Source organism: Rhipicephalus microplus, chromosome 6 (genome assembly GCF_043290135.1).
Source record: "Rhipicephalus microplus isolate Deutch F79 chromosome 6, USDA_Rmic, whole genome shotgun sequence".
NCBI classification, from domain to species: Eukaryota; Metazoa; Arthropoda; class Arachnida; order Ixodida; family Ixodidae; genus Rhipicephalus; species Rhipicephalus microplus.
The window spans coordinates 140,634,642-140,706,730 of NC_134705.1; the positions used below are offsets into that span (position 1 = coordinate 140,634,642).

General features: G+C 43.8%; 2 protein-coding genes across 2 annotated transcripts; both read right to left on the bottom strand.

Annotated features, from left to right (window-relative positions):
* Positions 1–12,770: 12,770 nt before the first annotated feature.
* LOC119167298 (phospholipase ABHD3) lies at positions 12,771–24,887 on the bottom strand. Its single transcript, XM_037418758.2, has 5 exons — positions 24,455–24,887; positions 20,776–21,051; positions 16,963–17,229; positions 16,174–16,296; positions 12,771–13,747 (listed from the first exon to the last, which is right to left on the bottom strand). Exons 1-5 carry the CDS (start codon positions 24,695–24,697, stop codon positions 13,472–13,474), a joined length of 1,185 nt encoding a protein of 394 aa, XP_037274655.2. The 5' UTR covers positions 24,698–24,887; the 3' UTR covers positions 12,771–13,471.
* Positions 24,888–43,545: 18,658 nt separating this feature from the next.
* On the bottom strand, positions 43,546–55,188 carry LOC119167297 (beta-1,4-mannosyl-glycoprotein 4-beta-N-acetylglucosaminyltransferase). The gene is made up of 2 exons (XM_037418757.2): positions 53,914–55,188; positions 43,546–44,963 (listed from the first exon to the last, which is right to left on the bottom strand). The coding sequence occupies exons 1-2, from the start codon at positions 54,997–54,999 to the stop codon at positions 44,754–44,756; spliced, it is 1,296 nt and encodes a 431-aa protein (XP_037274654.2). The 5' UTR covers positions 55,000–55,188; the 3' UTR covers positions 43,546–44,753.
* Positions 55,189–72,089: the final 16,901 nt, after the last annotated feature.

Genomic DNA, 72,089 nt, shown 5'->3' on the forward strand with positions numbered 1-72,089 from the left:
AAAACAGAAGTGGTGGTGGTAGTGGTTATAAGAAAAAAAATGCACCTAATTTCTGCAACCCGGTCGGGAACACGGCGCAGTGCCTAAGGAAGAGAACTGGTGGTGGTAGTGGTAGTGGTTAGAAGATGAGAAAAGGCACCTAATTTCTGCAACCCGGTCGGGAGCACGGCGCAGTGCCTGGATGAGAACTGGTGGCAGTGGTTAGAGGACGAGAAAAGGCACCTAATTTCTGCAACCTGGTCGAGAGCACGGCGCAGTGCCTCAGGAACAGAACTGATGTCCCTAGCACCAGCGTGTCTACGCTTCGTACCTTCTCCTCCATCCTAAAAAATGAGCGAGCGAGAGAGAGAGAAGGTGACATTGGGTACGTGACTGTGTGAGACTGGGAGAGAGCGTGCTGTGACGAATTGTATGAGTGAAGAAAGAACAGGTATTCTCTGAATAAAAAGAAAAAAAGGTAGTGGTGGGAAGTTGAGGAAGTACGCGTGTCACTGAAACCCGGTTGCTGAACCGGCTTTCAGAACGAAATGCGTTCACCACTGGACCTCATACGTTAAACGTGCGTCTTATGTTATGCATGGTTTGGCCAATTGTATTGGCCAAACCATGCATAACATAAGACGCACGTTTAACATAAGACGCATAAGGCTACGTGTTTCAGAAAAAAATATTAGGTAAGCTAAAGTTGACTACGGTTGTCTCATTTGACGAAGACGACGAACAATTATAAACAACAGGACGGCGGCACCTCTTTGTGAACGATGCCTTTTCTATCATCGTAAGATGTATCGTCAAATTTCGTTCCACTTGACAATCATGAAATTTTCACATTCACACTATCATGCCTGCAAGATTGTGCCGTTAGCGTCTTTTACTTCAGGAAGTAGTTGGTATAATTGTGTAATCACCGAAGCCTAACGAACATGAGGAGCATAAATCGCTGCATTCGCGCTCCGTACCAAATCTACGTGCAATTCGAAACAACGCAAGTTACCATTTATAACTCGCCAGCAACGTTTATTGAGAAACTTTTGCAGAATTCAAAACTTGTCAAAAAGATGTATCAGTAACTTTCTGCTGTGGATACATTTATTGTTGACCCACATATCCCTGATTCCGATTTCTCGATGACCTTTATTCTTGATGACAATGTCGCGTATCGTGCACCAGCTTTGTGTGCGAGCATTCACTTTTCATTATCGGTATTCTTCAAGCCGTAGCACACCTCGAACTACTTCATACGCCGACTAGTCAAGTTCGTACGGCTGAGAGCGACGGTGGTTTCCGCCAAGAGTTCGATGTAGTTCTCGATATTGCGATCGTTTGCTAGGAGATCTGGCAGCTTGGGAAGTGACTTGCACGCTGGAGATCCCAGTGTGTAAACGCCACACGCCCGGCTCTGCGACGCTAGGAACATCCCAAGGAGCGAGTCAAAGGCTAGTTCCTTGGCACCACTTTGACAGTGTGTCAGTAAAGGGTCGACACAGCTGAACATGTCGTAGAACGAGCTGCATGTTCACACACAGAAAAGACGCGTGTTATCCACGAAATGAATAGCACAGTAAAACCTCATTTGAACAAACTTCAAGGGAACCACAGGATGAAGCTCGATAAAGTCAATGTTCGCTTAACTGAAATAGTTTTGGCCCAAGTTATTAACAGACAAATTGATAAAAATAATAGCTCTTAAAATGAAATCTGACCATTTCTTCACAATGCAGCTTGTTTGAATGTGCTGCTTATTTAGCAAGTTGAAAAGACGCTGTAATAATTAGCTGCGCTTATGCACTTAGGACTGCAGTTGGATTGATTGAATCACTGTCTGCAAGCTCTCATAAACCTTCCCTAGCCCAAATCTCTGCTAGAGAGCGAGCTACATAAGTGCTCCTTCGGCAGAAATTATTAGTGCTTCCTCTACAACACTTGTGTTTATACCTCCTGCTCTTTTTTTTTCCTATCTAGGGTGCTCGCTGCATTTCATTCTACAGACTGAGTGCCGCATGTATCAACGTGGAAGTCACAGGCAACATAGTCCTCAAAAAGCAAAGAACCGATTGGCGCACTTCTGGCAGAATCTATCGGGAACATCATGCTAAACATAGGCTTCAGAAAGTGCAGCTACACGTGTAATGAATATGACGTGGCAGGCATTAGATGGTCACACAAAGTGCGTTTGTTGAACGGAAATGCGCACTGCGCTATATTTTGTTAACCTAAAATACGTTAGCAATCGCTCTCACGGCTCTTTTGTGGGTAAATGTGAAAACTTTCATACAACTCAATAGTATGTTTAACTGATGTTTGTTCACGTAGATTACTGTATTTGTACTGAGCTAATAACAATGACTACAATGGCTACATTAATGCTGTTTTTAATAGGGTTGGGAGGTCAAAATTTGCGCAAACATAAAGTGCACTTCAACCATGTCAAATGAGAACAAATTCTGTTGCACATGTGAACACATGTAGAAATTGTGTAGCCAGTAGTCGCAACACTTTAACATATTTTCAGTGGATTTACGTGGCTGTTGGTGCTTTTCCTCCAATGGTTATGCATATAAATTAGATACAACGACCATGGGCACAAGCTTGCCAATCTGAGAGTTTAAATGTCTACCGGAAATTCAAGAATCAGTTAAAACTTTTTCCAGCGAGTGCTTCGGAGTGTCCTCAATGTGTTTATCAGCATGTTGTTCAACACGGGAACACAAAAGAGGAGACACAAACAAGCAATGAGTATAGCAAGGGAATTTTTATTTAATAGGAAACACAAAGTTTTTGTGTAACACAATTTCTAAACGGGTCTACTTGACTGTGTTCATGCTTGTCGTTGTGGCGAGGGCGATCACCGCTTCTTCTGCATCCTCGAAGCTCGTCACCCTTGCTGCGAATGATGCCAGCTCCTTTCCTCCTGCGCTGACCATGCTTTAGGCAGGTGTTTTAGCCCGGTGTTCAGCTTCGAGAGCAAGCGAGCGTCAGTATCATGCTGGTGTACTCTGCGGATCGACTCAAGCAATCCCTCGTTTCTAAAAATATGACGCGGCATTGGGGTGATTCTCGGACTCTAGGAGCTATGATGGTACTTTCAATTCGTTGTCTGCTTAGCAGATGCAGCAAAAAAAAAGCTTTTGTTGATTTTGTGAGATTCCCCACAACTAACTTACCAAGTTTGATTATAAAAATTTAAAAAAAGAAACTTGAATCCCAGAACACTCACTTATTTTGCCTACAAAACAAAGAACAGTCATCATGACGTAATTCTGAAGAAACTTTTGAGTCGACCATATTCATGATTGCAGTCACTGAAAAGTAACTTTGCACTTCGAGCCTTTAAAAATGTTTCAAACAGTTTAGGAACGAATCCCTTGACGTACCCTCATGTTCCTTCGAAATCAAATTGCAGGCACCGTCTATTTTTTTCTTACAACCCTCGGCAACTGGCAAATAAACGGCTTTGGTCACACCTTCCATGCAGTCTTTGACGAAATTCGTGCCACACACGAGCTCTCGTTTGTCGTTCCTGAAAATGGGAGTAGGCATGCTTAAGCCTCCCAGCCATACATTCCTCATTTTATTCGAAGTCTTTTTTTGTGTGTGCCTATTTCTCTAATAGTTGAAAGCTCAGAACACTATACACAAATTTCGAGCTAGTGTTGCTGGTATTTATGGATTAATGCACATGGCGTCAAATTAGGTAATGAAAGCTTTGTTGTTGTGAAATTATAAAAATGGCTTTTTATTCCTGTTACTTGATAATGTAAACAAAAATGAAAACCAATGTTTTATTTGTCAGTGTAACAGTCACTGAAACAACTTGAACAGTTCACCCCGAAAATGGCTCTTACCAGCCTCAGCTTCCGCGCACCGGCTTCACCCAAGACTTCTTCATAGTTGGCCACAGCAGCGCAAAATTGCCTTAATTTTGGAGTTTATCGCAGGGAAGATTATTGAAGAACTATATTCTAAGCATGAGAAGTTTTACTTTCATTTATGATGTAGAAGGCAGATGTAGTGTGGTGTTGTCAATTGACGCACCCATGGTTGAAAGAGTTAAAGGCAGACGGCATTGTATTTTAACCGAATCTGTCTAGAGTGCCATACTGGAATTTAGGCGAATAGTGCAATAGCGCCATTGTGACAGTACTTCAGCCTCGCGTGTCGACGAAGGGGTGAACTGCTCCAGCTTATATGTACTTCTTTTCCGAACCTACCAGCGTCTTGTTTACCATGGCTGCTGCAGCTTCTGAAATTAGAAGATGGCTTCAACCGCGGGTGCATGCCGCAATGCACTCATCATGACACTTAATAGTTTTGACAGCGCTGCGGAGCAGTGTTTGCAATACAACCCGTCATCGCGACCATCATACAACACGTTTACCGTCTTAGTGCAATGTAATCAAAAGCCGTGCTGTGCTGGCTTCTGCGGAACACTCGACTTTGATGGACCGCTACAGTGGACAGCGAAGTGGTTAAACTCTTAGTGTATGATAGCTTTTACGGCGGTGTTTGCTCTCGGCAACGTTTCCGTGTTGGTTGAAATTGGCGCGATGCCGCGAATGCTTACTCGCATGATTCTTTCAACTCCTCTCCAGATGATTGCAGGAGTGGCTTCTTTGCGTAAGCCACGTAGTCATCGCCGCAAGCCCGAAGAGTCTCCAGCTTGCATCCGGCCTTTATCTGCGCTTGACATGACCCTGCGAACAAGTATATATGACGTGAACGCACGTAAGGGTTTGCCTTTCATGAACTCCGGGCAAGTTCTACGTGTGCCCCACGTCGGCAAGCCATTTCCTGGCCCAAGCTTTGCCAAAATGACAGCACATGTCTTGCCTTGGCAAGTTGCTGGCCAAAAAGAAGTCATGGAAGAAAAATACGCGATTTTGTTTTCGCGGAGGCACGTTGGTTCACACCTTAGAAAGGGAGCCCTGATATTTTCTTTATTCGTTGAACGCCAGCTTAGTCTACCTTCATACAGTAATATCACAGGTGTAGCACAACAAACATATGCTTGAAATGTTAGCACATCCCACGCCTTGTAGTAATCGGTTTAATGCTGAACAGCTACTGATAATTCGTCGATATATTTCTTTTCTTTGAGCGAAGTTTTAATAGGTGGATCAAGGGAGCACAATAAAGAGAGGAAGTGCCTCAGAGAGACTGGCCCCCACATCCTCTGCTCGTTCTGCTTGTTTCACTACGTGTTTTCATCTGTCGGTTCCCACCTTGATTTAAGTGAATTGACGTGTTTGCGTAGATAAATTAGTTGTATGCACACCGCATGCTTAACAGGCACGCCAACAAGACTGACGTTTGAAGGATAACTGCACGGTGACGTAACGTCAGCGCTGATGTTAGAGCGCCGCGTCAGTTCTATTGAAATGGAGTGCACGCTACGTGCTATTTGCGTGTCCCGGGCGATGCTTTTTATACTATACCGAGCCCTCGTTAGTGTATTGTACCGAGGTCTAGTAGCCATTAAACATGACTCGCTCAGTCATATGAGCACATTTATAATGTTCATTCCACTGTCGTAAAATCGGAAGAAACTCTGGAAACGAAATTGACATTAGCCTACATGACGTTGGTATAATAAGAGTGCATAGGTAATGTTTAATACCTTGATATTGTTACTAGACAGTACTGCCTGCAACTGCTATTGACGTTGAACTAACAAATGTCTTGTGCTTAGAGTCATTTTCAAAAACAGTTTGAAGACCTTGTGTGGCTCCGTGGTGGAATACCCGATTGCCACTCAGAATGCCCGAGCTTGATTCCTGTTGGGATCCTAATATTTACTATTTTCATTCTTTGGCTCAACGCAGCTGATGATAAATTTGCTTGAGATTCTCGCGTTTAAATTGCCAATGTCTCTTCTTGCCGTTCCTGAGTAAATACAAATTCTGAATCACATGTGACGCATACCATCATACCGCCGGTCATGGAATATGGGTATCCACACATGCCTGAAAGAAATGAAAGTCTGGCCATGTCATGGCCAGACTTTCATGTTCTCCATACCCTCTTACCTTCTTATGCCAGTTTTGGTCAATACCAAGTGAAAGGCACAACCATGAGGGCACCCTGACGTTGGTAGGGTGCCCTCATGATAGATAGATAGATAGATAGATAGATAGATAGATAGATAGATAGATAGATAGATAGATAGATAGATAGATAGATAGATAGATAGATAGATAGATAGATAGATAGATAGAAAATAGATAGATAGATAGATAGATAGATAGATAGATAGATAGATAGAAAATAGATAGATAGATAGATAGATAGATAGATAGATAGATAGATAGATAGATAGATAGATAGATAGATAGATAGATAGATAGATAGATAGATAGATAGATAGATAGATAGATAGATAGATAGGTAGATAGATAGATAGATAGATAGATAGATAGATAGATAGATAGATAGATAGATAGATAGATAGATAGATAGATAGATAGATAGATAGATAGATAGATAGGCTCAAGTACCTTTAGTTCGCTAGGAAATGCTTCCCATATAAAATAGAGACAGTAATGACTGCTGTCTCAGGACTATAGGTTTAGCACTTCGCCACTATTGTATTCAAAGTTTAGATTTATTTTATTCTACTTCACCATCAAGATACACGGTACAATATAAAATGTACAAGCTATAAAATAAGCATGTATCTGTCTAATAATTGGGAAAAATATATTATTACAGAGCTTGACAAGAGTTACACAACATGCCAGTATAGTACATAAGCTAATAATCTCCTGAGCACGTTACTGTACTCGGTAAATTTATAAGGCAACTTGCAGTAGCACAACAAATAGTTGAAATTTCACAAAGGTTAAATATAGGTCAATAATTAGTCAATAACATGTTTTGAAAACGTAAGGGGTCATGAATACTTATCATAGAACCAGGAAGCAGAAGGTTCCGAACTCTACCATACTCTGGCAAAAATGAAGATGGGTCACTGCGTTACTCTTGCGCATCTGAACGTTCTAATGCGGCCGGTTTAGCCGGGGAGTGATTTTGAGAATACAAGCGCCGTGACGTCGTGCTTGTGAGTAAAACAGGACCGCCAGTGAGAACACGTCAGCTTCTAGTTGTGATGTCGAAATCGGATAATGAAGATCGGACAGTGTCGCCTTCCCTCAGAATTCCAAATTGCGCGGTGTTGGCATAAAAGAAAGCGAGTGCAGCCGAAAAATAATCACTACTGGATGACCTCACCACGTGACGTCTTCGTGAGGCCACAAATCGGCAAAGCATGTAAAGTCTTCGTGACATTTCGATAAGGTGATACAATGTGGCGTCACATGGCGGCATCATCACACCGTCGATAAGTTAAAGGAGGGCCCATTACGTAAACAATGCCAAACCAATGCCTTGCAATCCTGAAGACCATGTCAAAGTACGTTAGGCACGGAGAGCTTTCGGAGAGGGCTGGGGTAGATCAATGCACCGACTCAGAAAAAAAGAAAAAGAAATGGCTTTCGCCTTCGAATCGTCTTAGGTGAATGCATAAGAAACACTGAGTTTTTGTGCGTAATTTTTAATGAACCAACAAGCAGATCTACAGCGAATGCCCCTTTAGAATATTCATTTGATAAAAAAGTGGTTTAGCAAATTTTATCAAATTTTGCGCCTCTGACCCCCCCCCCCCCCCCCGTTCAGTCCCTAATTACATGCAATGAAAGCTGTACTTGCCCAATATTTCGTGTATCTTCACAAATTGTTGTATGGATGTCGTACAGCGTTGCTTATTCTGGGAAGCACTTTCATGACAACGGTCTAACGTTTTCAAACCACTGAAGGTCAAATTCTCAGCTTCTCAGTAAAATAATTATAGAAATAGATGCAGTGTTTGGAAGTAGCAGAAGCCATGACGTTCCGGTCAGTTTGAACGCACGTGTCCACTGGTTTCGCTAGATGCGTTTGAAAATGTGTAATATTACGTGCAACTCTCACTCATCGGTGTTCTCACGCTGCGGTAAGCGTACACAACGGGACGGGGTGTGTAAAGAACACTAAAGGAGCTATATAGACATAAACTGATATATGCACCACGTTCGATTTCGTATGATTTATTCACTCTTCTTAATAATGATTTCATTTGAGTTTTTTTTTCGACCATAGCAGCGACTAAAGCTCCTTGTATGTTTCCATAAAACATTAGGTTGTTCTACTACAATTGGTAAACTTACTCGTTTTTATACAAAGTCGAGTTATAGGAGCGTGCGCGCACCCCACTTTTAACTAAAATTTTATGTATAAAAAATTGCCCCGCCTCGGTGGTCTAGTGGCTAAATGTACTCGGCCACTAGCCCGCAGGTTACGGGATTGAAACCCGGCTGCGGCGGCTGCATTTTCGATGGAGGCGAAAAAGTTGCAGGGCCGTGTGCTCGGATTTGGGTGCACGTTAAAGAACGTTAAGGTAGAAATATCAGCCATCATGCAGACACTGCGGAATCTGGGCGACGATGAAGTATATATAAACATGCTGGAAGAAATCAACAGGGGATCAACTGCTACCATATTGTTTCATAAAGAAAGCAACAGAATACCAATCAAGAAGGGTGTAAGGCAGGGGGACACAATTTCTCCAATGCTATTTACCACGTGCTTACAGGAGGTTTTCAGAAGCCTAGAATGGGAACAGTTAGGGATAATAGTTCATGGAGAGTACCTTATTAACCTGCGCTTCGCCGATGACATTGCATTGCTGAGTAACACAGGGGACAAATTGCAACAGATGATTGCGGAGTTAGAGAAGGAGAGCAGATAGGTAGATCTTAAAATTAATCTACAGAAAACGAAAGTAATGTACAACAACCTCGGAAGAGAGCAGCCTTCGAGATAGGTAATAGTGCACTTGAAGTTGTAAAAGAATACACCTACTTAGGACAGGTAATAACCACGGAGCCGAACCACGAGACTGAAGTAACTAGGAGAATAAGAATAGGGTGGAGTACATTTGGCAAGCACTCTCACATCATGACGGGTAGATTGCCACTATCCCTCAAGAGGAAGGTATATAACAGCTGCATCTTGCCGGTACTTTGCTACGGAGCAGAAACCTAGAGACTTACAAAGAGGGTTCAGCTTGAATTGAGGACGACGCAGCGAGCAATGGAAAGAAAAATGGTAGGTGTAACTTTAAGAGACAAGAAGAGAGCAGACTGGGTTAGGAAACAAACTAAGGTTTAGAATAGCATAGCTGAAACAAAGAAGAGGAAATGGACATGGGTCGGGCATGTAGCACGTGGACAGGATAACCACTGGTCATTAAGGGTAACTAACTAAATTTCTAGAGAAGGCAAGTGGGTTAGGGGGAGAAAGAAGGTTAGGTGAGCAGATGAGATTAAGAAGTTTGCGGGTATAAATTGGCCGCAGCAAGCACAGGACCAAGTTGACTGGCGGAACACGGGAGAGGCCTTTGTCCTGCAGTGAACGTAGTCAGGCTGATGATGATGATGATGATGATGATGATTATGATGATGATGATGATGAAAGAAGCCCAGGTTGTCGAAATTTTTGAATTCCTCCACTACGGCGTCTCTCATAATCATATAATGGTTTTGGACGTTAAGCCTCGTTATCAATCAAGGTATCAGAAATTGCCAAGAAATAGGACTCTCCATATATTGCTCGATACGTTTTGTAAAAGTGTGCTCCTAAATGTAGATTGCTAATAAAAGTAGACTGCTAGTCTTAGTAACTTCTTGTTTCTTCTAACATTTTGTATTTTATCTTGAAGTGGCGCTTAAATTGCTTTAGCTTCTTGTGTAGTTTTCATAACTGCCAGATATTGCAAAGTTAGTGCACGCCAGTTTTAGGTAGGTAAAGCGTTGCCTTTGTTTTGAAGTTCCTGCCTTACACGGGAGAAAAATGGCGGCATTTGGTATACTAACAGATTCCTAAGCGCGTTTAGGATTTACGAATGTGTTATGAACAAGTTTCGAAGCAGATAGCTTCAGATGGTTTACCTCTCAAAGCCTTGTGGTCGTGTTGGAGGCTTTGTCTTGGGTAGTCCTAGTGAAATTGAAGTGCAAGGACTATACTCACACGGCACCATCTCCATTTCTTCATGAGGTTCCTTTCAGTAGCATACACACCGATGCGCTCAATGTATTTTGAAGCTTCAACGGTACACTCCTGCCTAACCACACCAGCTTTAGGCACAGTGCACTAGGCATTCGGACCATCACATGCTGCAGTCGTCTCATCTAGTTTGACGTAATGCAGGCAAAATCACGCATAAAAATGAAAATTCAAAAAGCAAACGGAAAATAGAAAGATAGAGAGAGAACGATAGAAAATAGAAATAAAGCGAAAAAAAATAAAAATAAAAAAGAGAAGAAAGAAAGACAGAAAGAAAGAAAGAAAGAGTAAATCGAAGAGAAATAAAAAGGGCTGCGCAGCCCCGAAGTGCATTCACGCATGGTACCACTATTGTGAAGCTACCTTAACTTCTATTTCAGCCTTTCACTTCATCTCCCTCCGTCAGCATGTGATGGAAACGCAGCCACTTAGTCGAAAACAAAGCTTACAAATCAGCAACAACCAGAGCATCACAACCCCGACACCGCGAACTTTTAACACCATCGTCACCGCTTCTACTTACAGGCTGTTTTCCAGAATGAAGGATTCCCGGCCGCTCGTCTCGCTACAGTTTATTATGTATAGTGTGTGCGCTTAACAATAGGGCCAGAAAAGTAAAAACAAGAAATAGAAGTGTTGCAGAAACGCGTGCTTCGGCTTTAACGTTCATTATGTGGTCTCGGTATTCCACAGCTGCCCAGCTCCAGTTAATAAAACAGGCAATGGACGAATAGAGTTTGTGGGATAGTTATAGCTCCGCTAAGAAAACCGTCGAAATTTGTGAGATCACGTAGAAGTCTGAGCGTGTTCCATTAATATATTGCATGAGTGCATAATGACCAATAGGTCACACGTACGCGTCAAACATCTGATGCAGCTTTACCAGTCCTTCAACTCCTGTAAGCGACCATATTGGAAGCTCCAAAAGCAACCTATCGCTGACAGTGGCTGGAACAAGGGGCCCGATTCATGAAACTTTTCTTTCCTAAGGACATTTTTCCATTGGTGAGCCTGCTACTGAATTGTACATCTCCCATCGCGATAGATTAAAAGGACCTTCTACAAAATATTTCAGCGCAAGATACATTTGTGAATATGGCTTCTGATAATGAAAGCTGAATTTCATGTGACATGCATAAATGCATTTATCAATTCATGTCTCGCAGAACTATTCATAATCTACCCCTTAAACACTCACTGGATGAATACTCTAAGATAAGTTGAAATATTTCAATCCATCATTGATTGCCCGATAAAAACTACATTCATTCATGTTTCCTGGGCTTCAAAGTTTCTCAATATCCCCCGCATTTCATTGAAGTGATTTGTGCGTTCCTAAAATAATGAAGTGTTAGCCTGGAGAGAATAGTGGCAATAAGTTTTATTGAAAAAGAATAAGGATACGCATCAAAAATGTTTTTTACGGGTATGTCTGTGTATGCCTGCACGTGCGTTCATTTGTGTGCCTGTCTTCGTGCGTGCCTATGTGAGCGAGCATCTGCGTGCGCTAGTGCATACATTCGTGCGCTAGCCTGCACGCGAGTGTGCCCACGTATTTTTTTGTGTGTAAACTAACGTGCGCGTTTGTTTGTGTGCGTATAGAGCGCCAATATAAGGTACCATAAGATTAGAAGCTTCTGTATGAGCAGTGACCTTTTTTTTTTTTAGTTTAGGAGACTGAGGTACGTCGCAGAGCTAATGGAATACAAATCTCGTTGTTTCATCGGGGTGAAATACAGGCATATGAATTTTTTTCACCCTAGCTTTTTGGTAACACATAAATATTTAGCTTGGATGTTCATATAAAAGCGCAATAGATCGACATATTTTGATGAGTTCATTGTTTAAACCACCACACCATTGTTAGGTTACCTTCTTTCAGCTCATCAAGACCATAATAAATTAAAAAAATATCATTGTAAACCTTATGCGCTTACATTAGAGCCCTTTTACATGCCTCCGCGTTACGACCAGCCGAAGCGTAAACGGGGTGAACCGCCCAGCCGCAAGTTTGTGCAAATATAATTAAGCGCTTCCGCTTGTACTTATTGAAGCGCACTAAAACAACATACCAGCCGCTGTGTTCTACCTGAAGCCTACTTTCGTCAAGTCGGTGTTTTTAGGTGACAGAACTTTGTAAAATGACTCAAGAAGCCTGGTAAAGAATCGTACGCATTGTTTATATTGCGATTACAGCGATCCAGCGGTGAGTTCAGCGCCGCGCTGGTCAGGAGAAGTCGAGGCGAATCGAGGAGGAAAATGCGCGCGCGGACGAGTGGCGCCACCTTCAAATTATAGGGGTTTTATGAAAAGCGCTAGCCTTGGACGATCCCTTCCGCGTCGTGTTGAGGCCTCGTATGCTACGCAAAGCCCGAGGTATATCCCACCCGACGACAGCAAACAATAGCATCCTTAGGTACCAGTTCATAGTATGGTGTGCTGGCGTAGGGGGTGCGCCCTCGCGAACATGCACTGTTTTCTTCTTGGTTGGAGTGCAGATCTCCAACCAATATGCTTAGACAATACACAATTCAAGCTTACATATACATTGTTATGGAGCAGGCAGTTATAACTTTTGTTTTCCAAGTCGTCACTTCGCGACAAGGATATTTATACTTATGCTCTTCTGACACTTTCTAAATGTCAATCCAACCAGTACACACTTTCTCATATTAATTTAAGGCTAATCGACTGGTTTATTCCATTATATATTCATTTCACTGCGCATTGTAGCAAAATTGTGGAATTGTTCGAATGACACAATGAATGTTTCACAAGGAACCAATAGTTACAACGAACTAGTTAGCGAAAGGTAAGCGTGTATTGTGTGAACACTTTTTTTTATTGCGCAGCAACTCCTGAAAATCTACGCTTTATACATTTATTGGCTGTATAGTGCAGGCACCACACATTCAAAATTTGGGGAACTTTCCTAATCTGTTCATTTTAATCTCATTTTTTGTTTCATTCTTTATCCAACTCACCTCGAATGTTGCATGGCCTTGATGAAAAAATAGATCGCATCAGCCCTACTAAGGTGTTTGGAAAGCTAAAAGAAAAACATACGGTGACTATTGCAGCCGTTGCTTGGCACTGCCTTACTGCGGGCGTACTGCTTTGCGAGACTTTGGTAGCTGTGTGACAAGAAGGCAACATTTCCCGACCAGCTCACCTCATGAACAGCTCTTTTTTTTTCTTTTGCTGCGGGCCACTTTATACTCTTTCAAACCACAACGAAAGCCTATCAAGATCATACTATGTCCAATCAGAAAAGAATCGGCACAGAAGACAAAAGGCTTTTACTACTCGGCGCGTACGATGTGCAGCCGAAGAACCGAGCTATGCAAAATGCGCCCATTCCTTCACACCTGGGTCACTCGCCCAGGCTGTGTAGCGCCTGTAGTCCGCGAGATCTGTACAGCTGCTGCACGCCTCGGACGAACGACGTGACAAAGCGTTCCAGGTAGAAGGGCTGCCGTGGCCAGAGACAGCCGTCCACGAAACCCATGTGGCCGCCGCGGGGTGTCACCACTGCGGCAAGCCAGGGCGACTTGGCGATTTCCTCTTCCGGAAAGGCGCCGCGCGGGTTCAGCGTGTCATCAGACGCCACGAGGAACACCAGGGGGCGTTTCACCATGTCCAGCTGTCCCTGCACGTACGAGCCAATACAAGCCAGGATTGTGTAATCGACAAGACTAAGAAATAGTAGTTCTTGCAGAAACGTACTACTGGCCCGAATACACATTCAAAAAAAAGAGAGAAAAACAATACATAGAAATGAAGGGCACGACATGACGCGCTTCTGGCAATTTAATGTTGATGAAAAGCGCAGACTCACAGAGGAAAACGCTATTACTATGAAAGAATCGAGAGATCCCCAACGAGTATGCATAAAATAAAACAAAAAAAACTTCAAGCACATTTAGGTCATCAGGCTAAGGTACGTCAAGCTAGTCCACCTCACAACCAGAGCGCCTCCGAAGGGAAGCTCATGCACAAAACACACACACTTTCGCGATATAAGCGGCTTCGAACAAGTTTACGATGGCTGCTGATAGTGGTCTGAAAACAGAACACGAAGCTATATTTACTGCAATAAGCCTTGTCAGCCCACAATGCGTTGCATCTGATATAAAAAAATGGAGCATAGCTTGGTCGCACAGGGATGCGAACAAAGTGGAAATCTCGGCTGCTGTGCAAGACATGCATCGCCAACGCCAGGAGGTGCTGACTTCGCCAAGTTTGGGGAGGCGTAGTTGCCTGTATTACCCTCTTCCCGTCCGAGAAAACCTCTCTCAACCCTTTCACCTAGGTGCGAGCTTTTCCTCTTCCTACAAAGCCCCATTCGCACCAGACCGCTATGGTCCCCATAGAAATATATTACAGACACTATAGCACCGCAAGGTACCGTCAACCAGTGGGGAATCTGGTAGTTTGCGCGGCTCTGCGTGAAGACCAGAGCCCTTCCCCTGACATGGCTTAAAGAGCTCGCTGTGAAGAAGCTAAAAACAGAGAAGAAGCAACAAGAGTGAAATAGTCGCAGCAAAAGTGAAAATGCGCTCCATGGCTTCACCGCTTCTCGCGATATCTGCCAGAACCATCACTCTGCCAGCAATGCTTTTAACTGTACCGATGGCAAACACACTATTATCTTGTACATTTGTCTCGGCAATAGACGCTGTCCGTATGATGGTAAAAACATCTAACAATAAAAAACAAAGGGACGTATGCAGTGACCGCCTCATAGGAGCACGGCACCCACAACTAGTAGTTGAGGATCCCTAGTGCGGGACCCCATTGGCGTCGGCTGCTGCCTGGGCTTGTCAAACCAAGGCCTTTTGAGACTGAAGATTAGAGCAGTCAAACAGGGTCACCTCCCACTCCTCCCGAGTAGGGTTGGGGATAGGGGGTACAACAGGGTCAGGGGCAGGCCCACACCTATTCGTAGATGTCCGAAGGCTTTTCCCAAGAGCGTGAGCAACTGCCAGAAAAGGTGGAATCGAAATGTTTGCGGGCTGCCGGGCACATCATAGTGTTCTTAAAAAGTCCGAGTAAAAGCCGCTCCTCCTCCTTACTCAGGATTTTGCATGGGCGGGGATATAGGCTGTGATTGAAATGGTAATAGTCAACTATTTCGCGAAAGTATGAGCAAGTTCAGCGAACGATGAACTCGCTCGTATACTATGGACATGCAAATCAACGAGATCAGTAATTTCAAAAGTATCTACGGAAGCGCGGTGGAGTGCACGTGCTTTGTGTTTTAACTTAAATCCGGTAGGAGCTACCAATAGACGGCGTCATCTCACGTTATCCTGTGAATCGGGAATCTGCGGATAGTGAACTGCATAAGCACGAGTATTACTTAAGGAATTTGATAATGAGGATAAAACCATCATTCTTAATGGATATTCAGACATGAATGGGAAGTTATTGCTGGTTTTTTGCGAACAACATCGATTTGAGGTTGTTAACACGGGGTTTATGTGTGATGCCGAAATCGCGTGAGATGTCTAAAGAAAGCAAATGAAGATTGCCTATTGTTTCGTTACAGCAGGAATTTATCACAAACCGAGAGAGATGAGAATATACAATGAATTAATTGATATGTGGGGTTTAACGTCCCAAAACCACCATATGATTATGAGAGACGCCGTAGTGGAGGGCTCCGGAAATTTCGACCACCTGGGGTTATTTAATGTGCACCCAAATCTGAGCACACGGGCCTGCAACATTTCCGCCTCCATCGGAAATGCAGCCGCCGCAGCCGGGATTTGAACACGCGACCTGCGGGTCAGCAGACGAGCACCATAGCCACTACACCACGGCGGCGGGGCTACAATGAATTATTTAACAACTTGAATACTTATAGGGAACTCCTTACTTGACAGATTGGATACAAAACCGTAGAAACGAGAGCACAGAATCAAAGTCTGGCAGATGAAAAACAAAGGTAAAAAAAATTCATAACTACTCGCAATAGACAAAAAGTTCACGCGGATCTTAGAAATTTTACCATAGTCATATCGCAGTTCTCGTACGTAAAACACCATATGCTATTAATATTAGGAATCTCACCTTGAGGCTGCAGTTTTCGTAGAAATCCTCCACAAAGGAGAAGCCGTACACCGGAGCTGCGTAGCGCTTGTTGAATGAGGACAGCGTCCAGCAACGCAACACCTTGTCTGCATCGAATTCCCTCTGCGAGGAAACCACGTAAGAAAACGTTTTTGAATGATTCAAGATTATTTGACGTTTACATAGTCCAGTACCTTTGTTACAAAGTTGTAGCATTCGTTCCAGAAGGAAAGTTTGGCCATCTCAAGGTCGTCTGTTTCTGATGGGGGCCCGGTTTTCTTTTAAACGTGATTGCTCTATTGCGATAGCAATTATATGGAGATTCTCGACTAAATTTTGCCGCTGGCGTAGGCTTCAGCGTCGCCGTCACTCCCCGTTCGGTGTCCAACTAGTCAAGCTCTTCTGGCTGTAACACCATTTCTCCGTTTCCGCTCTCCCTGTTTACTACTATAGCTACTACAAGCGTCTACTACTAGAAGAGTTTGCTTAATCATCAACCATTAACGTAATTCATCAGGGTGTAAATTTGCCACTCAACGTCAACGTGTATGGATTCAAGATAAGTGGTGCCATTGCAAGCGCTCGGATACCTATGTACAGTGAACATTCTACGAGTTCTGTAAGGACTCGTTTTATATCGTAATGCACCAATTTCTATAAGGAAGGGAAAAACCACGTTCTTTTTTTCTGTCCAGTGAAAACGTAAGCGACAGAATGCTCTCATTACAACTTAGATTGACTTTGGAGATCCTGGTGGAAGTTTTACGAGATCAATATTTATGTACTCACGGTACCGTACACCATCTCCTCGTTGTGGCGCAGGAGGCGCACCAAACGGCGCGTCATCCAAACATTAAGCAGCATGTTCGTGCTCCAGCGGCCTAGATTGCGGCTGGCCAGCCCCAACTGAAAAGGTGCTGACACGGCCACCACCGCGTCAAGCTGCGCGCGGGGACCCCACTGGCTCAAGTACAGCGCCATCTGCAGTCCGCCCAGGGACACGCCCACGCCAACAACACACTCTTGCGGGTACCGTCGGTGCACCTCGTCCGCCACCTGCAAATGAGCAACTATCTTCGTACGCCATTCGGATTAGGAAGCATCAACCGCCGAAACTTCGGTGGGCTAATGAGGCACACTTTACTATAGGAAAGACCACAGTAATTATAATTTAGCAATTATGCTAATTATGCTAATTGTGTTGATGAATTAGCCATTATGCTAATTGCTGGTATTACAATGAAGCCGGCAGCAGTTGACTATCTTACACGTGGCTTCGATTTTTCAAAGATTACTCAGCATTGGCCGAATATGTTATATCAGGGGTGTTACAGGTGGAGCAAAAAAAAAAAAGCCTTCATTCGAAAAGCACACTCACTTTTCACGCAGTCAGTTCTACTGTATATTTCGGACAATCATTGTTTTGACAAAAAAAAGTTAGCGAATGAGTTTTTTCTGGCACGGTACTCGTGTGTTCTATGAAGGAGGCCATTACGCTTAGAAGCCTAATGTGGTAATAATGATTTATAGAGTTTAACACCTCAAAACCACGGTATGATTACGAGAGACGCCATATATAAAGGCGGGTCCCAGAAACTTGAACCACCTGGGATTCATGCACTTAAATATGTATGCACGGGCCTTGAACATTTTCGCCTCCGTTGAAAACCCGGCCGCCTTGGCCGGGATTTGATCAAGTGACCTGTTTAAGAGTTGTAAAATTTATTTCTAAAAGAACTGCGCCTATGACAGATATACTTTCAAACTTCTCATGTTGATAAGCTATTATGATAATCCTACTCTTCATCTTAATCGATATGAAAAAAGGCCGCCTCGCTGTTTGCTCAAGCTAATCCACTATTTGTAGGCTGAAAGTGAAAGAAGAAATCAATCTTGGCGGTCATCTGTTGTTCATAGGCTTTAAAAAAAACATGTGAAATTCATGCATTGCATAAAGCCACATGAAAGAGAATAATAAAGTAGGTGCATGTGAACAGTACTCTCAGTTTTTTGCTGCATAACCATGAATGGTATTGCTGAAATTAATTTGTTTCATAGATCAAATCGACATATTTCGCTTATAAACTTTTATCTGAGCTAATAATGCGCTCAAAAACTTCTTCTGGGAAACACTATAGTCTCCTCGTCTCATATTGTCGCATTTTGTGATGCCGCTGCTATGTTAATCAGAAACAGTGGTCAATAAAAACAAATTCTTTATATACAAACGCTCTTTTACGTTATTTTTATAATAAATAACACGGAACTTTGCCGCCACTCCCACTCGCCGACTACCAATTACATGCCCGCGGCACTATATTCAAACTTGGCGCCAAAGCATGGCTTATGTGGGTATGTAGAATTTAGGTGTCCTGTATTGTACTCAGTATCGGTGTCTCTTGCTAACCATGACCGAAAGAACAAACGTACCGAAAACTGGTGGCGAGCTCCGAGTGCAGCAAAAATGTGCGAAAGTGATCTCGGTTCAGGCACGGCCGGGCTACCAATGAAGGAGCCCATCGAGAGATGGCGCCATAGTATTTCCACCCTGATTACAGGCGCTAGGTGAATCACGTAGTACTTTCAAGAATCTGATCGATTTCTCTGGAACCTTCGACGAGTCATTCATACACGCTGACGAGCTTGATTCGTATATTAGTCTTATATACAATTCTTGAACAATGAACTAAGGAAACTTTTCTGTGAGTGTACGTGCATACACGTTGGTCAAGTTCTTCGCCCCAACATATCGTAAAACGAAAACCCGCGTAGAGCTGCGCTGAATTTTTCACGTTTGAGTGTCGGTATCGCGATCAGTTATATTCATGAACTATTTAAATATAGTCGTACAAAAATAGAGCCGGCTTAGAGGAGCTATAGTCAACAACAGAGTCCTCTATGATGCCTCAAAGCACTATTATGCCAAAGTAGTGAGTATACGGACAAGCACGCTGACAACAGCCAACAACCGAGCCACATTAAGCACGTTGTCAAAATTTGTGCGTTAACAAAGCGTCAGCAATGGCACAGGCACACGAAGATGGCCATCTATGCGTCATGTGTTAAAGAAGCCGCAACACTGTCCACTGACAGTACACAGCTGAGATGTTTTGAGCGTGTCACTGAAATCGTACGATATGCGTTTTCATCCACCCAGATGTTTTGGACAGCGGAAAAATGGGCTCCTGGATTTAACAAATGCCTCGTTTAAAATTAGCGACCAAATAAACAAAGCTTTAGCGTGCATGTTTTTGGTTGTTCGCCGGCCGCAGCTATAGAAATATATCCAGGTTTCTAGTGCGCTGGAACTATCGCCAAAAGATCAAGCGTATGAAATATATAAATACATGGCAAACAGATCGTTCAACGCCCAGAATTCCTTTGGAACTTCAGTCGCACTGCGATAATGACGTATCCAGTCACCCAGCGAAATCCAGTCACCCACTCTTTGCCATCGCATTCCTCGTCATCGCGGTAAAGAATTCGATCGTGAACGATTCGCGCAGTCGCGAAGAGAGCTAATCGTGACGTGGCGCTCTCTGTCCGATACAGATACAGCCGATGGCTCAATCCCATTTCTTTGTTTTGACAGAGTATTAACGCACGTTGCATCAGATGTCCCGGTAGTGCTTTTGTTGAAAGGTGATGTGGATTAGTTGTCCGCACTTCAAATCACCACATGAAATAACTTGGAAACAACATCTCGTTTGCCCAGCGACGCTATTATCTGTCCGAAATCTTCGAGCAACGGCACTTTGCAGTCGGGTCAAATTCGCGCTTGTGACGTTCCAACAAATGAATAACGACGCAGCTGCAGAACACACGGTACTGGTGAAAAGGGCAAGGTCATGAATGTCCATTTTGATGCGCTGAGAGCGGTGACGTGCGTAGAGCGGCATTGAAACGTTGATACACCTATATCGCAAGTTGTCTGATAGTGTGCGTAAAAGAGCAGCGACTGAAACTTTTCTCGTGTTCTTAACGTAAAGTCGTCAGCAAGCTTAACACGAACGCTCCGACATCAGAGCTCGACTAGATTGACCTATTGCCAGCCGAGGAACACTGGGCGCTGTTGCCGAGATAATATCTCGGTAAGCTTGGATAGCTTACGGCAGCATGCATGGGTAGAATCTCGGCAACAGAATCCAAAGCTACGTGGCGCTAGCGTAAATCAAACTGTAAACACACGCTGCGGAGCATTCGTGCTAAGCTTCCTAAATCTATCGCCCACTAATCGAGCAAACACTAATGCACTGATGCAGTAAATACACAGACTACGTCTATCATGCACTAATAGAGTAAACGAAGACGAACTGATAAACAATAAGATTATTCAATTAGGCTTTCGTAATGCCAACAACCAAGAAAATTAAATCTGTCAGAACTGTAGATGGTACATATAGACTCCAAACGTTTGTACTTTGGTGACTGAATAAATATTTCAGTGACGTTGGTGGTATCGCCGATTCTGCATCTTATTGGATGCTTACTAGGGTGAATGCAAGAACGGCAAATCCAGTAAGAAAGGCTGTCATGACTTTCTTTATGTTAATAAATGACTTCATAGCGCTTTCAGTATTCCATTCCTCGCAGTGCACCTACCTCTGCGATGTCGCTGACACTGGCCACGTAGGTGACTCGATGAGTGGTCAGAGGGACGCCACAGCCGCGGCCATTGACCACCACGCAGGGGCAGCCGAGAGTCGCCAGCGCTGGCAAGAGGGCGCGCCAGGGCCGGCTCTGGCTGTCCGTGAAACCGCCGCCAGCGAGGATCACCACCGGACCCGGCTGCTCCTCGTTCACCCAGTCGAGGGCCACGAGACCGCGGTCCGAGAGCACGAAGAGCTCGCGTCTGTACGACAGCCGTGGAAGCCAGCTCTGCGAAGGACACGACCATGCATGACTTGAAGTGGCGTTTTAAATCAGTCCATGCGCACACCGAAATCATAGCATGCATATCCCGCTTGAAGGGACCCCGAAACAGTTTTTTAAGTAACCATGGAATTAGATCACTGGAAGAGCTTATTGCCTCACGAATCCAACACCGCGAAAATTTTAAGAATCCGTCCAGTACGAGCGGAGTTACAAATATTTGTGACGCGCTGCAATCGCAATCTCTCTCCTCTCGTCCCGATGAAAGCGCTGAAAGCTAAGCAGGGAGGGATGGCAGGGCCACAGAGAAGCGTCATGCGCACCCCAGGACCTTGATTACTTTTCTCTTTTTTTTTCTTTGAATGAGTGGCCTTTCAATGTGATCACGCGCGCATGCGTGGACAAGTAGTGGCCTATACCGCGGCGATCTCTGTAACGAGCGAACGCGCCATGTTCAAATAAGCCAAGGGCTGATAGAGGGGCTTGTTACGTGTGGTTTTGGGTATATTGCGTGATTTTTCGAGACAAGAGAAAGCAATTTTTAGCTTACTTTGATATCTTTTTGTGAATTCCAGGCCGCATGCTCTGCTATATAATTTAGCTCACGCGTTATCGGGAGCCTCTACTACCGATTGGCAGCGTTTACTGACCATGTTCAGAAAGTGTTGCAGGGCCCCTTTATTTTTCAATACATGGGACTACCTTCATAAGCGTTCTCAAGTCGGGCCCGAAGATGGTGAACACAGGCGTGCGTAGGCTTCCCTTCCATAGGGAGTGGTGTGAAGGTTCGTCGCAGCGCCTCTTCCTATAGATAGTATTGTTTAGCGCAGCTCAAATTTAGCGACAAGAAATGCTGTGATACGGTCAAGAAAGAGAAGCTTCCACTGCTAAGCTTACCTTCTGCCATTTTATCATGCAGCGCTGCGCTCACTCAGTCAGCCGTACCTACCTCTCCGCAATATGTAAATGTATGGGGCTGACTTGAGTTCTTTCACGTGCACCCAAATATGAGCACGCGGGCCTACAGCATTTTCGCCTCCATTGAAAATGCAGCCGCCGCAGCTGGAATTCAATCCCGCGACCTGCGGGTCAGCCGCCGAGTACCTTAAGCACTAGCTAAATCATTGCGGCGGGGCTAAACAACAAGTAACAGTTAACGGCCATAACTCATGCGATCGTTCTGTAGCATCTGGTATGCCGCAAGGTTCCATCCTTGGACCCTCACTCTTTCTAACTTATATAAACAACCTTCCATCCCACATTACATTGACAATCAGGCTCTTTGCCAAATATTGTGTCATCTACCGAATAATAACTAACCCGCATAATTCATCATAACGTCAATCCGATCTGGACAACATTACCTCGTGGTATTCAGTCTGCAGTGTCCATGAATCCGAATACTTACAAGTGTAAAGTAATAAAAAACTCTGTACTGACTGCACTATAGCCCCAAATATTCAATTACTAATTTTGAGTTACCTGCTGTCACTACAATATCTATGTGTTCACATCGATAACATTTTAACATGGAATAGCCATACTACCTAAGTGATCAACAAGTCAAACCGCACTCTTGGCTTCTTGCGCCATAAATTTTCATTAGCAGCTGTTTCATTCAAACTTCTTTATAAAAAGACTAGTCAGATCTAAACTCGAGCACACTTCATCAATCTAGGATCCTCATTCTTGACCACATGTTAACGCACTATAGAAGCCATTCAGAATCGCAAAGCTCGTTTATTGTCTGTAATTACTCTCGCACTGCTAGTATCTCATCAATCAAAACTTCTCTTTACCTACTCCCTATTCTTTCTAACTGAAGGAAGCAGACCCGCCTATATATGCCTCTTCCACCATTTTTTTTCATGAATCCTGAAATAATACCCATTGCTCTTGCCACATTCTTACGTTTCATCTCGCGTAAACCACAACTTCAAGGTTCATATGCCATTCTGCCACACCGACATCTACTTACACTACTATTTGCGGAAGACTTCATCTGAATGGAACCACATCCCTGCCTACATCGCTAGCAATCCCGATCATGCATCATTCAAGACTACCATTTCTGACTGGTAGCACCACTCCTCTCTGTAATGCTGCAAATGGCACTGAGAGTATTTAAATAAACAAATAACTAGATAAGCAAATAAAATGAATAAATAAGCGGCAAGGATGGGATATCACCAGATGAAATGGTAGCATAGGCTAGAAAAAAAGCGCTGCCTTTTCTTTAAACTCGGAGTGGTTTGGGTGGCCTTTTAATGAGAGGAGGCAAAGGAAGCTGCGTTTAAACTTCACTGTCCTCTTAAGGTATACTCTGTCCACGCCTACACTTACAATGTAGTTTTTAAAGCACATAACTTAGGTGAAAAACATCCTTGAAGCTCTAAGTTCACGCATTCAGTTTTTTTTATATAACGTCATCCTGACAATTGGTTGCTTTCTATCTCTGCAATTTCCATCTTGCTTATCACGATTGCTTCGCTCTCGTAAAGTGCGCTGTGCAAAATTCATGGTAGATCACGTGTACTCTTTGATAAACAGTGGTACGTAGTGATTGTTTTTGATTTTGGAAGGCGTTTTTATCCTTTCGTCTCACGATAATCAGATGGCAACCATAGTATAAGCGACGAGTGACAAAATTTTTTACGCACGCCATAATTTCTTGCGGCCAATGGGACGAAACATAATCCCATCAAGGAAAGACAACCAAGTGCTGACGTTCTTTCTTCGTCCTGGTAAGCTTGTCTCACCCACATTGCCAGGAGGCACTTGATTTACTAGACCAGAAAACCATTTTTCTGGAGCTTACTTCATGGAAGGCTTTTAAGATCAACTACTGGTCATGCCCTGTGCGAATTTCTCGGAGAAATGACGGATGCGTTCTGCCATTCAGCCATCGATAGGAATGAGCGCTTTACATCATTGTCTTAGTTGGTGTACGTCTTCAAAAGCACATGATTATGAAGCATGCCATTGTGAGGAACGCCGGTTTGATTTCGATCATCTGGGACCCTTCAATTCCCACTGAAATCTAAGCTTACAGACGTTTTCGACAATATAACACCACCCTACTTCTCTGCCCTACTGTTTAAAGTATGTGGCCCCAAATGCTTGAAATAGAGTCTAACTTTCTGGCCTAGTTGCGCGACATTTAGCGTGTTGGCGATCAATTAACGAGTACCATTTTACGCCTCCACCGATACCCCTGCAGGTCAAGCATTTAGGCGTTCGACTTTCATTAAAACCAAAATATTCAGACTCAAAACAAAACTTGAAAAGTCTTCGGGGGTGCCGCTTTTCGGTGCTGGTCAGTCCTGACAATTAACGCCCAAACTGCGCTATCAATAGCCCGTACGCTGCGTACGAAGCGCCATCTTCTCTCGCACATTGGCACACTCACGTTGTAGAGGCAGCCGAAGAGGAACTGCAGGTTGGCGCCGAAGCACCAGATCGGGGCCCAGTAGTAGCTCTTGATGAATTCGTCCATGTTGGCCGAAAGGAAGCGGCGCAGGCGGCCGGCGCGGCAGACGAGCCGCGGCTTGCGCACCACGACCAGGATGTAGTAGACGACGTACACGGCACACGACACGCACACGGCGAGTTCGGCCCTGGTGGACAGCTTCATGCGCGGTATGATGGCCATTGTAGCGTATGATCCTCGCTCGTCGCCTCTCTTCTTAGCACTATTTCGTTCTACGGCTCGGGAGGGTCACGTGTCGACTGTTGCGAATGGCGATGATAGTGAACGTGGTGACAACACACCTTTGGGTACAAGTGGGTGTCACAAACTAACGTGACTCTTTGAAGCGAAATTTGTTTTATCTCGCCCTCCGCTATCAGCCGTGTTGAACACGTACGCAAGAATCAGGAACGTAAACTGCAATACAGACGTCCTTAAGATTTATTGGCAAGTCTATATGAAGTTTGGGGTAAAAACGGACTAGAAAAATAGCACTACTTGAGCAGAAGACGCAATGCTAAAGAGAAATCAGAGCTGATGGCACTGCAATGCGCATTGCTCATTTTAAACGACCACTCGCCACCCCGCGTTCAAAGATGAGAGCGGCGGTTTTTCCCTCTCCTCGTGAACCATGTCGGCACTAAGCGCTAGAACCGATGAGGATTTCACGCTTCTTGGCTACACGCTGCTATTACCGCTTGCGCTGTTGTGAGCACAAGATATTAAGTGTGATCTGTTTATCGTGCATGTAATTCATGCGATAAGGGGAAGAACGGACGGGCGGCTGCATGGAACTGTTGTCTGCGTCACAGAAGTGCGCGAGTTGGGGAGGAAACTATCGGGAGAGAATATTGTACTCCTTTTTTTTTTGTATTCTAAGAGCCTGGTGATTGGTGTTTTAGAGCTTGAGAAATTTTTCTTGCGTGTTTTTTTCTCTAGTTTGTTTTTTTTTCACTTTAGGTGCAATTATTTATTTTTTTGTTAAAATATTTGTTTCTTTTTTTTTGTACTCGTTGTCTCGCCCACCAAAGTTACTGCAACCCGCGCCGGAGAAGCGCACGTGTTGTGGGAGCGGATTATGAAGAAGGCGATGACGATAAAGAAAAGGAGGAAAAGAGCGCGCGCCGGCTTACGTTGACAATAGTTTTGCGTTTCCAACAAGCAGATGACGCCCGGCTTTTACAGACGTATTTACAGACGCTTCTCGGGGATGAGTTCTCTGAAACACACAGCCCTGCAATTATTTCATTTTGGTGAACGTGTAGGATTGATTAGGGACTCTAATCGGCTCAGGCTATTGAATTTTAGGGCTTAATAAAGTATTAGGAGCGAGATATTGGCGCGATGATGATAAATAGCTAATTTAAGAAAAAATTGTGTGTCGGCGTTGGCGTCGTTGCAGATGACCAAAAAATGATGAGAACGCCATACAAAAACGGCAGTCACACCATGTCATTCTTAACGACAACAGAATCCGTGAAGAACTGTAATTTTTCCACGTGATCCAGTTTCTTTGATAAATTTTTATTGGTCTACTGATTTTCACCATCATGTTCCCAATATATATATATATATGGAAGGAAGGGTATACTGAAGGGCTTGTTTTTCTGTGTTTTACGCAATAATATTGATATCTAACAGGCAATAATGACAAGGAAAATGTAGACGAACATATTAGACCAAATTGTAATGTAAATAAAAAGAAAAAAGTGGGTGAAAAGATAACTTGCTATAGGCAGGAACCAAACCTGCGACCTTCGAATGACGCGTTCGTTTCTCTACCACTGAGCTACCACGGCAGCTATCCCCCCAGCCACTTTATTTGGTTTATATGTGAACCTAAACGTAGACATATATATATTGTCACAGGTAATGGGTATGAGCCATCAACTGTAGATGGAATCCTTGGGAAGTGAAGAAAGAAGAGGGCTTTTGCGTCCTGGTCTGAGGGCAAGCAAGGCGTCGTTTCGTCGCTGTCTGTAATTACGTTCGTGGCACTGGTGGAGGTGCGGGGTAAATGCGCCTCGGCTGCAGATTTTCAGCCGACACACCGAGCTACTTGGAGACAGCTACAGCTCCCACGGCAAGAAGCAGTCGCCGCCTGCGAGGACTATCTCCCGAGTACGGTCCCCTCTCTCAAGACGAGATGGCAACTTCAACTAACAACCAGGCGAGTCAAACCAACGACGCCTATTCTTTTCTCCCGCATGTTTTTCATGCGCCACAAACACCACGCTCATTCCGTGGAGACATTTATGAAGATGTTGACGACTGGCTTGACCACTTCAATCGAGTTGCCAACATCAACGAATGGGATGAAGCTCGCAAGCTGCGGAGAGTTTACTTTGCGTTAGAAGACTCTGCCAAAACGTGGTACGAGAATCACGAGGGTTCCTTTGCGACGTGGCATAAGTTCAGCCGACAGTTTCGTGATGCGTACCGCAGCACTGAAAGGAAAGAGAGAGCGGAGCAGGCAATCTCGTCTCGGAACCAACGACCCAACGAGAGAGTTTCGATGTTTGTCGAGGACATGCTTCGACTCTTCAAGCGTGCTGACCCTGCAATGTCTGAGGAAAAGAAGGTGCGGCATTTAATGCGTGGGGTAAAAGAGCAGCTCTTCGCCGGACTCGTGCGCAATCCACCGACTACTGTGGCAGAGTTCATAAATGAGGCAACCACAATGGAACGTACTCTCCAGTATAGGTCGTCACAGTATGAACGCCACGACGTGACCCCTGCTGCATGCTTTATCGGGGCTGACAGCGAGAGGCATGCCCTCGCTGAGTTCATAAGAAGCGTCGTGCTGGACGAGCTGCGCCAACTCCAAGCAGCGGGACCCCAACCACCCGTAAGTGATCTCACAGACTTAATCCGAAATGAGATCCGACAGGTGGTCACCCCACTCGCGCCAACAAGGCCTGAGGCCCCTGTGCTGACTTATGCGGCCGCTCTGCGATCTCCTGCACCACATGGCCCTGATCCCACCATGGGGAGAATGGATCAGGCTAGCCATCGATTCCAGGGCACCTATTCGACTCCGCCACCCGCCTCAAGGTTTCCGAGTGCACCGACTTATCGTCCGTCTGGATCGCGGCAGAACGCCACAAAGGCCAGCGTGTGGCGTACGTCCGATAACCGTCCATTCTGCTACCACTGTGGCGAAGCGGGTCACGTCTACCGTAACTGCCAGTACCGCCAACTTGGTCTCCGTGGCTTTCACCCTGATGCTCGGTGCCCGCGTTACGGTGAGCGTCCTCGCGACATCGAAGCGTACCTTACGGGCCAGCAAGCTCCTCGCCTTGGTCAACGCCCTCAATCGCAATCACCATCACCTCGCCACCCCACGTCACCTAGCATTCCCTCGTCATCTTATGCTCCTTTCAGAGGCCGGTCACCGAGTGCCCACAGGGGAAACTAGAAACCGCGGTTCCTGGGGGTGAAGCCGCGTCCCAACGAACTGTCAAAGAGTCTCCTTCGACGCAAAGACCCGACGAAGACCGTTCTGACTTTCCAGTCGTTTCCGAAAGCCATAAGACTGTTTCCGCCAACATCACCGTACACGTCGATAATCACGTCGTCACTGCCCTCATCGACACCGGCGCCGATTATTCGGTTATGAGCAGCACCCTAGCATCCCAACTGAGGAAGGTAACTACCCCTTGGCAAGGACCGCCGTTGCGCACGGCAGGGGGCCACCTCGTCACGCCGACTGGAATGTGCACAGCCCGTATTCGAGTCCGTGCTTCGACGTTCATAGGGTCTTTCCTCGTGTTACCTGTGTGCTCCCGTCCACTCATTCTGGGGCTGGACTTTCTTCGCGAACACGGTGCAATTATTGACCTACGAGACTTGCAGGTGTCGTTCGCGGACCCGTTTCATCCTGAACCGGAAAACGCCCGCTCATCGATGGCTGCCCTACGTGTATCCTCCGAATCTGTTACTCTGCCTCCCCGCAGCAGCCTTTTTATCAACGTTGAATGTGACCAAGACGTCCCCAATGCTCTAATTGCAGAAGAAAATTTGTCCCTACTTTTTGCAGAACAAATCTGCGTTGCCCGAGGTATTGTTCAGCCCAGTAGAAAGCAGGCTTGCCTATTAGTCACGAATTTCAGCGAGGAGTATCGCCATCTTACCAAACACACTGCGATCGCATACCTTGAGGATATTGCCGACGTCCCTGGTCCCTCAACATTATCTGCTCTTTCGTCGTGCGACGATTCCGCCATGACATTTGCAAGCACTCTCGACATAAACCAGGGTCTACAGTCTGCACAACGGGAACGTCTTTTGAAGCTACTCGAATCATTTCGGGACTGCTTCGCTACGACTTCGAAAGTTGACCAAACACCGCTTGCCAAGCATCGTATCATCACCGAGCCTACCGAGAGACCCATTCGACAGCCTGCCTACAGAGTCTCGCAAAAAGAACAAGACGTTATACGCCAACAGGTCCAGCAGATGCTCAAGGACGATGTCATCCAGCCATCGACCAGTCCCTGGGCGTCCCCTGTTGCGTTAGTAAAGAAAAAAGATGGTACTCTGCGATTTTGCGTCGACTACCCAAAGTTGAATAAGACCACGAAGAAAGACTTGTATCCTTTACCACGAATAGACGACTCGCTGGAGTGCCACGAACGTAATTACAGACAGCGACGAAACGACGTCTTGCTTTCCCTCAGACCAGGACGCAAAAGCCCTCTTCTTTCTTCACTTCCCAAGGATTCCACCTACAGTTGATGGCTCATACCCATGACCTGTGAAAATATATATATATATATATATATATATATATATATATATATATATATATATATATATATATATATATATATATATATATATATATATATAATGAGATCTAACAGACAGTAATGCCAAGGAATGTACAGGGGAAGTTATTAGAACCAATGGAATGTAAATAAGAACAACGAAAAGTGGATGAAAAATAACCAGCCGTGAGCAGGATAATACCTTCCCCTGTACATTCCTTGGAATTACTGTCGGTTATATCTCATTAATATTGTGTCAAAACACGGAAAAACGAGCCCTTAGGTATACACTTCTTTCCCTTATATATATATATATATATATATATATATATATATATATATATATATATATATATATATATATATATATATAGTAGATCCTCCGTGAGAACGGTAACAACGGAAGCGTTTTTTTCGACAGTTTTAGCCAGTGCCTGGCCTAGACTATGGCCAGATTCTGACCGAAATTATCTAAATAAACGCTTCCGTTGTTACCGTTCTCACCGCGGATGTACTCGACCATTCACAACGCTATGTCGACTTTCACCACCATACCTGCATATATATATATATATATATATGTATATATATATATATATATATATATATATATATATATATATATATATATATATATATATATATTTATTTATTTATTTATTTTTTTATTTATATATATATATATATATATATATGATTGAAAAAAGAAATTCTGTGGGTCTGGTGAAAATATAATTAGGAATAGAAGAGCACACTTACGAAAATTTGATAGTTGTTTACTCTACGTTTCGGCCGTGGCACGGCCTTCGTCAGGATTAACAGAAATACGAGTATGTGGCCGCTTCTATGGGCAGGCATGAACACGTCAGTACAAAACACGTGCGATAAGTATGTGAGTGTCACAAAAATTCTTTGAAGCAGCCGTGACTACACTAAAGAAACCATTAAAAATGTAATACAATAGACAAGATTGTGGGCATGTAAAAAGGCATTTGTAACATTCACCATTGACGACGAGGGTCAAGCATGAAAAAATAAAAAATATAAAAAATAAATATACGATAACCTTTAGAAAGTATAGAATACGTTAGGGATGCTTCTTTAACTATTTCACAAAATTGCGGATGTCAGGGCATTGTAGAAAGGCATGACACTTTGCCTACGCATTCGTTAATGCCGGATAATAGACTGTTGAACTTGTGAATCAGGAACGATTCTCGAATTTCACGATCAGGGTGCGATTTAGAGCATGATTTTAATAGTGTCACCATAATCTTGTCAATCGAATGACCTGGTAGATGAAAATGCTTGGACAATGGAAGATGTGGCAAACTGTTTACGTGTGATTTCTGGTTGTTGAAATGGATGCGAAAAGATGTCTTGGTTTGACCGATGTATTGCATGTGGCAGATTGAGCATTCAAGTAAGTAGGTTATGTTGCCGCTATTGCGGTTCAGGTCCCCTTTAATCCTAAGTGAAAAGTTAGAGGCCGTGCTTTTAGCAACAGTAGCAGTTGTCATGTGCGCACAAACTTTACATCGCGTTTTTTTTTTACGGGGGTGACAACCAACGGGAGCAATGAATCTAGTCTTGGAAGAAGTAACCATGTTGATTGATTGATATGTGGGGTTTAACGTCCCAAAACCACCATATGATTATGAGAGACGCCGTAGTGGAGGGCTCCGGAAATTTCGACCACCTGGGGTTCTTTAACGTGCAGAAGTAACCATGTTACCATATATATATATATATATATATATATATATATATATATATATATATATATATATATATATATATATATATATATATATATATATATATATATATATATATATTGTAGATAAAAATAGATTGGGAGATAATACCCCCTGGGTATTCGAACCAGCGACACCTTACTCCTCAGCTCGCTGCATCAACCAACAAGGCCACGCCGCTCATACTGTACTTCTCACAATCGGCGTGTCACGTATATACACCGTTTACAACTGGCTTACTGCCAATGAAAAGAAATATCCTCGAACAAAGTCTGCACTTTCTTTGGACAAGTCATATACAATATTTTCCAAAACTTTGACTTGTCTGATAGCCTAATCAATGGAGGGTGCGATTCCCTAAAGCACATAAAGTTGGATCAAAGGGACATGCCAAAACGTCTCTGGCCCCACTTTCATCTTGAAGTAGCAGAAAAGGTTGCTCGCATCAAGAACAGGACTACCTGAGACGTTGGTGGCATTTTCGCACCTGTGAATTTGGATCCCATTGAAATGCGTATCGCCACTTTCACTTTAGACCGACAAACTCGCTGCCCTAGATGTGTGCTGGTTATGCTTATCGCACGGCTTCGTCGTCGAAACAGTGTACATCTCACCAGGAACCTCGCGGACTGGCGTCACAAACATCTTGCTGCACAACTTCCGTGCGATGTGCCTACAGGATGTGTCGGTGATAGTCACTGAAGACATTTACGTTAGTCTACTTCGATGTGGGAACCAGTGGCTTGTCGCGTTCCTGGATGCCGAACTTGGACTTCGCCTCCTGTTAAACGTCGCGCAGTCAACTATACACAACAGCGCTAGCTTTAATATTTTGCTTACGGCAATACTGTCGATTGAAGCACAATCGATCATGTTCACTACGCTTCATGTGGTTCCTAAATCTCCTTGCTTTACTTCAGAAAACAGCCCAATATATATCCCATTCATTTATCCGGCCTTGTGCCGAAACTGTGACTTTATTGAAGCTAGCACACTTGCTCAGCCGCTGTGCCACCATAGTCTCCAGGTTGTTGAACTTGTACGAGAGCCCGCATGGTACTATTTTTAATGCACAATGCTGTGCACATGATAGACCATGCGTGCAGACACTATCGTACTGTGAAGGCACCAGACACTTAAATCTTTCAGTGTTTTTTGGGGCGATGCCTAGCCGCTGTTTTATTGGGGTCACATGCTGGAAGCGCCGGGCTGTCGTCGAAAAGCAGGCTTTTCTTGAGTAAGTAGATGTAGGCACTGTCAGTTTTTTTCAGCCATGTCGCTTCACCACTCTCTGTCGTCCTTCTATGCCGACGCAAGCTTAATCTGAAAGAAAACAACGTGAGAAATGCGTTAGACTAAGTCCAACTGTTCGCCAGCGTGAAATTAGGAAACTAATCGTTGCTTATCTATCGCAATGAATTAGCGACGACAGCTTAGCATTCTATGGCAGAGGCCAGAAACGCGTAGTTCTGTGGCCCCTTAAGGGATAAATTTTCTAACTTTGCTAATTAACATTAGCTATAATTTCATGTCTAATGCTATTAATAATGCGTTGTTCGGGTGAGTTAAATAGAGGGTGCCGAAATCAAGAATTTTTTTTTCTAGAGGCATTTCATGCAGTCACTATACGCGTCGAAACTTCACTGTCGAACAAAGGCTCTGATATCATTACTGATACTGATCACACATTACCATCAAAATTGTTTTGTCTTTCTTTCTTTTGGTCTTCTTTTTCCTTTTCCCTGCGAACTCACCATGGCCTTGCACTTACGAATCACTCACCTGGTGTCAGCAAGGTTGGGCATTTTGGCCAGCTTGTCCGATTTCACTCTACCTACACTCAATTCAAATCCTTGCTACAATACACACCTGCAGAGAGCAAATCCGCTCAAATTATGGCCACTTCTGTTCAGTTCATTACGCGGCTCTGTAGCCGTGTCTCTGAGGAAGCGGCCCTATTCAAAGGGGCCTTCAGAACAGCCCTGACAAAGATTAGCCAAGATTTTAAGTGTAATTGTTCCTGGATAGTTACGGCTTACTGTAACGCGTGAAAGCGTAACATGTGGCGGCACTAACATAGTCGCGGAAGAAAAATTGCGCTGTCTCACCATATGCCTATACTGAACCTTTTTCGTAGTATTTATAAAACGGATAATACCATAATCGTTAAAATCTGTGACATTAAGATAAAAATTACACAAAGCATTGGTATCAAATTTCGGACCCCATGAATGTGAAACAGAAACCTTGCCTATTGCACGACAGCGCCACCGCATGAGCCCGCGTACTTTTTGCGGGGGTATATATAGATGGGGGTTAGCTGTTGGGCATGCGAAATTACTTTTCTCTAATACATAACAAATGTCATAATTTGCCAATTATGACATTTGTCATCATAAAATGCCAAAGCTTTGCAGCAAAGGCGAAACAGTGAACGCAACAGCAGCTAATTCAGTGTTCACGTGAACAACAGCAAGCAGATCGAAACGGTCCCAGCGTTTTTCTCGCACAAATGATGCGCGAAACGTACTCACAAGTACGGATGTACGCGAATCAAAGTGGCAGTTGTTACATCGCTGTGTCTGAAAAGCGCGCCTCGCAAACGGAGACTGCGCAGCAGGAGCAGTGACCTTTGTGCGCCCGGTAACTACAGCAGGAACGTTCCGGCGAAAACTCAAGGGCACGATTTACCCCACCACGAAAGAAGCGAACTCACGCGTGACCGTCTACATACCCTCTCTCTCTCTCTCTATCCTTGAGGCAAAGTACGCGTCGGAGATGAGAGTGCGCGCTGCCGCTTGGTGATGATCTGGCGACGCTAGAGTGCCTCGATGTGCTCATTCGCGTAGCGCTCATCGAGGCACTATAGGTGAAGCTAAAGCTTTAGGCGACGCGCGCTCATAGCGCCATCTCACTGGTAACGCTGAAAACACGATATTCCCCCGAGATGGTAATTGCCAGCGGTAGATGGTAGATAAAAATAGCTTGCCGTGTCAACCTTCATGTAGCTGTTCCTTCGTCGCTCAGTGGCTAACGCCTCGCTCTCACAAGCGTCGGACGTGCGATTCCGTGCCCCGGAGCCTTTAGGGTTATTTTTTATTCTTGCATTTTCATATATATAGACAAGTATACATATACGGTGAATGATGGCGACATCCACGCCAACGCTGGTGGAAAATATTGTCGAGAGTGTTCACATATTCGCTATCGCAATAAAAGCAATTTTGGTCGTAGTCTCTTATTGGGCTCAAAACAGTAACTAAGACTGTGCTAGTTCCAATGTTTGCCCAAATGTAGATAGATGCATGATATCCAGATTAAAGTGTGTCGTGAGGCACTGCAAAATGTTGCCATTGTAGAAAATCTTGTAAAAAAAGCAACAGGTGGTTCAATAAATCTTCCTGCTTCGCCAGAAGAGTCTTCCTGAATACAATATCAAACATGGTGGTTCATTAAGCATACAGCATTCATGATATTGGATGTTTAACTGAAATCTCTGGCTCGACTTTTTTACTGCACATAACTTTTTTTTCAAAAACTCATATTATTATTAAATTTCACATGTGGCTTGCTGAGATTTCATGATTTTTGCACTTAGTGAGCAAAGCATAGAATGCACTGTTGTTCTTGTCTTATGTAGATAACCATGGCTAAGAAAAAAGGAGTGCAGGTTAGCGAGAATTTGTATTTGTTGTGAAAAAAAAAGGTTAGCTAGTTCATGTTTTCTTTTACTGTGTCTTAACGCTAGCCAAAAGAACAATAGATGATCGCTCGTATGCGTTGCCGATAAATGTTTTACGATAGGTGCTTTTAGAAAAAAGATAATTTCTAAATTCTCAAAACTTAGGGCACGTTCTGACGACTAGCTTATTTACATCTGGGGGGAGACGATGCAAAACAGATATTTAACATACGAAGATTACCAAAGTGGACAGTTATGATTTGGTACTGTGCATATAAATCAAACTCTGCGAGTGTCAAAACAGAACTAACTATTCTTATTGGTGTTCCCTCACGACTAATCCTCTGAAGGTGGGCATAAAACCTGAATGCGAGCCACACGCCACGCCAGTGGCCATTCAAAGGATATTAGAGCTGTCTTCAAAGTAGCACGTATAGTCACTCGATATTTCTTTTTATCCACCGGCCGTAACAGTATAGTCTTCTGACGTCCATCAAGCACCTCGCATTGTTGCTACTTGTCCTCAGTGCCCATTCTTATTATTTTTTTGCTTTTCATTGCTTTTCATTATACTTTCACCGTGACACACTTTGCAGAGCGACGTGTGCGAGTGCACGAGTGACGATGCGGACGAGCCAACATAACACAGAAGCATTAAATACCGTTGGGCTTCCGGACTGCACCGAACACGCAACGTGCGTATCATTCAGCTTGGCAGTCGCGATGGCAGGTTCGCTAGAGGCTCGCGATCGAGGAACATCAGAATTCACAAAAGCAGCAAGTTTACAGGAGCAGAAATGAGGCAAAGACGGCGTCTGAACTGCTGCATTACATTTGTATCATGTACCACTTGTTCAATATTTGTTACAAAACCAATCAAATTACGTGGCATGTAAGCATAAATAGCCTATTTTAAATGCGAAACATTCCTTGGCGAACTTTGGTGACTTTGAGCGTATCTATCTATCTATCTATCTATCTATCTATCTATCTATCTATCTATCTATCTATCTATCTATCTATCTATCTATCTATCTATCTATCTATCTATCTATCTATCTATCTATCTATCTATCAATACGACATTTAGCTCTCGTGGCCGTTCTGTTAAATTTGTCGATACCGAAACTCGTTTGACATAACTTGACCGTATGTCGAGCATAATGGCTAGTCATAACATGAAAATCATGACATGTATGCAATGAATGTCAATATTTACATTTCATGGCCTTGCTGCTCTTCTGCTCTTGTGGCAGTTTCGTTCGCATGACATGCTGCAAAACCAATGTGGTATGACAACACTGCATGGCGAACATGAGTGACAGACCCTAACGTGGAAATCATGACATGCATGTCATGTAAATCATGACTACATGCCACGCTCAATATGTGCTCGCGGCCGTTTCTCTAGCTTCACATATGCGAAATTTGATATTGCATGACGTCAAACGACGACGAAGGTAAATAACACGCTTGAATATGCTGAAACAGAATCGTGAGTTCGGCAAGTTGGTGGATGTTCATCGTGAAATATTTTACACCGCAACGGGTTAGAGCGGCACTGTGTCCCTTCTGTCTCCATTCCAAACCGTTGCACTGTAAACTATTCCACGATGGGCACGTCCAAGCATGATATTCATGACGTGTCATGTGAAAGATGACAACATCCTATGCTCTTAGTGCACTCGCAGTTGTTTGGCTAGCTTAATTCACATATACCAAATTTGGTTTATCGGGACGTCAATGGTATCTGACTTATGCAAACATGATACACGAATTGGAATACAATATTGAAATGCAATCGGAATAAAAGGAATACATAAACGAATTGTACCATTTCGTGTATGTATTCCTTTTACGCTCCCCTTACACAATGCCCTGTTGGGTCTTTAAGGTACTTTAAATAAATAAATAAATAAATAAATACACATGACATGCATGTCACGTAAGAATATGACTGCATGCCACGCTCATTATTCGCTCGTGGCCATTTCGCTAGCTTCACATAAACCAAATTTGGCATTACGTGACGTGAATGAACGATGATGGTAAGTGACACGTCCAAGTAGGATAATCATGGCATGCGTGTAAATGAAAACGTGACTACAAGGACTACAAGCGGCGCTCATAGCGTGCTCGCGGCTGTTTTGCTAGCTCCACATTTACCAATTTTCGTATTATGTGACGTGAACGGACAATGAAGGTAACTGACACGTTTAAGCATGATAACCATCACAGAAAAGACATGTACGGCATGATTTACGTCCACTTTGTACCGTTGCGCTGATTTTAAAGTGACCCATCAACCTTCCTAATTCGAGATTCGCACATCAATAATTGCCACTGTACGTGAAATCTGGCGATTTTTTTAGCCACCAATAAATTGGGGCTCTCAATCGACGTGGCATTGTCACTTTGTTGGCTAAGAGCTCACTTAATTCCGTGCGCTAAAGGTGGCCTGTGCGAAGTTCCGTAACCATGCGGTGGTCAAATGTCGCGCTGTATCCCTTATCGTATGACGAATACCGAACCAGCAGAATCAACAAATGTGCGAGAACAATGACACAACCCGGTATCATTATTATTTTTTTCCTTTTGTGGACTGTTCACAAGCAGTTGAAATTGTCGCGTCTTTTTAACTCTTATATATAACTCTTTACATTCCTGTTAAAACCAGCAAAGTTATCTCGTACCCATGTCTGACTTCGGACAGCATACATAAGGGCTCTCCTAGAAAATCCTGAAACTCCTCTATAGCTATAAAATTAATTCAGTGAAGGAGCTTATTGCCTCATAAATCGACCGCCACACAATATTTTAGCATCCACTCAGTACGAGGAAAGTTACAAAGATTTGTCCCACGCTGAAATCGCCTTTTTTCTTCTCCCGTCCCTTTCAAAGTACAGGAAACTTAGCACAGAGGAAAGGAAAGGAGGAAGAAATCGTCACATCGTCTTGTTAACTTCAGCCCATGTTGTTTTTTGTTTTGTTCTAACGCGCGGTTTTTCCAGTGCGATCGCGCATGCACGTGCGGACATGTCGCGGCCTCCCGCGGCGGCCGCTGAAAATGCGCCATGCTCAAACCAAATATGTCGTGATATTTAGACATATTTTTAAAACAGCGCACGTGGACCCAAGAGAAGAGACAAACCGCAGCTCTGACTCGCCACTGAATTTTTTATTGAAAAAACATGAATGCAAAAGGGACCTTGAACCTTCACTTCCATGTGACCACACTAAAGCAAGAAAAGCAGATCAGCTGACATTTTAAACAATGAAAACACCTTGATATCTCACGTGTACGCTTCAACAGCATAAAATTCAAGAAATTGTGCCATATAAAAACCAAAGATCCCTGTCATGTAGAGCTATAGAAGGCACGCAAAGGCATTGTTCACTTCCTTTTTTATATTTTATGCTTTAGATATTTCTCGTGTGGTTTGAGCTCTTTGCGTCAATAAAACGATTGCTTCATGAAAGATCGGTGCGCAATAGCACTGCGGAACATATTGGAACACATGTCAGTATATATGCCTATGCATAGAACGTCTGTGTTCCAACAACCTAATGGTATGCATCTACTTGCTAATGTTAATGCATCCGTTGGAGAGTACTCGTGGCATGTATCGAGGCTTTTCATTGTTCAAAACGTCACCTGATGTGCTTTTTTTGCATCGGTGTGGTCACATGGGTGTGAAGGTTGAAGTGTTCCTTTTCCGTTCATGTTTTCCAACAAAGAAATTCAGTTGTGAGTATAGGAGCTTTGCATTCTCTCTTGTGTCTGTGAAGTCGTGCGCTGCGTTAAAATATGTTCAAGTGCTATCACCAACTGGCCAACGTTTAGTGCTTGTACAATGGTGTGATACTTGGGCCTGAGAAGCCATGATGTTTGAGTATTTATCACCATTTGTCGATAAAAGAGAAACTTGAAAGCAGTTTTTCGCTGTCTTTGCGAACTTATTTTGAATTACAGGTCATATGCGGAGCTATATCTTTGGCTCTTGCATTCTCGGACACCTCGAGTACAGATCAGTTATAAAAATGCCGTTCACCTGTAAGAATTGCACAATGGTCATTGCTTCAATAAGCAGGGATTAACACGCATTATAGCCTTGGCCAAGCTTATTGATAGTTTCGTCTATAAGTGCATGTCAATCCCATTGGGTAGTTCATGTTCAAACGAATAAGGTTTGCTCAGTGGTCATTGACTGTTTCGTTTTCTTTGCTCTCTGCATAGATTTGCATGTGATATCTGCTACAAGCTGCCGTATATATCCCGCCTTGCGGTCCTCAATAAAGTGTTGCAAATAAGACCCGGTGCGTGTACCGTGTTCTCTTCCTTCGTCGGGTATAGTGCGCTTACTCATAATAGTGATGCCTTACGACTATGGTGAAATATCTATCTGATTAAACAAGTGCTAAAAAATACACACACTCAGAGAGGACGCAGATGAGCGCTTACTAGCAGCTAAAAATTTTATTTCGAAGCGAGCACTAATAAATGCATCACAAGCATGAACGTCATTCTCAACTTCTCCTGTCGTCATCAACAACGCGATATAACAAACTAATCACTCCCATAATTGATGGCACACAACCGGAAACAAACACGTGTCAAGAACTAAGAAAAAGAAACGTAAAACAGAAAAAAAAGAAAAGAAGCTGTACTGGGTTATGTGACGTCTAAAGAAGCGAATTCCGCATCTCTTAGTAGAACAGACGCTTGACCGACGCAACTGTCACTTCCTTTCCTAATTCTATACGCTTCCATTATTTCTCTCGCCATCCGCTTCTTGTGCCTGTCAATTATTCGTGTGTCAGAAAATTTCGGTTCGCAAGTGCACTCCTTGCAGAGCGTCGCTAAGTGTGAGTAAGGGGCCCCCTTTAGTGAGCTATCATGTTCACGAAGGCGCACATTCAGGCACCGACCCGTCTGACCAACGTATTCCTTTCTACATGTGAAAGGAGTTTCATATACAACATCTTTTTTTGCACTCAACGTACCTCCTACCATGTTTTATGCTACATCTGTCCGATTATCCCGTTCCTTTCTCGTCGGCTAGCCTTTCTACTGCTGGGCAAATCTTCGATAAGTTGTTTTCAGCTGAAAAGACAACCCACGCGCCATACGTTAATGCGACTTTTTTCAACCGATGTGAAATATTGTGCAGATATGGGATGACCACTGTACGCTCTTTTTCACCCTCAACTTGTCTCACCTCTTCGCGTGTGCCGATCATTGTATTTTTCCCTTCCCGACGATTCTTCTTACAGGCCAATAGGATACAATCATCTTGGTAACCAGCTCTCCTTAAGCACTTGATCTGCGCGGCAACGCTCTCATTGTACACACGATTTCATGAGGGCAGCTTTTATGCAAGAAGTTGCGATCCCATTCTTTACTATCTTTGAATGTGCCGAATGATAGCTCAGCAATGCTTTTTCCGATCTAGGGTGATACATCTAACACGTGTGAAAAGGAGGCAACCTAATTTTCAGGTCCAGAAACTGAATGCATCGTTCCTTTGGCGCCTCAAAGGTAAACTGTAAGCTGCACCCGTTTTTCTTGAAAGCTTTCAAAACAGTCACTAACGTGCTCTCACCCGGATCGTATTTTACCAAAACAAGGTAGTGATCTAGGAATCTGGACAGCTTCAGATCCATACCATCTAGCTCCTTACCTACTGCTGTGTCAAGTTTGCTGAAAAACACAAAAACAAAAAACATTGCACAAGATCGGGGCAAGACTATACCCAATGCAAATCCCATCCTGCTGGACGTACAATTCTTCATTCCACCCCACAAGCGTGGAACTCAGATACATCGCTAAAATCTCCACAATACCTTCTGGAGACACACCACTGGCGTTACGAAAAACCATTTCATCACTCTTGTCTGTGATGCACTCTTTTACGCTTTGTAGTAACCGACCATGCGGAACAGAATAGTAGAGATCGACGACATCAATACTGAAGGCATCAGAGATTCTTACGTCATCTCCCTTTAGGTAGTGTACTACTTCTATGAAGTTCGAAACCAAAAACGAATAAAAATACCGGAACGCTTTCAAATGTTTTTGTAAAAATTCGGACAAAAGACGTAGCCAGGTACCCCTTTCTGAGACAGTGGATCAGAGCGGAAGGTTTTTCTTGTGTGTTTTTACCCTAAAGAACGCTTCCACCAACAAGCCTTTGTCGCCCTTTACCGCAGAAGACAACCTGCTCAAGTTCAGGTCAGCTAGCTTCCTAACCACGCGAAGTTTTACTAGGCTGACGTTCTCATCAACTTTCCGGAAATTTTAGGGGCGAAGCTCCTTAAAGCGGCCCCCGTTCCGTTCGTCTCTCGTAATCGTAGTAGTAGTCGTAGTGTGTAACCAGTCTTACATTTTGACCTCCAAGGTGGTGCCGGTGAGGAATTTCTTCTGTGCGTTGTTGAACAATAAAAGATAGTGCTCAATTTACATGCCAATGGCTGATAAGGGGGAATGAGAGACAGGAGAATTCGGCTTTTAGTAAACGCGCACGCTGCGAATTTTTCGTTGTTCAGCAACGCGCAGCTGACAAGAAAGGGTTGATACGTTATGCTCGCTGGGCATTACCTCCTAGGTTTTAGAAAGATTTAGCGAGCGTTGGGCCGCAGTGCCATGAATACAGTGAACTAGTATATACCATGAACTCGAGGTGGTTAAAGGTGGGAAGTAGACACGAAGCGCAAGCCGTAAGAAAGTGTGCGTGTGCCTCCTTTCGTTCAGTCCTTGGAATGTCCGCTGGATGGCGGTGCTTCTATACGAACAATATATGATGAAAAGATGGGAGATGTAGGTACCTGGAGTGTTGAATAGGTGGACGAATGGACACACAGACAGATGCATGGACGGACGCACGGATGGCTGCACGGACGAATGGATGCATGGACGGACGCAGGAGCGGATATATTGACGAAAGCAGGGACGTACGCACAAATGAACGTGCGGACGCACAGACGAACACATGGATGGACGGAAGCAAGAACAAATGTACGGATGGATGCTTCGCCCCACTATCCATTATTCACTCCGTGTATATGCTGCCATTTTTTTTTCTATAGCGGCCTGGGCCTTCTCCGGATACAACTTCTCCGGCAAAATCACAAAGTAACCCTCTTACCCGAAACCGCGATACGACTACCACTATCAGACTGGAACCTGATCACAGGTTCAATTTTCTTTGCTATGTGTGGAGTTACATTGCTGGACGAAAACACTATCAAGCTACCAGTACTGCACCTCATTTTTTCCGCCTCCTTCACACAGCTTGCCACATACCTGACCACTTCCATCTTCTCGGCATGGGAGAGAACCGGTTCCACATAGAACTTGGGTCCGTGGTGAAGAAGCTTTTTATGATGATCGGGTAATACCAGATCTCCTAGGATCATGATCTTTCCTTCCGTACTTGTGCGTCTTTCCTTCTTGGGTAAACCTTGACGTGCCTGGTTCCACAAGGCTTCTGTGGCACTCTCCGACAGCCGTAGCCACTCTCGGTAGTGACGGTAACCATTTCCGCCCTGACTGCGATATGCCCCTCGCAAGCAGTCTTTGAAGTACCGAACCTGATGGCTCCGCTCCGAGGACAGATTTTTGCATGCTGTTTCCACGAGTGGGAGCCAATAACCCCACAAAATTGGCAATGCACCATGAGGCAATGCGAATCTTGCAAACCTAGAGAGCGAATAACGAGCTGATGGTGGCAGGGTTAGAAAGGAAGGTGGTGTTAACACACGAAAAAGGGCCCTTTGTACTAGAAATTATATTTAGCATGACTGCCAGTTGGGCGTGTTGGTAAAGGTTAATGATTGATTGATATGTGGGGTTTAACGTCCCAAAACCTGCAGCGGCTGCATTTCCGATGGAGGCGGAAATGTCGTAGCCCCGTGTGCTTAGATTTGGGTGCACGTTAAAGAATCTCAGGTGGTCAAAATTTCCGGAGCCCTCCACTACGGCGTCTCTCATAATCCCATAGTGGTTTTGGGACGTTAAACCCCACAAATCAATCAAGCACTTGTTTCGTCATAAACCTTTACCAACACGCCCAACTGGCAGTCATCCTATATCTATCTGATTTACCCACGTAAACGTAAAACGTAAACACTAATACCAGTTTCTAAAAGCAATGGATGATAAAAAATACATAGCATGAAAACTCGGGACACATTGTAAAACACGGCTCCTGATAACCTGGAACAGAATTTCGTTTTCACTTGTTGCAAGCAGCTTTTGCCATTCGCGGCGAGACCGGGCTATAGGTGGCAGCACCGTCCCCATAGAATTGTGGACCGGTGCTTCGTTGCATGCTGTCTAAGCCGATTGTCCACGAATAAAATGCATTGATTGATATCTACCCTTTCCTCTACTCGTTCAGTTCACGAAGCCTATGCAACGTTACCTTTGCGAGCAAATAAAGTGCATTCTGCCTGTAAAATTGATGCTGACCCTGAATGACTGTCTGCGCGCTTTCACCCTAAATGACGCATTTGCAGTGTCGTTTGTACGTGTTTAGCTAGTGTTCCGATTGCTTCGCACTGCTGTAGCTTGACTGAACTACTTAATTTTATCTTTCCCATCTGCATACGACAAATATACAAAGAAAGGTCGTAGAAAGCCCACATATCTGTGCGATAAGTTCCGTACCACTGTTCGCACTAATACGCACATGCCTCTTTTTTTTTTCTCATTTCGTTTGCGACGAAATGTAAAACAGTCCATAAGTTTACTCAGAAAAGCTTAGTGGCTGACAACGCTTTTCACTACAATGCATTTACCACGTATATCCACAAGCAAATCCCTTGTAATAATTCAAAAGAAAGCTTTAATCGAATAATTACGTGCGTGACAGTGCTACAACAAAGTTCTCGTTATGTAATAGGACAAGCCGATTTATTTTGTCAAGGATAATGACCACTGCCTTCCATCGGTCAATAACAATGTCACATAAACGCTAAGACAATGTAACATGGATGAGATTTTCAGTGAAATTTTACAACAATAAATGTAAGGCATGCCAGTTGAAATAATTTTGAACGTCTGGGCTTTTTAAAGCGTTCTAAAGTATTTAAGCACACAGTTGAACACCGCAATCCCATTTCAAGTACAGTTCAAGTACCGGAGTGTCACAGTTGGTATTTGATAGTAATATTTTTTTACGTACGTAGTGGTACCACGGGCAGCTAAACACAACTAAAGCTCCTCGCCTAATTGATAATTCACAGTGTCATATTTGTACACCTACCAGTGGTTACGCTCGCACAAATGCATAGCCTAGGGCTTCGTTTTCTTTTTTGTTGTTTTTGTTGTGTGCAACCGAGTCGCTAAAACGATGCATTCACTCACCATTTATTAGTCCTATTGTTTGGCAGGATGCCGAGAACAATTTACGATGTGCTTGAGGCAGGAATCGGCATCGACACTCATAATATTCTGGTGAATGGTGTGTGCGATGACAATAAACAGCACTTTAAAAAGTTGCCCTCCCCAATCTTGATACCATTCATTGGTAGGCAAGCAAGAAAAAATGCTTTCGTACGTTGTTTCAGGCATACGTATGTGCGATTACACTCACGCTCATATAGCCGAACAAACATCCCTTTGATGACGGGCATGACCTACGCGCACATAGAAGCATGACGTGGCTAGCAGTCGACGCACGCAGCAATCCAGACTTGCGTGTTTCAGCCGGCTGCCGCAATTAATTAAGGCCGCCACTCCATGCGAATTCGCGGTCGATTTCTTAGCGAAAGCACAAGTCATATGCATCCACGGAAGTAGAAAAGCGTGCATAAGCAAATGAGGAGCTACGCATTATTTCCAAACATAGTAAGACATGTGATGTAATTCATTCATTTTTCCGTAGAATAACCACGTAGAATAACTTCGTTTCCGTAGAATAACCACGTAAGATTCACCAGCAGCATCACGAAGAGTTTTCGCGGCGTCACTTTGTTTCTGGAATATAACGTTGTGTACACGAAAGGATATATGAGAGGACCGTAGTGTTCTACGGTCGCATTAGGCATAGGAATCTTTCAGCATTTTCTTTGACGTAGGCGGGAGCTGTTTCATTGGGGTCACGTGCTGTAAGCGCCGGAAGGTTGTCGTCGAATAGCAGGCCTTTCTTCCTTAAGGAGTCGATATAGCCTGCGTCAGTTTTTTCGGCAATGTCGCCCCACCGCACTCCGTCGTCCCTCTGCGCCGCTGCAAGCTTCATCTGCAAGGTAAAACGTAAGAAAGAATGTACACAACATTCGCCTACATACAGTCAAAAAAGGCTAGAACAAATTGTTTTGCATAGTTGTTTCAATTGAATTGACGCTCCTTTTACCATCAGTGTTGCGCTAATGCCTTCGGCATTCTGGTTTCGGGTGGCCGCTTCAATTTCGGTTGGCCAGTTTCATATATTTGTTTCAGTAAATGTTTAAATGCAGGTAGGAAGGTGTTAGTGAACGTAGCCCAAATCCTTCCCCCCCCCCCAAAAAAAAATTCACTTGTTCTGTATACGACATGATCTTAAAACACATGATGGCTAGGGCAAGAGAATAGTTTTTTTTTTTTTTGCAGCAAAAGCTGTTATTGGATCACAACAAGAGTTGCGTGTGCGTAGTTGTCCGCCGCCGCTGACTCCAGTCAACCCCTATTGCGTTAAATAAAGAAAAAACACCAAGGACAGAATAGGTTTCGAACTCGGGTACCTTTCCTTCCAGCCCAGTATCGTATAGCACTGTGTGGCTGCTGCTCTTTGCTCTCCCGTATGCACCCATGTGGCAGCAGCTGGTTGAGATCAATATAGGTGGCCAGCGCAATGAAACAGTAGCACGATTCTTGGGGGTGACTATCGATATCAAAAAGGGGGCCCAGATTGCATAACCAACACTTTAATATGCAAAGCATTTCTTAGCGAACTTCGGCGACATTGTCGTATCTATCAATCTATCTATCTATCTATCTATCTATCTATCTAGCCACCTACAACCTTTACCTCTCCTGGCAGTTTCGATAGTGGTATCGATACCGAAATTGATATGGCATAACTTGACTGTATGAAAAGCATAAGTGACTAGTCTAAAATTAAAATCGGCACATGTATGTCATGAATCTCATTATTTACATTTCATGGTCTTGCTTCTCTTGCGGTGCTTTCATTTACATGACATGTTGCAAAACTGGTATGGTATATATGACATGATCACATGGCGAACACAAGCGACATACCCTATCATGAAAATCATGACATGCGCTTCATGTAACAACATGACTACATGCGCTCGCGGTCGTTTCGCTAGCTTCACATATACCAACTTTGGTATTACGGGGCGTGAATAGAGAACGAAGGTGTCTGACTGGTTCAAATATTATAATTATGAGATGCGGGTCATATGACAACATGGCTACATGCCACGCTCATGATGAGCTCGCGGCTGCTTCGCTAGCTCCACATATACAAAATTTGGTATTACGGGACGTGAATGGACGACAAAGGAACGTGAGGTGAAAACATGACAAGCATGACATGCGTTTCATGTAACAACATGGCTACATGCCACGCTCATGATGTGCTCGCAGCCGATTCGCTAGCTCCACATTTACCGCATTGGGTATTGCATCACGCAAATGGACGACGAAGGTAACTGTGGCGTCAAAACTTGATAATCATGACATGCATGACATGTGAAATATGACTACATGCTACGCCATAGTGAGCTCGTGGTTGTTTCACTATAGCTTCACATATACCAATTTCGGTGTTACGTGACGTTAATGGATGACGAAGGTATATGACTGGCGCAAACATGATAATCATAACATGCGTGTCATGTAAGAAGATGACAACATACCACGCTCATGATGCACTCCCGGCCTTTTCGCAAGCTCCCCATATACCAAATTTGGTATCACGTGTCGTGAATAGACGGCGAAGGGAAATGACATGTCCAAACATGATTATCATGATATGCGATTATGTAAAACATAACTACACACTTCGCTTAAAGCGTTCTACCGGTCGTTTCACTAGTTACACATATTCCACTCTTGGACGTGACGTGAATGGCAGAGAAATGTAAATGACACGTCCAAGCATGATAGTCATGACACGCATGTTATGTATAACATAACTGCATGCTACACTCATAGCGCACTCTTGACCATTTTGCTAGCTCAACATATATGAAATTCGATATTACGTGACGTGTATGGACGACGAAGGTAGATGATACGTCTAAACAACATAATCATGGCATGCGTGTCGTGTAAAACTTGACATCATGCTACGCTCATGGGACGCTCGCAACCATTTCGCTAGCTTCACATATACCGAATTAGGTATCAGGTGACCTGAACAGATGCCGAAAGTAAATGAAACATGCAACATGCATACATCATATTCGTGACATAGAAGCAATGTACGGCATCATTTTCCCACCTCATATTGTTTTGATGATCTTAAAGTGACATATCAACCTTCCTCTTTCGTGATTCGCATATCATCGATTCCCACTGTACGTGGGATCTGGCAATTCTTTATGTTTATTTAGAAAATACACCCCTTAAAATGACTGGTTTGTGTGACTTTCACCCTGCCGCGGTGGTCTAGTGGCTAAGGTACTCAGCTGCTGACCCGCAGGTCGCGGGATCAAATCCCGGCTGTGGCGGCTGCATTTTCGATGGAGGTGAAAATGCTGAGGCCCGTGTGCTCAGATTTGGGTGTACGTTAAAGAACCCCAGGTGGTCGAAATTTCCGGAGCCCTCCACTACGGCGTCTCTAATAACCATATAGTGGTTTTGGGACGTTAAACCCCACATATCAATTAGTGTGATTTTTCTGTTAGCACTTAGCATGCGTGCACATTATTGGTATTAGCTTGGTCCTGGAGCAAAGTCCGCCACTTACTTTTAGCAACCGAACTTTCGCTTTTTATCGCTGCGTTTACAGAGGTTTGTTTTGTTCTCGTAGTTTTATCAAGCACTCTTTGGAGCACACAAAGAAACACTGTGTTTGTCTTCTTCATTCGTTTAGGCATGAAAGGTCACACTTAGAAAGGTACTTAATAGACACTTATGGAGCTTCTGCAGCCGGTCAGAGAGAAAACACTTATCACGACTGGCCTATACGCAATTAATCTGCGTATAAAAAGCGTTTGGCATTCTGTATAAGAAAGAGGCTTGTAGATTTTGTGACAAATAAGAATCTGCTCTTTATACCGAATTTTTACGGCTGTTTACATGAAAAGTTCTTTGGGTGCCGCCACACTCACCCCTGCAGGGACTGTGTAAAAGAGCCGCGTCACGTTCCCGTCCCCCTCTCCTTAAAAACAAAAAATACAGGATTAAAGGTGAATGAAAGCGGAAATTCCGAGCATTGCCTACGTCATCAGTGCATCACTAAGATGACTCAAAAGTTAAAGCCTCAGTGGCGATGATTCAAACACCAAAAGGTCTCATAAGACTCCAATAGGTCATATGACGCTTAACTCATTATGCCCATGCAAGAGCCATGACTGAATTTCATCGAAAGTTTGCATATCTATTCATTCACAGTAGACAACAACTGCTGTTGATTTTCATGTTATGCTTATTTCTGCAGAAGTTATGATAGTAAAATAGTAGGTTGGGCTCTTGCCATAGCAATGGACAAACTAGCTTTGTATGAAAATAGTAAGCACGTTAGGCCCTTGTCAAACTAATTTATTGTTAGCTTAGTATGCTAAACTTGTCGGAACGCCAACGCTTTTCGCGTAGTATAACGCCACGCCTTTCGCGGCACCATTTCTTTCGTGTATGATGGACAGTAAGCCTGAGCCATTTTTCAATCTTCATGTGCGAATATCTGTATAGGTAGAGTATAAGAGCAGGCGCAATAGGCGCTGGCGTCCACATGATACTTCTGTTCGGTACAAGGCGTAGGCAGTGTCTTGCTAATGTTCAGGTGAATGGCAGCAGTCAACGCATATTGGCTGAAAAACTCGAATAAGTTAGCATATTCTCCTTGGGTTCAGTGCAGTAATGCCAATCATCAATGTAAATAGAGGCCTCTGCCACTTTCTTCTACGGGTGAAAATTCTGTAGTTATATATACGCAGGTTTTTAATAGAGGTTATTCTCTCGTATGCCACTGCTCAAGCTGCTGACGAGCTTAGGTGGTGGCATTACGTTTTGCAGCGAAAGCTGTTATGAAATCACTTTTCGGGCCACGCACAGTTGCGTGTTGTCCGCCACCGCCATGGCCGGTGTCCGTAACCACATCGCGCGAAATTAAAAAAAAAACTTTCACCTATGACCCAGTGGGGCTTAAAGCCGGGTCCGCTGGGTACCAGCCCGATATTCTACCAGTGAGTTACGCCGGTGTTTGTAACTTGTCAAACTTGCCTTAGGCAGGAATGACCTAGCCCCAATGGCACAGTGTGGCTCAAACCCGGGTCCGCTGGGTGCCAGCCCAGAATTCTACCACTTAGCTACACCGGTGCTTGTGAGTTGTCAAATTTGGCTTAGGCAGGCTTGATGTCGGGAAAGCAATCGCGTTAATACGACTTATAACGCGTTTCACAACAGCGAAAGAACAACCAGTCGTCGCACAATGCGAATAGCGTAACGAGCGCGCCGTCTAACGCTCCAACCCATTACGAAATCTTTTTTTTTGTTTCCTTATTAACTGTGGCGCATACCCACTTCAGCCTTAATTCCTCATCGTCGTCAGCCACTGCATGGACAATTGGCACGAAATTCCTTGAAAGTGTTTAGCGGATGCCACGCTTCTCAGAAGAATGAAAACAAATAGCTTATCGAATGCCGGCCTACTACCCAAAAGCTTATTATGAATGCCTTCATGGGTACCAAGCAAGTGTGCTTGCAGTAGTTACCCAATGAGTGTTTTGAAAAGGCTCTGAAAGGCCGCTTTTCTAGCTTTCGCTGTGACTCTGCGCGCCTACCACACAGGCCTGGCGTTTTTTTTTCTTTTGAGCAGATTACCGTGGCTATCTCCTCCTTTTCTTTTAACAGTCTTTATTTTCATTTCTGTATCAACTCTTTGTAATAGCCACCTTATGTCGTGAGTGTTCTGTAGTTACATTGTTAGCATTTCAACGCGTTTGGATCCCGGCTGCGGCGGCTGCATTTCCGATGGAGGCGGAAATGTTGTAGGCCCGTGTGCTCAGATTTAGGTGCACGTTAAAGGACCCCAGGTAGTCGAAATTTCCGGAGCCCTCCACCACGGCATCTCTCATAATCATATGGTGGTTTTGGGACGTTAAACCCCACATATCAATCAATCAAGCATTTCAACGCGCAGAATTTTATTGTGCAAATGAGCTGTCAAGATTCAAACATTTCCCAATGTCTTTTTGTTTTATGCTTTTTTTTATGATGCAGTAATCACTACCTTCCCGTTTTTGCTGAAGTATGATTTCTGTGTGCTTCTCGTTTTCGACCGTATGTATTTACATTATTTCAACAAGAAGATGTTTAAAACGTCGATTGAATCGATCAATCAACGTCTTAAACGTTTTCTTGTAATAATTCCCTCAAACAAGGCCTCTCATGGTATGTAAGGTACTTTTCAATAAACAAATAACTTAAAAGTCACAGCTTTACCGCAAAAGCGAAAGAATGAACGTGGTAGCAAAAAATTGGAAGGTCACGCGCAGAATGGCAAACAGATCGAAACATTTTCCGCGTTTCTCACGCGAATGACGCGCGAAATGTACTCACAGGTACACATATACGCAAATAAACGTCTCAGTATTTACTTTTGTGTGTATTAAAAGCACGCCCTTCTTGAAAAACAGAGACTGCAACGATTGCAGTGATCTGTGTGCGCCCAGTAACTACAACTAAATCGCTCACGAGAAAGCCCCAGGCAAACCAAGACGTACGATTGTCCCCACCACGAGATAAGCGCACGCGTGAGCGGAACACCAAATAAATTTCAAGGCCGAAGGGCTGCCGCAGGGACGTAAGAGGGTGGGGGCCCAGTTACGCTGCGAAGGCGGCGGAAAGCCAGTGTTTCGTTCGCGTTTTAGGAGAACCAACGCTCCCGCTGCCACAGCTGCTGCGGCTAGATAGGGCCGAATAAAAAAATGTGAGAAAAAAAAAATCTTACTGAGCATGCTCAGGAAGTTAACTGGGCCCCCACCCTCTGACGTCACTGTGGCAGCCCTCCGGCTTTGAAATTTAGTTGGTGTTGGTGATCGTCCATGCTCCCCCTCTCCGCGGGGAACAGTATGCGTGGGAGATGAAAGCACGCGCCGCCGCGTCATGACGATGTGGCGACGTGCGCTCATTGCGACATCTTGCTGGTAATGCTGAAAACACGATATTTCACCCTGAGATGCCCATCACCAGCTGTGTGTGGTAGATATAAATAGCTTCGTGTTAGAACGTTGAAGGAGTTGCTCCTTCGTGGCTCAGTGGCTAACGCCTCGCACTCGCAGTTGGGAGGTCCCACGTTAGATTACGTGCGCCGGAGTCTTTTTGTGCATTATCTTTCCCAGTTGTATTTTCATATACATAAATACGTATTTATATACGGCGAGTGACGGTGACGCCAACGTTGACGCCGACGCCGGTGACAAAATCCAACCGAGAGTGTCCATATAATTAATATCGTAATAATAAATAATAAATAAATATATCCCCTCTGAGAATTTTCCCAAATATGCTTTCGTTCTTTGCCATATAGCAACTAAACTATGTTTTAGCCCTTTTAGAAAAAATGCTTGTTTCCGTGATCCTAACAGAGCCCCGCCGCAATAGTCTAGTGTCTAAGGTACTCGGCTGCTGACGCGCAGGTCGCGGGATCGAATCCCAGTGACGGCGGCAGCATTTCCGATGGAGGCGAAAATGCTGTAGGCCCACGTGCTCAGATTTGTGTGCACGTTAAAGAATCCCAGGTGGTCTAAAGTTTTGGAGCCTACAACTACAGCATCTCTCATAATCATATGGTGGTTTTGGGACGTTAAACCCCACATATTATTCAATCAATGAAACCAATCAAGATCTCAACAGAAGTAGCATTCTGTCCGCTTCTTGTTCTATCATTTTTATCACTGGCAGAAGGCATTCAATCGTGTATACAATCGTCTCCCCTCTCATCTTAATTTTTTTCTAAGTTAGGGTTGGCCACGCAAATGGGCACTGACATATCTACACAGACATCTGTTGTAGTCTCACGAGTCTCAGACAACCGTCAAAACGGAGTTCTTCCGAAGAAAATACCTGGATCGACCTCTGAGGCAACCTACAACAAAATTCTCATGTAAGCGGCCACAAAAGCCTAGTGAACAACGTAGAGTACACGCCCAAATTTGATTACTCATCAGATGAACACTGTACAATTCAGCTGATTCTTGCGCTTTGCATCGAGTAGTTTGTTCCTTCTGAAGCCCAATTATTTTTCTCGTTTCAATATATAAAGTGCGACTCTTCAAATGAACACACAAGTGTACGTACCACGCGCAGTCCACGTGCACTCGCTTAGTTTAACGATTTAGTATTTTACTGCTACCGCAGAGTTCGAAAATGCAAATCACTGAAATTATATTACAATGTGTATTTTTCTTTACCAAAAATGAAGTGTACTTTGACAAGTACTCTGCGGGCAAATGGGTTTTAACGTAGTATTTCATACTCATCAGGCGTCTCTTGGCGTATGTTTTGCCATAACTGTGTGGAATGCTGTCACACCTCACTACACCACGTGCGTAGCGTAGTAAGCAGCCATGGGTCATGCCCGACTACCTGGCTAAAACTGAATTCAAATGTCGATGTCCATTGTGTTCACAATTTTTAGAACGCTACCTCTCGCTTCGACGTCGACCATCCTTTAGCGCCGAGCGGTGGTGGTCGATAGCCCATGCTGGCAAAACTAAACGCGCCAACCGACGAAGGGGCCATTCCCGTAGGACGGAAAAGAAAAGACCCTATATTTATACTCTGACAAGATGGCGTTTCAGTTTCCAACTCGACAGCTCAAGGAAGACGAAACAACATACACACGAAGCAAATAACGTACAGGATCCTACTTGGCGTCAGGAAAAAGGAACGACACGACGTAGTAAAAGCAGTGGGACAAGTCGACGCTGCCCTGGTGCGATACCACAGCCCAATCCTTTCTCACGACAAGCCAGTGCATTGGCGCTTTCCCAGCGGGAAAGTCACGGAACGCCTCTTCATTTGAGAGGCTTTCCTTCGTGCAGTATTGGTTGTCCCGACCTCTACTAAACACCTACCAAAATGACAGAGACCACAACAGGAACACGAAAGAGACAAATTGGAGCGCTCGATGAGGATTCCCTGAAATTTACATGCATCATGACGCCCACGAAGCCATTGTTTCAGTGAACACTGGATCTTTCGCAGTCAAAATGAAGACAGGTGGGACGACCTGGCTTCGCCCTTAAATATAAAATTCTAACTCGTCGACTCGTACAAACGCTAGACACAAAAAGACGCCGAGCCAGTGTGGTTCTAATACAATATTGCTGGCGAAGCCACTATCATACACTTTTCTAAAAGAAAACTCTGATTGCGCACGCCACATAAGCAAACCGCAAAAACTTTAAACAAACCTTGTCACTGTTCTGCATCGACTTTTTGCCTAAATATTGTGCCGTAACGTCTGTTTCTAGTTAATATTCAAAGCCATGATTGCACCCAACTTTGTAAAAACAGAACGTCGAATTTGGACACTAGAAAGATGGGCTTGCTTATGGGGATTTTTTTTCAAACACAGCACAGACCCGCTGTCAGAGGCATAGGAGCAGGTAACAAAGTCATCTCATATGTAGATATTGCTTTAGCGCAGATCAGTTTCAGCGTCAAGAAAAGATGCCATGCAGTAAAGAAGGGGAAAAAACAGACAACAGTGTGAACGCTCACAATTTCGCCTGTTTTTACCTTTTTCTACTGTACAGTATTTTTTTTTCTTCACGCTCAAACTGACCTGCGCTAAAGCAGTATTTATTTATCGGGCACTAACTCGCCCTGTCAGCCGCACTTTTCATACGTCTTCGTCAGCACGCCTACGTTATTTAACGTCGTCAACTTTCGTGGGGGTACAACACTTAGATTACGAAGCATGAGGTTATTTTTATGCCGAAGCAACAACATAGTGGACATGCGAGAAGTTTTGATTTCATTAACGATTATGGAAGAAATAGCATTCTCACCTGAATGCCTTCCACATCGAAACACCATGAGCAATGCCACCCCGCGTAGCGTGGCCATGTTCCCGTTATTGTCCACGTCTCTCTGAGCGTTCCCGTGTTTGGCATGTTCTCTTGTGAAAACGTTTCCATCCTACGGAGCCGCACCGAGTCGTCTTCATAGACGTCTCGAATATAGGCTGCCGTGCACACACCACTCACATCTATGGGCATGCTATTCTCCCAGAAGAAGCCATAGACAAACCATCGCAGCCGCAGCTTCATTGGTTCACCGAAACCATCGTGATGCTTAAGGAATAGCACCACGTCTCGGCTAGGTGTTTCGTCAGCGTCGGACATGATGAAGAGGTCATCATCTCGGATGTTCGTCAACCGGCGGTGGCCTTCATACCAAACGGATGTGCGGAAGTAGTTTTCGGGGCCCCAAGGATCCCCTCCGGCATAGTTGTAGAAGTCCACAGATATCGGAACAATCTTGTGCTTATGCTCACGCAGAAATCCGGCACTAAGGTTGTTCTTGAGGTATAATGGCTTTTGCGTGCCGAAGTACGTGTATGGAGATTCAACGACGAGATAATGGTCAACAGCGTCGCCCAGCTCTTGCACACGAACCTCCAGCAGGTCGAGCTCGTGGTTGAAGACCAGCCCATTTATTACTTTGCGTGGCTTCGAGCGCCGTCGAATATGACCTTCAAAATACCATCTCTTGAAATCTGCTGCAAACCAAATGGTTTCGGGTATGGAGCACTCTCGCCCATGCCAACCCTTCTTGCAGACGCATGTGGAGGGTTTCATTGTTGGTACACTACCTTCCTGAAAGCATTTGACTGGATTCACGCGAGGCACTGTCGTAAGATTTGAGTTCACAGGACGAACTCTTACGTATGGTGACGATGAGTTGGGAAGCTCTTTCAGCTTAAGGCTCGGCACACCTCTTGCATTAAGCGCTCCAGTGGAGACAGTAGAACTCCTCTTTCGATTCAATGAACTTCTCACTTGGTTGTAGTGCGAAACGTAGACGAATACGACGGCGGAAACAAAGCCGAAAAAACATAACGTCGCGATCATTGTTTTGAACCTTGGAAGCATGACAACGTTTTCTTGTGACACGGAAGTCGTATTACTCCTTACCCAAGGTTATGGAATGCGAGCAAGAGAAAGCACAGTATGAAGAAGTCTCAGATGATACAAGCATTTGCAGTAAGCAGGCTTCTGTGATCGAGTTCACGCTTCCTCTGAGACAGATCGGTTCTCTTCATGTGTTGCCAGTTGTGTGATGACGCACATTCCTTCTTTCAGCACCTGTGTAGAGACTAATGATATATTTGGTCTGTGTGCGAAATAAAACCGGTACAGAAAAGTTTCCAGCTGTGGCTGTACTCACTTGTCTATTGAGGGGCGTTGTCAATCTTTTCTTTTTGATCTATAGTTTTCGAAAGGAATTTTTTTCACAGCGGGTATCTTGTTACTTGAGCGTCGAAGTCAAGACGATTGAGTCGGGTTTAATGTCACGGACAGAAATCGTAGCGTAGTTCTTCTTCAAGTGAAAAGTATCCGGCTATTATTCGCTATTACAAGCTCATAGCACTTTCTATCGTGTAAGCGTCTGTCCTTTTTTATATAAAATCTTTATCTTTACGAAGCGGCGACGATACTATGCCTAACATACTTTGCAGGAGCTGAACCATGCTCATTCATTGAGATACGCAAGGTATACACAACATTGCACTCGACGTGAATTTAGTTTTTTTTTATATTTTTAGAACAATGCTTGTCAAATGAACATAGCAAAGGGTAATAATGTCCGTCAGAAAATGCGAGTGACGTTTCGATTCGCCTTTTCTACGGTGCGATGCCGTACGCGTTCTTCATCGGACGTTATTATCGTGGAACGTTGCTTGATCCTGGAGGCTGTGATTCGGGCAATATCGGCCCTACAAGCTCCTACGAAAGCCCTCTTTTACTAGCAGAGGGCAACTCAAAAAAGATTAAGAAAGGCGGATTTGTGGACCCCTTTTTTTTTCACGGTTGTACTGTGCGTTCATATTGTGGCAATGTGTCGCTGCTTAGTTGTTGCTTCTGTTTCCTCGGCACGTGCAACTACGTCACTGAACTTCAGCCACTACGTTCGCCATCTACAGGGTCATCGTTCTCCATTGCTCGTCATTTTGGCAGCAGTGGTTGCGGCTGTGTGGAAGCATTCACCTTTGTCTTCACTCCGTCCAAGTTCGTTGCGTGTTGATACTTCTTTCAGTTTTGCGTTTTTTTCCGCTTCTACTGCTGCCTTTGACGTAGATTGTTTTATTGTGTGCTTTGTACTTTGGTTACCTCTCTTCATTGCTTATCCTGAAAATGCCGACTTCCGTGGAATTAGCAAAAGAACTACGGGCTCTTCGGCAGGAGGTTGTAGAGATGAAAACAAGCCTTGCAATGTTCAGTGAGCTGTACGAAGATGTAAAGAATGACAATGAGGCACTAGCCAAGGTAAACAAGGTCCTGAGAGATGCAAATAAGCAACTCAGTAAAAATGTTTGTGATTTTGAACAATATTCGCGGCTCAATAATGTTTAGCTGAAAGGATTCCCGAGACAAAGAGCGAGAACTGCCTGACAGTTGTCCAAGTTATCAGTGATTGGTTGTCAGTTATTGGTTGCCAGTGATTGGTTGTCCAATTGCTGACACGGACATTGACACTGCGCATCGTGTGCCTGCAAAGAGTGGAAGCAACATTATTGCGCGATTTTGTTCGACAAATAAAAAGGTTGGATTTGCCAAAAAGGCAAGGAAGGCGCGGCTGTCTACCGCAGATACTGGACTTCCTCAAAGCACAGGCCCTCTACCAGTGTATGTCATTAATCACCTCACACCTGAGCGAAAACGTCTGTTTGCGCAGGCCCTTGACTTAAAGAAAAGAACTAATCAGTGGAAGCACCGTTGGACCAAAACTGCACAATTAAAGGCAGGAAATCGGATGACAGCAGCGTGTTTCGAATTGAATGCGCAGAAGATCTTCGCAGATGCTGTTAGATATCCTATCGCTTTTCAATTTTAATCAACCTTCGTTTAACACGGCTGCGTTCTCGTGCCAGCAAACATCTCAATTGCTACACGAAAAGTCACCAGCGCTATCGCTACTGCATTTAACATTCACAGTATTAGGAAACATCAGGATGATCTTGTCGCATTGGTCTCATTGCTTGATCATTCGTTTTCCATCGTATGCTTATCTGAGACTTGTATATCTGACAATGACAGTAACTTGTATGGATTGCCAGGTTATTATTCTGAATACTGTAATCGAGAGTTTGGTCATGGTGGGAGCAGTGCCATACTCGTCAATTGATCCCTAACATACGCACGCCGTCTTGACATCATGTTCAACAATAATTCGTGTGAATCGGTCGAGCTTGAATTTTACCATAATGTTATACCAGTCTATAGCCGTAACACTATCATAGCTTCCATTTATAGGTCACCTTCAGCATCATATTCCAACTTTTGTCTTCAGTTAAACAGCGTTTAACAACCTAGTGAAAGAAAATAAGAACGTTGTCTTATGTGGCGATTTTAACATAAATATCATTGATCAAGAAAGCGCGTCGTGCCTGGAATATATTCACTGTTTATTCACTACTGGCTTTACTTCGTATATTTCCGCACCACCTAGAAGCAACCTCTTAGGTTCAAAAATAATAATAGATAACATAATCTTGAATATTTCAAGTGATCACATTGCTGGTGTGTTACATTATAATATTACAGATCATTATCCTGTTTTTTTTTTTCATTTTGGGTTCCAAAAATGCCAAGGTGAACAATGTTTTCACTTAACGCCGATTCGATTCAGATAAATTTGGGCAAATAATTAGTGCAGTCGACTGGACTTTAGTGACTCGTGAGGACTGCACAGAAAAGTATATTGAGGCTTTCTCAGAAGGAATTGCCAAAAGTATAGAGGCATGCACCACTTCGACTACTGTCACGAAGTGGTATCGTTCATCCACAAATCCATGAAAAACCAACTCATTGTTGAAGCCTGATAATAAAAAGAATAACCTGCAACAAAAAATTGCCCGCAGCTTCCCTCGGGGGAACACTGAGGAGGATGCGGACCATGTAATTGGTTAACGGGGTGTTAAAGTGCGACTTACTTGGGTCGATGGCTAAATTGGTTAACGTGGTTGTGAAATGGGGTGTTAAATTGCGACTTACTTGGGTCGATGGCTAAATTGGTTAACGTGGTTGTAGGAGGGGGTGTTAAATGAGTGAACACGTACACACGTATGCGAAAGGGCGGCGCTGGTCGAAGGGACGTCGATCATTGTGTTTGTGGATTCGTTGGAATTCATTTCACCACGACCTTGGACGTCGACGCGCCGTACAAACCAACCGACGAGCGGCAACTGAGCGAGCGAGCGCCGACCTTGAGTATATATACAGCACGACGGCGCATGCACTGTCAGCTGTTGAATGTTCTCGAAGCGCGACGCCACATGCGCGTCCACTGGAGAATCAGGAGAATTGTAGATGTCGAACGCGGTGTGTAGAGGAGGAAGGGTGCACAGATGGTGGAGGAGTGAAGCGCGCGCGGTGTGTAGAGGAGGAAGGGATGCACAGATGGTGGAAGAGTGGGCGACGACGCGACGGCGCATGCGCGCGCGTCAGCTGTCGAATGTTCGAGAAGCGGTGCGGACGGCGCACTACAAGGCGCGAGTATAAGATGCTCCGCATCTAAAAACACAAGTTGCAGCTTTTCAACATTGCATTAAAATTCCGCTTCCAGAAGTATTGATCGATAATATCTTCTTGAAGCGTGCTAAACGAAATTACTACCAAGATATTGTTTTTTAAATTACGCGTAACACGAGACTTAGCTGGAAACCAATAAACCTTTTTTGAACAAAAAAGAGTGCTTAGCAACCACAATAAAAATAAAGCGAGGAGAAGAAATGCATACCGGCCCATAAAAATTGGCCACTGCGTTTAGTGAGCACTTCTGCGCATCTGCGGAAAAGCAGCAGTCGGCAATTCATGTATATTTTAGATACCATGATGTAGTCATTCATTTTATCTACATTCGATGCCTGCAGATGAAGTCTTTCAAGTTATCATATTATTGAAGGCCACGAGTGCTGGTTTAGAAAATATTGATCTTTTTAAAGTGAAACTAGTCTCAGGCATAATATCCCAATCTTTGTCACTTATTATCAACAACATGTTTTCTGCGGGTGTATTTCCGAGCTGCCTTAAGGTTGGTAAGATAGTTCCCGTTTTTAAGAAGGGCGATAAGGCTCCTGTCCATAACTATAGGCTTATCTGTATCGTCCCTTTTTTCGGTAAAGTACTCAAAAAACTATTCCACATAAGATGAATGAGTTATCTGAACAAAGTAACCTTTTGTCTCCACAAAAATTTGGATTTCGTCCAGGATATTCAACTGAGCTGGCACTAATCACCTTAACTGAAGAAATTAAACAAGTTATTGACAGAGGACTACTCGTGGAATTTGTTTTTATTGATTTGACGAAGGCTTTCAACATAATAAATAATCACATACTAGTTGAGAAACTGGAATATTTCGGCATGCCTGGTTCCACTCTAAGCTTATTAAAAGCTACCTCGCTAATCGGTCTCAAATGGTACACGTAAACGGTCGTCTTTCATCACTCAAGTTCATTAACGTAGGTGTGCCACAGAGATCAATTTTAGGCCCACTATTATTTTTGATGTTTATTATTGGCCTCCCTACCATTCTTACTAGAACCAACTGCATACTCTACGCTGACTATACAACCACTTTTACATCATCTAAATCAGTTTTTACGCTCCAGACTGACCTCAACACAGATTTACATTACATAACTCTGGATTTTACAGAATATCGCTCCATAGACTAGGAAGACCTTCCGCTAATATTGCACGGCCGATAATACTAAAACTTCTAGATTTCCGTCGAAAAACTGCTATTTTTAGGAATCGCTATAAATAAAAGGAATCAAAGATCGCGGTGGGAGAAGATTTTTCTCCCCGTGTGCGAAACATCAGAAAGAAGCTGTGGCAAGCAGCTAAAGCAAAGAAAAAGGCAGGTGAAAAGGTAAATCTCGTATTTGACAAATTGAAAATCAACGGTGAAGTATTCGGATGGGATGAAGAGGCAAACTGCATTCGGCCTATTAAGCGCGACGCTCAGCAAAAAAAAAAAAACGAAGAAATCCAACTGCGCACTTTGCGACCACGCGGTACCTAGAAACGCACCAAGTAAAGTTCGCAAACGTAAACGTTCGCAGCTTTATTCTCAAGACAACCTGGCTAGAAGCTTTTTTACTTGGCACAGATCCCGACATTGTCGCACTCACTGAAACGTGGCTGTCAAGTGACGTCAGGGACTTCGAGATAGCGCCACCAATTTATGTAATCATACGTAAAGATGGGAATACACGAGGAGGAGGTGTGGCCATCTTTGTAGGAAAAAATTTACAGCACTCCCCGATGTCGAAGGAGTGGAAATGGTATCCTGTAAAATCCACTTAACCACCTATTCAACGATAATAGGTTGCGTTTATCGCAGTCCCTCATCATCTTTAGAAGCAATGCATACCCTGTATCAATCCCTGCACATTCACGGTCTTGCAACTAGACTAATACTAATTGGCGATTTTAGCCTTCCTGATATCGACTGGCTCACCATGAACCATCAATCAGGCTCATCCGACATTATTTTTGATACTATGCTGACATTTAATCTCTCTCAAGTTGTTAGAGAGCCCACACGTGTACAGGGGTGTTCTTCAAATGTGCTTGACCTAATTTTTATTAGTGACCACTTCCCCGCAAATAAGGCTATCATTGAACTAACAGATGGCATATCCGATCACAATATAGTATCATGCTCGATTCCCTTACATGAGCGTATCAAGCATTCCAACTCAACTGTGTCTTATCTCGACTTCAGCAATGCTGATGACACTAGTATACTGGACCACTTATAACACGAAATTAGTTCTTTTGAGCAGCTAGCCAGTCAACTGGATATTGATATGAAAACTTTGTAGCAAAAATTTAATGAAATTGTGTCGTATTGCATATCTCACTACGTACCAACTAAAACAAAGAGGGAGAGACGGTTCAATCCATGAATTAAGTTTGACATTATTCATGCAAAACGTGAAGTAAAGCGCTTGAGAAAGTCTTTAAAACAAACCTTAAATGTCATAATTACTAAGCGCCTTACGGAAGCCATTAGTTCCATGAAGTCTCAAATTAAAACGGCAAAACTACTACTTTTCTTTCACTTTACCCATCTTTATAAATGATGCACCTCAAAAGTTTTGGAACTATTTAAATCCAAAAGTAAAAAAGATAGCAAAACATCTCTTGATGAAAGCAGAGAACGAGCTAATTTGTTCAATAACTACTTTCATTCAGTTTTCTCCACAGACAACAAAATCCCTCCGCCTCTCAAAATTCATAGCGTCAGCCCCATTTAACCTGTCCGCTTAAGCGAAACAGGTATATTTGACCTTTTGCTAAAAAACAAAGGTTAAGAAACAACCAGGCCCTGATAACATACCGAATCAGTTTCTCACCCGTTACGCCGAATGGATAACCAAATATCTGTTCATCTTCTTGAGCACGTCCCTAACAAAAGGCTCACTTCCCAATGACTAGAAAGTGACAAGAGTCATACCAATTCACAAATCGGGTAGTGAGGTTGACGTCGCTAATTATCGCCCAATATCTTTGACAAGCACTACTTGCAAAATACTAGAGCACATTATTTATTTATTTATTTATTTACAGATACTGCTGTCTCAATACACAAGACATAGCAGTAGTGGGTACATTAGGAAAAGGAACGAACATACATTAAGCAATACCAAAGAAACATACAAATCATTTAAAACATATTACAAAATATGGTTAGGCAGTTCTTTCAAAAACAGTTCAATTGTTTTTTTGCGTAGGGAACCATCTACGTTGTTCCAAATCTCAACAACGGCTGGAAAAAAGGAATGCTTAAAGCAATTTACAAATGGCTGGAAGGGAACAATGTTGAGTGGGTGAGATCGGCGCGTGGTTCGTCGTGCTGAATCACAAAGAGTAATCGGTGCTTCAATGCAACTGCGGCTGCGTACAATCTTATGTAGCAGAGTTATACGGTCAAGTGTGCGTCGGAAAGCAAGGGGTTTTAACGACAATGAACATGCGTGAGATGAGGGAGAAAAATTGCGGTCATACCAGCCAAATATAAATCGTATTGCTTTCTTTTGTATTCCCTCGAGCATATTTATGTCAATTGATTGATTGATATGTGGGGTTTAACGTCCCAAAACCACTATATGATTATGAGAGACGCCGTAGTGGAGGGCTCCGGAAATTTAGACCACCTGGGGTTCTTTAACGTGCACCCAAATCTGAGCACACGGGCCTACAACATTTCCGCCTCCATCGGAAATGCAGCCGCCGCAGCCAGGATTTGAACCCGCGCCCTGTGGGTCAGCAGCCGAGTACCTTAGCCACTAGACCACCGCGGCGGGGCATATATTTATGTCAAGTGCAGTATAGGGTGACCATACCGCTGAGGCGTACTCTAGCAATGGTCGGACGAGCGATTTATACGCCGTTAATTTGCAGTCCTTGGTAGAGTGCTTGAGTGTTCGTTTTATGTATCCCAGTTTTCGAAGTGCTCTAGCGCAAATTGTTTCAATGCGATGGTGCCACTTTAGGTTTTGAGTGTAGGTAACACCAAGATATTTGAATGTATTAACAGAGTTTAGGTAGTGCCCATTGTAACTATAACTAAACCTCGGCGGCTGTTTTTTTATTAGTAAATGTCATTTGAACAGTTTTTTTGGTAATTAATGTTCATTTGCCACGTGGCGCTTCGACCACAAAAGGACGAAAATACTTTGTTCAGAACATCTTGGTCATGAGCATTATTTACGCTAGTATATAAAACGCAGTCGTCAGCGTACAATCGCAGCTTCACTGATGTGTCCTTAATGACCTGTGTGACATCAATAATATAAATAATGAACAATAGGGGCCCAAGCACCGAGCCCTGTGGATCCTCGGAAGTGACTGCACACGACGATGACTGCGCAAGCTCAAACGTAACAAATTGTGACCTCAAACGTAGCCAATCAGCTATCCAGCCTATTATTTTGTCATCGTTAATAATACTTCCGAGTCTAGTAAGAAGTTTTTTGTGACATACTACATCAAATACTTTGCTATAATCTATGAATATGGCGTCAACCTGTCCTCGACTATTAAGAGCCGAAGCGATGTCGTGAGCGAATGCAATGAGCTGTGTAGTTGTAGAAAAATCAGAGCGGAAACCATGCTGATTACGGGACAATAAGTTGTTATTAGTGAGGTGGTGAAGTACATGTTTATGAATTATGTGCTCTAAAAGCTTGCAACAGGTACACGTTATTGAAATAGGCCTGCAGTTAGAAATGAGTTGCTTATCACCCGATTTAAACACAGGAATTGCATTGGCGATTTTCCAAACGGTCGGCACAATACCTGTTTCTAATGATTTAACAAAAATTATTGATAAATAACGAGCATTTCATTCTGCGTAACGCTTCGAAAACATGTTTGGTATGCCATCTGGCCCAGCACCTTTAGTAGTGTCGATATTCAACAGAAGGGTAAGAACGCCAGTGTAGCTAATTTCAATTGCTGGAAACGAATCTATTTCCTGGCTGCTACGAATGTCAGGGGTCGTTCCATTGTCATCTTCAAATACAGTTTGGAAATACTTATTAAAGGCTTCAGAAATTTTGGATGAATCAGAGCAGGACACATCATCTATCATGAAGGTTGACGGACAGGCCGTGGTAGGATTGATAGTCTTCCAAAACTTAATGGGATTATTTTTCATAAAAGAGCTTAACGTGGTATTAAAGTAAAACTTTCTGGCATCACTCATTTTAGCTTTTAGTTCAGATTTAAGCAAGTTATTTTGGGACTCCCCGTCATTATCGTGAGCCCTCCGTCGCTTTCGCAGTCGCTTAATACGACGTTTAGGCTGTATAATTGACCTGGTATACCAAGGGTGTTTGGCATGACGTTTTATGCTCTTGTGAGGAACAAACTGCGCTACACATTCATTAATTATACTGTAAAATTGGTTAGTCAACGTATCAATACGGCAGTGGTCACTACTCGATAAGAAATCGTCAAAGGATGTTGCAAGTTTAGCAAAAATATAAGTGTCGTCTGCGCGTTCAAAATTCAGCACAGTCTCAAACGTCGGTCGTACTGGCTTACAAGCAACATTTAAATCAACAATAACGGCCTTATGGTCGGAAATTCTATCGACAACCCTGCACTGATATGCATTCGTAACCAACTCATGGTTGGCAAAAACAAGATCTAGTATAGAATCCTCGCGTGTAGCCTGATCAACCAGCTGCGATAGATTGAAAGCTAGTGACGGATTCATTAAAGAATCACAAATTATTCTGTCACGACCAGTTGATGTTAACAAATTCCAATCTATTGAGGGGCATTAATGTCACCGGTCAATACGAGTTTAGAACAGTCCAGCCTTTGTCCCACAATATAGTCACTGACAGTCGAAAAAACGTCTGAGGCAGAGTTAGGAGGACGATAGAGAGCACCAACAATAATAGCGAGTCCATCAAGCAATATTTTGCATCATATAGATTCAGTATTTGGGAGTTCTGGCAGTAAAGAAAATTCAATACCACTTTTAATAAAAAGTGCCACTCCGCCACCACAGCCAGAAGGCCTATCTTTTCTTAGAACCGTGTAACCAGGAGGCAAGAATTCATGATCAAGGATAGATTCATTTAACCAAGTCTTGGTCACACAGATAGCCGATGGACGATGACACTCAATGAGCCAGTTAAAGTTTGCAATTTTGTTAACTAGGCTACTCGCATTTAAATTCAAAAGCGCAAAGGACTTCACACTAAGCCGTCATTCATTGTTTGTAGCAGACAGCCGACGGCTTTCGTTAACGATAACTTTTTTCTTCTCATCCCAAGAATACCGAACGTTGTCCGCCAACAAATGATCGTAGTGCAGCCTGGCTTTTTTCGCATCCCTTCTTATCTCGGCTGAATTCTGCCACAGTTCCCTGCGTATCTGCCTCACGCGCTCAGAGAAGTCTTCATTTATAAATATTTTCGGGCCTTTCAACTTGCTTGCATTGCTTAAAATAGCGACCTTAGTTCTAAAATCCAGCAACCTAATAATAACAGGTCTTGGGCTAGTGCTACTGCTCTTACGCACTCCCAGCCTATGGCATCGTTCGATATCGCCACACTTAACATCTAGTTTTGATGTAATCAGTCCAGTTACCGTTTACAGCAACTCGTCTGAAGTTTCCCCAGAGTTTTCGGTTAAGCCATAGATGAGCAGGTTAATTCTACGGGACCTATTTTCTTAAACGTCGGTTTTGTGGGCCAGTTTACTAACAATCTCTCGAATGTCCGCTACGGCTTTCTCGAATTCAGACACGCGTGGTGCAACATCAGTAATTGACGCAATGAACAGCTCAATTTTAGTTAATCGTTCTTCGAAGGATGCAACCCTAGAGGAAAGACCTGTTATCTCCTGTGCAATTTAGGTCTGCCCCGAGAGAAACTCTCGCAACATGTCTTCGACCTCAGGACCAGGGTTACTCTCCACATCACCACACACAAGCAATAGCATTCTCAAGAAATTCATCAGCACAAAAGACGTATTCATGAGGTCTGCAGGGGGGTCCGGCCGCAGCAGTAAGATATAGTTGCCACTTCTATAGCTTTTGAAATTGTACTTTAAGCTTACCTGCAAGACAGAGCATAAGAATTTGAAGCGAGTGCTTTCCATGCTGCCGCCGGACCCACTGAAGAGCAACGGGCGATGCGATGCCTTTATACGTTCCGGTGTCGTCACGGATGTCGCCTTGTTCCTGATATCGCACCATGCGCACACACTTTCAGTCCATCTGATACGGTTGCCAAAAAGTTTCTTCGCCGTAACCGAGCAAGCTACTTCGCCGCACGAGGAATAGACGAAACATTCGTTGACCGGCTCAGAGGGTACGTTGCTTGAAAAAGATGGTCCGTCTAGAACACTGTAGATTCCGGTGCACGGAGCAATCTGCAAGACAGAGCATAAGAATTTGAAGTGAGTGCTTTCCATGCTGCCGCCGGACCCACTGAAGAGCAGCGGGCGATGCGATGCCTTTATACGTTCCGGTGTCGTCACAGATGTCGCCTTGTTCCTGATATCGCACCATGCGCACACACTTTCAGTCCATCTGATACGGTTGCCAAAAAGTTTCTTCGCCGTAACCGAGCAAGCTACTTCGCCGCACGAGGAATAGACGAAACATTCGTTGACCGGCTCAGAGGGTACGTTGCTTGAAAAAGATGGTCCGTCTAGAACACTGTAGATTCCGGTGCACGGAGCAATCTGCAAGACAGAGCATAAGAATTTGAAGTGAGTGCTTTCCATGCTGCCGCCGGACCCACTGAAGAGCAGCGGGCGATGCGATGCCTTTATACGTTCCGGTGTCGTCACAGATGTCGCCTTGTTCCTGATATCGCACCATGCGCACACACTTTCAGTCCATCTGATACGGTTGCCAAAAAGTTTCTTCGCCGTAACCGAGCAAGCTACTTCGCCGCACGAGGAATAGACGAAACATTCGTTGACCGGCTCAGAGGGTACGTTGCTTGAAAAAGATGGTCCGTCTAGAACACTGTAGATTCCGGTGCACGGAGCAATCTGCAAGACAGAGCATAAGAATTTGAAGTGAGTGCTTTCCATGCTGCCGCCGGACCCACTGAAGAGCAGCGGGCGATGCGATGCCTTTATACGTTCCGGTGTCGTCACAGATGTCGCCTTGTTCCTGATATCGCACCATGCGCACACACTTTCAGTCCATCTGATACGGTTGCCAAAAAGTTTCTTCGCCGTAACCGAGCAAGCTACTTCGCCGCACGAGGAATAGACGAAACATTCGTTGACCGGCTCAGAGGGTACGTTGCTTGAAAAAGATGGTCCGTCTAGAACACTGTAGATTCCGGTGCACGGAGCAATCTGCAAGACAGAGCATAAGAATTTGAAGTGAGTGCTTTCCATGCTGCCGCCGGACCCACTGAAGAGCAGCGGGCGATGCGATGCCTTTATACGTTCCGGTGTCGTCACAGATGTCGCCTTGTTCCTGATATCGCACCATGCGCACACACTTTCAGTCCATCTGATACGGTTGCCAAAAAGTTTCTTCGCCGTAACCGAGCAAGCTACTTCGCCGCACGAGGAATAGACGAAACATTCGTTGACCGGCTCAGAGGGTACGTTGCTTGAAAAAGATGGTCCGTCTAGAACACTGTAGATTCCGGTGCACGGAGCAATCTGCAAGACAGAGCATAAGAATTTGAAGTGAGTGCTTTCCATGCTGCCGCCGGACCCACTGAAGAGCAACGGGCGATGCGATGCCTTTATACGTTCCGGTGTCGTCACAGATGTCGCCTTGTTCCTGATATCGCACCATGCGCACACACTTTCAGTCCATCTGATACGGTTGCCAAAAAGTTTCTTCGCCGTAACCGAGCAAGCTACTTCGCCGCACGAGGAATAGACGAAACATTCGTTGACCGGCTCAGAGGGTACGTTGCTTGAAAAAGATGGTCCGTCTAGAACACTGTAGATTCCGGTGCACGGAGCAATCTGCAAGACAGAGCATAAGAATTTGAAGTGAGTGCTTTCCATGCTGCCGCCGGACCCACTGAAGAGCAGCGGGCGATGCGATGCCTTTATACGTTCCGGTGTCGTCACGGATGTCGCCTTGTTCCTGATATCGCACCATGCGCACGCACTTTCAGTCCAGCTGATACGGTTGCCAAAAAGTTTCTTCGCCGTAATCGAGCAAGCTACTTCGCCGCACGAGGAATAGACGAAACATTCGGTGACCGGCTCAGAGGGTACGTTGCTTGAAAAAGATGGTCCCTCCAGAACACTGTAGATTCCGGTGCATGCAGCAATCTGCAAGACAGAGCATAAGAATTTGAAGCGAGTACTTTTCATGCTGCCGCTGGACCCACTCATTCTTAAGCACATCACTACTTACCTTGAAAAAGAGCACATATTGTCACCATTTCAGCACGGGTTTCATAAAGGCCTATTTATCGTTACGCAACTCACTGAATTAATACATGAGCTGTCGTCGGTCATTGACCATCAAAAGCAGATTGACCTTATTTCACTTGACTTTTCAAAAAAATTCAACAAGGTTTCGCATCAAAAGTTAATAATTAAACTGCAGGCGACATTAGTTAAAGGACCAATCACAAAATAAATTAGCACATATCTGACTGAGTGAACGCAGTCCGTAAAAATAAACGAGCAAACATCGGAGCTATCAAAAGTTACATCAGGTGTAGCGCAGGGTAGCGTCTTAGCCCCTATTTTATTTCTTATATTTATCAACTATTTGCCCCAGTCCATTGGAACGAACATCAAGCTTTTCGCTGACGATTGTATTATTTATAAAGAAATTAACTCTTCTTTGGACCATATTTCTCTTAGCAATGCCCTATTATCGCTATCTAATTGGTGCATGAAATAGCAGATGACCCTAAACGTGAAAAATCACTTTTGTGAAGAATATCGCGTAAACAAACGCTATCATATTTTGACTATACTATTGACGACACACCACTAACTTCCCTAAAACAGCATAAGTACCTTGTACTAGTGATTTCTAATGATCTTAGATGGGAGGCACATATTAACTATGTTACATCTTCAGATTTAAAAAGATTATTTTTCCTAAAAATACGACTACGTTCTGCACCACCTCAAACAAAACTATTAGCCTCTAAAGCCTTTATCCGCCCATTATTAGAATGCGCCAACTTAGTCTGGTTCCCTGCAACAAAGTACCGAATTAAAAAGCTATCAGGGGTACAAAGGAAATAAGTTAGATTTACCTATAATAAATACAGTTTGGTCGACTCACCCTCTTAACTGATCATAAAAGCCGGGCTACTAACATTACGAAATCGCGCTAAACTCACACGCCTAAAAATGCTCTTCCAACTTATTCATAGGCAGCTAAACATCGACAGCTCAAGATTCATATCTACTTCAGAAACCCGATAGACACGCCATAAACATCCACTAACATTACAAGAATACCATTTCAGCACCAACTGTTTCAAGTATTCCTTCTTCCCACAGTCAATTAGAGAATCGAATAGATTGCTCGCTTGTCTGACTAATACTAACAATTTGAAAACTTTTTTAACTTTGCTTGAACATCACATTCGTGACACTCTTAGCTGAAATGATGTTTTTCCTTTCTATGCTTTTTTCTCGCTTGTACAGTTCTTGGTGCTTCTTGAATATGCCAGTGTTACCAGTGCATTACATATTATAATATTTTTGTGTAGATCTGGCTGACATGAGTTGTGTTTTTTATACTCTTCATGTATCATTATAGAATATCTGCTGTCACGCATTCTCACATGTAAGTGCAAGTGTATCTATTGTGTATTTGGTTGTATATGTATTTCTTGTGTATCTTGTTTGCCCTCCTGCAATAGTCCCCTTTGGGACTGGCAGTATGTAAAAATAAAAAATAAATAAATAACTCTATGGTGCCAGAGAAATCAGCTGCAGACAAATGCAATCAAAACCGTCTTTACGAGGTTTCATTCTCCGCGAATTTCGCTTGATATACCGCCATATCTTCACCTTGGTAATGAAGCACGGTTTCTTGGCGTCATCTTAGATACTGAACTAAAATTTCATAAACATGCCGCTTCACTCATTAAAAAGATTGCAATTAAAATTAATGTTATCATCAAGACAGTACGTATTTTCTACCTGACGTCATACGTTCCTTGTATTTTGCCTACATTCAAAGTCATATTTCGTATTGTGTATCATCTTTGGCCAATACTTACATCACGCACATTGAACGACTGCCGCGACTGCAGGATCAAGCGGTTCGACTAATGACTTTTAGAGCATTTTATTCTTCCTGCAGCTCATTGATTCTAACACCTAACATACTATCATTAATACAATTACTTCACCGCAGATTGTTCATAGTAGTCTATAGGCTCATCACGCATGATATTGTCATTGCATGCATTGATCATAATCATTTAACTAACAGCAATATTACCAGGTTTTCCCGGAGCAATAATCTTCCTTTACCAGCCGTAAGAACGAACTACGGCAAGTTCACAACCTTGTTTTCAAGCATAGTGATTTGGAATTCATTGCCCTTCGAATTAAAATCATCTTAACACGCTCATATTTTCAGCTCGCGTACCAAAGAAACATTTTCTTCAGCAAGTAATAGAATCGACTGATTTGTGTATTTAACTGTTGGTAGCATTCAACAGTTCAGTGTTAGTTCTATATTAGCGTTTGCCTTTCTTCAAATTACGCAACTGAGAAAAAAGTAGTTGCATTTGTCATATACAATTCTTTAATTTTGCTTTGTTCTAGTTTTATCCCTTTCTATTGATAAGTTTATGTCTACTTTTTTTGGTATTATCACCATCATGGTATGTAATAATTGTATTGTTACAGTTAATTAGGTTCATTAGTATTTGCTCAAAAATTCGCACCTTTCGCTGTACTTTTTTTGTAATTACCCCGTTCACGTCGCCATAGGAAGTCCCCCTGTCAGTTTCTATAAAACTTTGGGACCTCCTCCTGTACTATTTCAACCATGTAACCAAATGTGAAATATGTAATAAACTTGACTTGACTTGAAATCTAAATGGTTACCAGATGGCGTTACGTGGTGTCGTTATTAACGCGATAGCGTTTAAGAGTTCATATCGCAAGAAACCCGCCGCCGGAGTCGGTCCCGTTGGTTGTGAGCGAAAAGTTGACTGTGCTTCTGTGACCGAAAAATCAAGTTACTGAGATAGTCGTGGGAGGCCGCTACTTGTCCACGCGTGCACGCGTGGTCACACTGAAAAAGCCGCGCATTTAAAGATAAGAGAAGTGCTTAAGGTCTAGAGTCGCTGTAGTTTATTTGCCCTGCCACCCATCCCTGCTAAGCTTTCATTGCTTTCGTCGGGATGAGAGAAGAGATAATTCGATTTCAACATGCGACAAACCTTTGTAACTCCACTCGCACTGAACGGATTCTGAAAACATTTTGTGGCATTAAATTTGTGAGGCAATAAACTCTTCTAGTAAATTCATTCCATGCATGGTTACTTGAAAAAGTGTTTTAGGGCCCCTTCAACGCATTTTCTACGACAGGCGTCACGACGAAAACGAGCCCATTCGGCGATAATAGCGTGCACTGGTCCAATCTACTGTGTGCGTTTTATGTGCGTGCGTGTGTATGTAACAAAACCGATGAATAAGTATGCACTTGGCGGTTGAAGGGTGCACTAGGGGCCGGATTTCACTATCATGTTCCACTCTTAAAGGCGAAGCTTGAGAGTCCCCCAATTCTTTTGGTGGTTGCTGTAATGCAATGAAAAAACTCTATGTAGTACTGCTCTTTCGTGTAGGTAATCATACCGGCGGATCTTGGCGAGTCGGAAAAGCAGAAGGCACGTCCCAAATGAAGACGTACCGGGGTGTAATTTTAAAAGGAAATGAAGGGAAAGAGACTTGTCCTAGCTTAGCATAAGTAACCGTCTCAAAACCAATGGTAACCAACATATGTGTTGGATTCATAAACTCGTGTCTGAGGATAATGATATCTGTGGTATAACGTCCCCAAACCACGATCTCATTATGAGAGACGTTTAGTGGAAGCCTCCGGAAGTTTAGATCACCTGGTGTTCTTTAACAAGCACATAAATCAAAGCACACGGGCCTGGCTCATCTTCGCCGCCCCCATCAAAAGTGTAGCCGCCGTAGCCGGGATGCGAACCCGCAACCTTCGGGTTAGCAGTGGATCGCCATAACCACCAGACCACCGCGGCGTGGCGACAGCTGAGGAGAGAAACGACGCGGTTGTCAACGCAGGAATCCAAAATAGTACTGATTATTGTGCAGTCAGCCACCTAAACGGCAAACGTCGCATCAGAATATTTGCAAACTTAAAACCTGGACTGGGTGGTTTTTCGCGCCTAAACTATGCTGCTAGTGACGCTGGTTTACTCTTCGCCACCAAGAGTTTCTAAACGTGCACCTTAGTCCAAAGTCGTAGAGTACCTTAT

Excerpts from the sequence above, each read along its gene's own strand:
- LOC119167298 (XM_037418758.2), bottom strand. The coding sequence starts at position 24,697 with ATGGCCATCATACCGCGCATGAAGCTGTCCACCAGGGCCGAACTCGCC. Across the intron at positions 21,052-24,454 it reads TCTTCGGCTGCCTCTACAAC|AGCTGGCTTCCACGGCTGTC; the intron begins GTGAGTGTGCCA and ends TGTCCTTCGCAG. Across the intron at positions 13,748-16,173 it reads ACGAAAACTGCAGCCTCAAG|GGACAGCTGGACATGGTGAA; the intron begins GTGAGATTCCTA and ends TCGTACGTGCAG.
- LOC119167297 (XM_037418757.2), bottom strand. The coding sequence starts at position 54,999 with ATGCTTCCAAGGTTCAAAACAATGATCGCGACGTTATGTTTTTTCGGC. Across the intron at positions 44,964-53,913 it reads TCGATGTGGAAGGCATTCAG|ATGAAGCTTGCAGCGGCGCA; the intron begins GTGAGAATGCTA and ends TTTACCTTGCAG.